The sequence below is a fragment of the Diprion similis genome, chromosome 8, assembly GCF_021155765.1.
Source record: "Diprion similis isolate iyDipSimi1 chromosome 8, iyDipSimi1.1, whole genome shotgun sequence".
In the NCBI taxonomy this organism is placed as follows: Eukaryota; Metazoa; Arthropoda; class Insecta; order Hymenoptera; family Diprionidae; genus Diprion; species Diprion similis.
In genome coordinates this window covers 7,780,481-7,839,761 of record NC_060112.1, presented here as the reverse complement: position 1 = coordinate 7,839,761, position 59,281 = coordinate 7,780,481, and the positions used below count along the sequence as shown (strand labels likewise).

Below are 59,281 nucleotides of genomic sequence, written 5' to 3'. Positions count from 1 at the left end.
TAAATTCGGTCACATTCAAAGAACTTTACGCAGCAATTTGAATGGTACATGTCAATTGCTCAGACTTACGTCACTAAGGTCCTCCAGGATGGGCGTAACGAGTGGTAATAGGTCAGCAAGAGACCCAAGTGATCCCTCATCTTCCTGCAAAGCATTGAACCCTTCATGACCGGAAATTACTGTTACGATAAATTTAAGCGAATAGTGGTAGTTGTATGAAAGTGAAAAGACATCCTGTGCCAACATTTTTAATAATTAATCTGAAACCTGTCAATCCAGACACGTGAAGTAAATGAAAGTTGCGACCGTGCGAGTTTTAGTTATAACGAACTGCCGTATGATCTACAGGAAATGTGACCAGTTGCCCGTTTGATCCATATGACGTAATATTATGAATTACAGATTAAATAAAGCTTGAATATTTCTGTAATTAAACTATTTCATTACCTCTTCCTCCTCGATTTCTTGTCTCTGCGACATCGGACCGGTTTTAGGCGAGACTGTGTTGCCCTGTGGATGTTTTTTTTTTTTTATTTTAAGTGAAAAAATGTATAACAGGAACTTATTTCTGTGTCGTTATAGTATGTGAGAATGTTAGTAGTTTTGCCTTACAAGATTCTGGAAAAATTAGCTACTAAATCCTTTCAAAGACCACTCTCTTCAATTTTTTTTACTGTAAGAATCAAAATGGTCTCACTTTATTGGCGAGATAATATTTTAACCGATGATTTAAATTAAAAATATTCACTCCGTCCTGAAAAACCCATGCATTGAAAATATCAAAACTGTTGAAATGCTAGAAATTTCAACCTCATGTTATTCCTACACATTGCGAAACTGATTTCCATGAAACATCACGTACGTCATCCTCATCTCTTTTTGAAACCAAATACAAAATGTCTGGTTTGTAATCAAAGTGACGTGGAATGACTCGTGAGCTGATGTTGCCTTGCGATAAATTTTGGTCTAACGTCTAACTAACCACGCAACTACATATATCAAGTAACATGCCATGCTTGCCTAACTACTGCGTGAACAAATGACCCTGCTAATAAATATGCCTAAGTTTGATTCGGACAATGGTACTTCCACGATGTCTTCACCATTACCGTGTGTACCACACTACCACGCAGCCAGCCTGGTTATTTCACTGTCAAATTACTGCAACTAACATTTACGTTTCACTTAATACAGTACCGCAGTTAAAGGAAGAGTTATTATTTTGTGGTTCAAAGTCAAGCCGATTCTGGCTTGCTTCACATCTTTACGGACAGGCTAACGCAGGTTACCTTATAATTATAAGTCAGCACGCGATTGCCAAACAACAAAATGTCTTATTTAACGTTCAACGACTCTGCAAAAGGTATACAGATCCAATACCGTAAGCGTCACTTGAACGGTTGATACGTTGACAAGACTTCGTCAGGCGAAAAATTTTTTGTCTCTGTTCAATTCCACTAACAAAACATCAAGAGACGCTTTGGTTGTATGGACATGCAATTATTACGGCGTAATCTTTCATTTTTGATAGTAAGTTTTAACCAGCACTTGGCATTTCTCCAACATTTGTTAGTCACAAATATTGAATATGACCATACTATGAATATGACTGGTTATACTGGCCTTGTCGAAATATTCGAATAAACAAATAAGAAATAATATTAGCTTAGCTGTATTTTGCGAGACGAATGCCCAATAATTTATCGCTTCTACGGCATTTACGACATTTGTCTACCTTGCTTCGAAAGACGCGAGATATATTGATTCTGGTATTTACCCTCATAACGAGAAAGAAGAAGATTATATTGATATTTATAGGGGACATTACATGTCAACTCGACCAATAATTTTCCTTAGCCATTTTTGATTTGCTTCAAGATTTTTTATACGCTTCGTCTATCTCAAAAAAGCACTTCTGAATTTTTTCAGGTTCTTTACTACTACTGATTATAATGTAAGCCTATCTAAAAAATTGGCATTTTTTTCAAATCTCAAATAGGGGAGATTTTTTAGCACACTAAGCATCTTGAAAGAAAAAAAAACATATTTCAACGTTCCGGAAAATCTCAAAACATTTCTAAATTTCTCTGTTCATATTCGAAACGTTGAAATATGGTTTTTTTTTGTTCAAGATGTTTAAAGTGCTACAAAAAATCGGAAAGAAATCACCCCATCATGAGCCGACATCAGAATGATCGGAATAAAAAATAGGATTTTTTGAGATTCAAAAAAATGCCAATTTTTAGATGGGTTTGAACAATCATGAAAAAAAAATTACGATTGTAAGACAAAACCTGAAAAAAACTCAGAGGTGCTTTATTGAGATCGGAGGATCGTATGAAAAATCTTGAAGCAAATCAAAAATGATGGAAAAATCATTCGATAAGTTAACATGGAATGCCCCATATGCAAATACTGAACTCACGTACTCTCTGATCAACTATTCAATCTAGAAATATACTTGAACAGTTACTGAAACCGACAGTATATTTATGCAACTTCTCATTATAATGTAAAAACAGGTTAACATGATCAAGATTGGCGCTATTTAGACTGACAATGAGCTTGCTTGAGCAACATTTAATTCAGCGATGCATACAAACTCTTCCTCCCGCTTGCCTTAACTCATAATTTCCCGTACAAACAATGAAATGTGTCTGGTTGGTTCGTGTAACAATACCTTAGCATCTGTAATGATCATCGCTACAGTGTTGACGTTCATGACAAGATACTTTAATATATAATTTATCTCTGCTTGCAGCTTGCATAACCTCACCATCGCCAAGTTTTTAACTCAAGATCTGTTACTGCTACATTGTTCCGAGATTAAAGAAAAACTGTAATTAGGTATCTTCAAAGTCCTACCTCCTTCAGTTGAGCACTTGGAGACCCAGTGACATTCATGATCGTAGAGGTGTTGATATCAGGTGGTGACGGTGTCGTCATTTCTTCACCGCCATTGCGATGTTCTCCTGAATTTTTTGCAGGGGCACCAAGCATTTCCAATAATACACTCTTCTTTTGTGCCTGTCGTTTCATCATGGGCTTGAAATCTTCGTCTAGCTTGTCAGCGTTCACTTCGTTCATGGTGTATTCTGCCGGATTGAGATAATTTTCTGGCATGGAAATCAGTGAAGCACTCCTAGAATTACTGGTCTTTCTTTCCATCGGCAAAATCATTCCAGAATATGGAGGGAAGTCATCAGGAGGATCCCTAGTTGGAATAACCTCAACGTCCAGCTTGGGTGATGCTGCTGGCTTTTGTCTAGCGAAAGTTATTATTGCCTCGAAAGGAACTGACATCAAGGCACTTCTTCGTTCTGGCGGTGAAATATTTTCTACAGTAAGGTTTGTGACTCGAATGCTTGACGGGCCAAAATTTTTATTTCCATCTGCTAGTACAACATATTTCGATAAGGGAAGCAGTTCATTATTTGGAATGATTTGATGTTCCACGGACGATATGACTCCGGTACTTGTCTCCGTTCGTGGAATATACGCCAGTTGTGGTACGAATTCGATATTGTATTCCTTTGGAAAAGAATCTGTATCACTTTCCAAAAAGTCGGTAAATAGCTCACTTTTCGTTGGCAGATTTTCAGTTGCCAATTGGACACGATGGCCAACAGAGAACTTCAAAGGATTTTGTGAAAACACAGCAAAGTTCTCCGCTCCTTCGACTCTTTGATGAGGATCTTGTAACTTCCGATTCACATATTCATTGAATACTTGATGTGTTTGCTTTACATTCTCACGAACCCCCGGAACACTTGGAGGCCGTACAGTAGTGATCGTGGGCCTGTCGATGCCAGAAGTGACACGGGGATGGTCCGAACGTTCCGGAGGATCACTAGAAATTGTCGCCGGTTGAAGAGTGATGTTAATTCTCGAAGCCATCATTCGCATTGCATATTGAGCCAATGCCACCAATTCGTCCCGGGTGATAATCGCTCTGGCTGTTTTTAATGAGGTCACTTTAGGATTCTTCGACCGTTGGACTCTAGCCAATGGTTTCCCGTTGGACAAATCGGTAAGGCACAACCCAATGACATACAGGTAAACGAAAAAAGTTAGTTTAACCATTTCTTCGGTATATTTAAGCCGTTGAAAATGTCTTTGCAATATTATCCAACCAAGGTATACAAATGCTTTAATGACGATGTGCTCTATAGTGATGCTACTTCCTGGTGGAAGTCATCTTACAATTTACGGAACTACGTGGCGTGATGACTTCAAGTAGTATAAAACAGCTCTTGAACACGGGTTTAACGACTGTGCGGTAATCTGTACAATCGTCTCAACTTGTTTTCCAGTGACAAGCGAAAACCTGCGGATTCATATTTCCATATGAATCTCTTCGTATGATGTCGAATCTCGCGAAAATCACATTAAACAACTGACAACCGCACGAGCTATGCTTCGCATGGATTTAAAAGTACTGGCCAGCGATATTTTCAGATCTCTGGTATATACCCAGGCTAATTATTAGTTTTCTATACCCCCTTCCTGCAAATGCAGAAACTTGCGTGTTCTTTTCATCGCTAGGTTTATGCATTAGGCATCGACAGTCCAGACCAGAGGTGCAGGTTGTCACGAATGCATGCACCTCATCGGTAGCGTGAGCTCTACAATATTATTAACAATCGTAATTTCATCATCCTCATGCTTTGATATTAGAACACTCAGCTGGTGATTCCAATACATCCAGGGGTACCGACAGAAACTGAACTCTCCCTTTCGCAAGCACTTGACCAACTGTAACGCTTGCACGCAGGACCCGATTCCAGTATACGCGTCTAAATAACCATCTACGAACTATTCTGACGTTGAAACTTTTTCATCAGACATTTTGCTTCATGCCTCGATATCTGGACCCAATTGTAAGTCGATATGATTAGAATAGTCACGTAGCTTCTAACTACAAAACATGTATTTTTCACCTGCATGAGGTGACTGGAACTGAATTCACTTTCTATGATGAGATGAGTGTCAGTTTGCACCGTAAGAAAAAGTGCCAAAGAAGCCCTAGTGCGTAAAATCGAGCATTTCTGTCATTTTACCGCACTGTCCAGAAATGGAATATATTAGGCAAGCTCTACAGATTTCTAAAATCGAAATTTACAAACAGGTTATAAAAAATTTGACTTAAATTTCATCCGGCCGTTCAAAATTAGTAGAATTTCTAAACAAGATTATATTCAATATCTCTGGAAGTAGAATTCTGTTGTTAATCAGATAAAATTAATCAAACAATCTGAAGCAACACAAGAAATAAGTTTCAGTGAAATACGTTGGTTCAATAATTTCGGTGTCGATTGCAAAGTTCTTGCGACATCAGGAAACAATAGTTACAATTGAATTTTCTAATCAAGCAATGGAATCAGAGCGCTGACAGCACGGTCGTGGTCGTGGTCTCGATCATGATCCTGACATTTCTCGAGTAACAATGAACTCCCGGAGACGTTAAGAAACATGAAGAATGGAAATTAATCTCCTTTCCCAGAGACCAAGCAAACATGGTGCAAACTGCACTCGACTCTTTCTCCTGTTTAGAGATAATAATGCGTTTTCTTGTTGACTCACCGCATCTCTCATATGCAGTTAAGATAATAATCCCTCATTAACCGCATAACAACGAATTGCTTTGAAAAAGAATATTCTCAAGACTTAGCAGCCTTCATTTGAATTTCGCCTTGAACTTCACAAAGCCACGAATAGTGGCGTCTATTTATAACCGAGGAACTCATCACCGATTCGAATTAACGAATATTGATCAGCCACGAATATAAAACGCTCGGTTAAACAATGCCTGTTCAAACCTGTCAGAGAGCTATACTTTACGTAAGAGATGTACTGACGATATCAGTAAGCAATAGCTACTGACTTACCGATGAATCACTCGTCATTTCCAAGCGTGATCCACGTGTGGGATCGCCACGAATTTACCTGGTGCACCTCTAACTACCCGATTCAACTTACGCGAACACAAATTACACCGTTAGGAATACTGACCTCAGGCAATAGGTGAGATAAATGATTCCCTGTAGCGAGTGGCCCAACGGGCAACAACCTCAAAAACGAAGGCCAGACAGATTCCAAGCCGCTTGAACGGCCTTCCGATCATTTCATAGCTTGGCCACTCGCACGTCTGGATTACTTTGCAAATTACAAGAATGGGATGCGAATCGGTCCAACAACGTTCATCTGCTAATTTTTTGAATGAAAGTTCCTACAAATGTTGTTGGATTCTGAGCTGTTTTTTCTAAAATTAATACTTTAACGGCTATAGCACAGTAAACGTTGAAATTGGTCTGAATATTATTCACTACAAGTTTGAATTTATCCATTTTCACTGTTTCCAACACCAACAGTTTTGAAATGAAATTATTACCCGCTCATTTCTCCAGTTATTGCAATGCAGAATTTTGACAGTAGTTAACGTCAGACCGAACCACTAATGCTTGAGATTGGCCCAGCACGTACAGTGCACGTGCTAGATTGACTTGCTCGAGATCATTCCGCAAAAGGTGATCGCCAGTAACGCGAATAGCCTCTCACTCTGACATGAGATGAAATCATAGGTACTCACGGTGAAACTGTGAGATGAAGTAAAGAGCATGGATACCATGACCACGTGAAACCCGCAGGAAAAAAAGTAATGAAAGAAAAAAAAAGTTCCAAAGCACAAGTTATGCCCAAGGAATGACTTTACTGGGCTGATAAATTCTCCTCCAACATAGGCGGAGACTTCGAATTATTATATGCATCAAGAAGTTGACAGAGCTGCGCGGATACACGCAGTTATGGACTAACGTGCAGACTTTCCATTGCATAAGATGCCGGAGGCAATTATCAGTAAACTGGGCTATCCCTCTCTCGTTCCCGTTAATCTAGAACCTATTCTACATATGTGCGTATAACATACGCGGCGCACGCGTAGGACGTTGTGTTTCTAGTGTCATTTTTTTACTCTTCGGATACTGAATAGCCTTGTTAAAACGCTGCCCATCGAGTAGATATGTAGGTAACCTTTTAAGAAGTTGACCATTTTTTTTTCTTCAGTAATTACGCAATACCGTGTTTCTCCATTCGGTGTTGAATTTTATTGATATCAATCAAGTGGATAGAATAGAGTGAAAGAATGGAAACAGCTGTTTGAAAAAGAATAATTTGTTCAGTTCTTCAATTTCTTACGTGATTAATAAAGAGTCTTACAGGTCTCATGCTACTGAAAACAAAAAACTTGCAGAGTCGCAGTTGGTTTGAGTACAAATATCAGTTTACTGATTTGAAATTTGAAAGACCAGTTTTACGATTTTTGAGAACTACCGGTCAGTCCTCACGTTCCGCCATCTCATAGGCTAGCAAATCCTATTATATTCTGTGTAAGGAGATCCGGTGTTAACGGATTTGTTATTTCACATAGTTCCATATTTTTTAGCAGGTTTACAACAGCAAAGATATCTTGAAACTGGAAATAGAACTTCGTTCAAATCACCGAATAACATCTGACTATTTTAAAAATATTTGTTCGTGTACTCAATGTTTTACATTCTCTAGATAATTATGTCTAAGATAATCATCTTATATCAATTTATATCACCTTTTATCTCATAGAGATAACGTGAGTTGAGTTTGAGTTTTCTTAAGTGTGTTAAAGATCTTCTGTGTTTATCGGTATATTTTTGATTGTCTAAATGAAAATGAGGATAAGTTTATCTGTTATAAAAATAATTGCATGAGAAACTAGGTTTTATCTGATCTCGATGAATTTGTAAACGAATAATCCTATCTTCGTATAAATAATAATATTCGTTATCTAGTCATACGAAGATTTCACGTGCGAATATCAATTCTCATCTAATTTTGACGAAGTCTTAGAAAACTGTGATTTATTTTGCTAGTCAGTAAAAGCGATTACCATTGAATTTATTTTGAGGGAGGGGGGAGTCGCTCTTCAAACTATTTTAGTACGCAGCTACTCGAGTGACAGACATTTTTGCCCCACATTCTGGCCCACTGTAAATTCTTGCATTGTTGATGTGTTGGAACCCGCTTAACAAACACGTAAAGTTGAATTGAAATCAAAGAGCAATAACTGGAAAGTTTGATTCAATCATGTATGGTTATTAATGCCTATTTGAGAAAGTAGATGCACGGCTAATACTTGGATTATGATTACTTCCGACTTTCCGGTTTTATTGATATTAATAATATGCCTGTAATTGTAATTGATGCGCGATATTCAGTGAATTCGGGGCTTTTCGTTTTTTAGTTTTTTTTTTTTTTTTTTAATTTTTTTTACGATTTTGTGGATACACAAACGCCTAATCGTTTCCTTCACATAACGTCGTACGTGTTTATTACTATAATATTATTACCGTGTGCACTGACTAGGAACACGTTACGTATTACGAATCAATGGGCAAAAGCAACGATATTCACAGTTTGAAAAACGAAGTGTCAAGTAAGAATATAATTTTGAATCCATTTTAATTTTATGTATCAACAACTATTTGTGGGATCAGTTCTCCAAATATTCGAATTCAGCAGGCTGAGAAAAATAAAATAAAATCCATCAACAAAATCCGTGAATGTATTTTATTTCTATAAACTTGAATGTCCGGTTAGTTTTTTTTTTCCACCGAATTAAGGAGTATCTTTAATGCTAAATAACGTCGATAGTCGATCGCTGGATTTGACAGCAACGGCAAAATAACTCGGGTGTAACGAAGAACAAGGAGAGAGGGATTATATATTGAGCAAATTGTCTTACGCCTGCAAGTGTCGCCGTCTGGTGATTGTTTATCAAAGTTATCAGATGCCGAAGATTGCATTTGAGTCAAGCGTGGCGAGGCTGTCGGTAAAAAGGCTAGAAACAAGTACGACGATGTCGTCTCGCGAGTCGTGTGCCTTAAATAAGATTAACGAAGCAATTTTTGTCCTTTGCAACATCAGACGAGATCGATCGCACCGCCAGGATCGAACGCCCCTCTATGGATCCTCGACTTGTTTCAGAGCTGGCTCTTAACTTTGGCTCCTCCATGTCGAGAAATCTGCCCTCCGGGCTACGAATGCCAAATGTATTTCAATTCGAACCAATCTAAAACGGGTCAAACAAATCTTAGATCAGATGTTACGATAATCGTTACGGAATCTCACCGCCAACGTTTCACCCGTTTTTTGATTCCTTTTTCCTGTCCCATTTTAATAAAATGACGAGTCTTAAATCAAACTGTATAATTACGTGGTTAGATGTAACAAAATCTAATTCTGATACTAAACTTGCCAAGGATCGACAGGAAGAAGATTTCTGATCTCGATTCTGTTGTCCTATAGAAAAAAGTTTTCGGTGATATGCCTTGGATTCTTAATATGTTGAATCCGCAAGCAAATCATTTTGGTCTCAAATATCATACAAATTACATATCTTGCACCTGGTTAGTCTCCAGGAATATCAAGGTCTTTATCAATAATTCAAGCGTTACTGATTCTCAACCAAGTGTTAATTAGAAATCACCAGAGAGCGAATATACAAAAATCTTTCGACTGTACGAGCTTCGTAACATAGGTATAATACCAACCGACTGTTTAGAAGGTGAACAACATTCACGTAAGTTAAACGTTGATATTATGAATTTAAACACACTCGCGACTATCAAGTTATTGGCTAATATCGACCTGAGAATTTGTTCTAATAAGACCACAGATACCTACTCGATTGATAAACCAACCACGCTGTATCCAGTCTTATAAGGCCTGATTTTCCTCACTGGTAATCAAATCTGTTTTTGAAAAAACACATTTACAAATCAGCCTTCAAAGTTAATATTATAATTATCGAAGATAGTATTCAATTTATTTATAATACAGAGAAAGCATTTGCGATTTCTTCTTCGTTTGAATTTCAGTTCCAATCAGAATTTCATTATATATATATACCAATGTATCATATAGGTATGTATATGTGTTTTTAAGCATCACCTGCGCTTTCTCCGAGACCAATGCGCTTTCTTTCGTCACAGTCGTCGTTCAATATACATATATATATATTTATTCATACATACACGTATCTAAATTTCAGATTTTTTCATTCATCCTAATATCTCCTGGTAAAGTGTTGATAGAAATTTAAGTGTTTTAATGAGTATCCAGGAGTACAGTAATTAAGTAATCAATAATTGCCTGCGGGTGGGAACCAAATGTCTTCGTTACTTTCAACTTAGTTGTTGCTCCAAAATGTGAATCTCTTGCCCAAAAGCACGAGGGCTAAGTAAGTCATGTTTCATCGCAATTCTATGTTAAGGGAGATGCTAAGCAAGCCGTAACCGTGATACTTTTTATCACCTTACAAACAAATTTAATAACAGGAATAAACATCAAGTATAATTGAAATATTTTACCTGTGATGTCTCTTTAATACTCACTTTTTTTTTGTACAGTAGTTCCGACGTTTTCACAAAGTTGCTGAACATCATTTGTCTCCGAATTGGTTGCACCATCCAAAGTATTCGATGATAACATTTCAACAATTCCTGCCATGGACCATTACACGAACGGGGCATAACGCGACATAAATATGGAGAACAGTCAACTACTAGAATGTATGCAAAACTTTCAGACGCGGTTTCAGCACAAAACCACCGAACATTTTTATGCAGAGTTAGGATAAAAATTGGATTAAATAAAGTTTAATTAAATAATCCAACATTTTTAAAAGTGTCAAGTAACTTTTTACTAGCTTTCACTAGCAGTAAGTGTTCTCGGTGCATTTAAATCCTGAAGATTATGAAAACCCAAATCTTTTTCTCATACTGCATTAGAGCGTCGAGTGAAACCGCATACCGTTGTTAAGCGGTATATGTTATACAACAATAGTGAATATTTCTAACTAAATCACGTGAATGATTCACGGTGGTGAATTCTCAACCTCAAACATGCTCATAATGAACTAAATACTTCTGGTCAACGATGCAAAGCATTAACGTGAACGAACGAAGCCTTATTACAACGCAGTTTTGTAACAACGTTACATCCTTTCGATATAGGTGTAGTAGGTAAACGTTTTACCTTTTCTACAAAATTCTCAGTCTGCGTGTACGAGTTAACGATATTTTTATTATCCTTATTCGTCGTGTGCGAAATCTTAGACATAAAATAACGAAAGTACAATCTCAATGCCACTTCAATAACTTTCGATTTTTAGTTCATGCTGATAGAGGAACACAATCTCCGCAAGGACATTGCTTTCAATGGTCAAGAAACTGAGCTAATGTTTATAAATGTTAATTTTAGTGAATTCCGAGGTCCCGAAATTTAGGTAAAATCATTTGCTAGGTAACTCTGGTTATACGTCCTTATACATGCATGCGAAATTTCTGGCACAACAAGGTGAATGTTAACTCCGAAATAACATGCAAATGGGGAAGGTAAGTCATAATACAACCATCCCCTCAAACGTGACTGCTCGACTGTAAATTATTCTACTGACAAGATTTGATTTTATTTTTACGAATGACTTGTCAACATAATATATAAGTTGATGAATATTAGCGGTCTGTTGAAGTTCAAATCTCGTTTATCTCAGCTGAAGCCCCATTTTTGGTAAAAAAAATGAGGGCAAGAAATCATAAAGACACGAAAGTTTTTGAAGATCAAGAGCATTACTATGTGACCTCACATAAAACTATTCACACGTGATGATAACTGTAATCAGCAAATTGCTTGGGTGAAGTCTTGGGCTCGCAGTAAAGCAAAGAAGAAGAGACCAAGTAAAGGCTCAAACTAATTGTGACCAGTTTCGCAACGTATACGGCTATACGCTCATGATATGAGTATTGAGGAAAATATGAAACATTTTACGCTGTCACAACGTTGCACTGACGTTAAACCATTCGTCGCGATCTTTTTCGGTCCCTAACTAACCGCACGTGCCGCGAGATTGATATTGCGTGAAATATTTCTCATGGAAAGGCACTGGTCCATAGGTGGATACAGAAGCAGTTTGCCTACTGCGTTTCAGTTTTAATTTAATCAAAGATTCAGAGAGATCAGAGAAGGCCTAGCGTGTCTAACGAGCCGACTTCAAGCCACCGGACGTAATTCTTCAAAATAATCTTTGAAAATAAATCTTTAAACATTATTTAGATTGGAATTAATTTTTGCCCCTCATTTTTCCAGAAGATACAAGAAATTTCATATTTTAAAGTGAAATTTACAAATTAAATTTGCATCAAGAAGACTTGGAGAAATTACCGAATTTCTCTTATTCTCAATAAATTTAATTGCTCGTGTAATCCGGTGAATAATTGTATAATCAAAGAATAGAGATTTTTCTAATTCCTAATTCTTAATTTGCAATGGATGTACAAAAAGAGATTTATTAACTTTACTAAATATGACGCAACAAATGTAGAGAAAATTTTTGCTCTTTTTCTTTAATTATCCGAAATGTTATTTGAGCCAACAAAAAAGTGAATAAAGCAATAATTTTTGCTATCAAATGAAACGGTATTTATTACTATTGAGAAAATATTTCCTCGGCAAAATTTGGCCACCAGGTATTGTAAGTGCAACAATGTTTCTTCCATTTCGTTTATCGTAATCAATTATCGTATATCACATGCTTTCCAATTGATGAAGCGTCACGAAAATCGTGTCATAAGTATATTATATGCGCTCTCACCATTTCTAATAGAAATGTGACGAATGAAAAATGTAGAATAAGTTATTTCCAAAAAACAGCAGGTGATATTTCATCCCGACACATGGATCCTAAATTTTGGCGGAAGATTATATGTGGACGGAATATTACTTTACGTAAATAGATATTTTCTGTGTCAGATCTTCATCACGACTTTCTCTATTTCAAATAATCATAAATATTTTGTAGCGAATCTATCTGTAAAAGCCAATCACTCACTAAGTTCAGTTACCGACTAATGCTTCGAACGCTAATTATGCGGGAGACGAATTTTTTGTAGTTTAGCAGATTATAACACGAGTGGTTTTGTAACGCGTTTGACTTCAAACTTTGAATCATGATTTAGTACCACGGGAATACCGAAAATTAGGATTTTACGGACTTACTGATGTAGACAATTGATATTATATTTAGGATAAGACAAATATTGAAATTATTCAAGATAAATAGAAATCCAGACGGAAATCATATCGAAGACTTGTACATGCATGCATTATTTATTCAATAACAATCAGAATCGAGTTGGGGCGTTTTTGTCATTAGTCGATAATCATAAAAGAATAAAATCATTCAACCGCTTAAAATTCATAAAATCGTACAAAGCAGTTCAAAATGTGCTAGTGAAAATTAAATCTGTTTCGTTACTTGTCTAGAAATCGATAGTGAATAAATAAAGTCCACAATTTCGTGAGAGATAAGAGAGCGCTTGCTTTGGCACAAAAACCCTCACGATTTAGAGGGAAAAGCCGAAGCAAGTTCTGTATTTATTCAACAAAAATCACTTCGCAAGGCCACAAAGTAATAAATTGCCTGGTACGTTCCTTATTAAACAAATTAATCTAAATTGAATGATCATTCAATAATCTTGATCTCCCCTGCCAAGCATGTACAAGTAGTCAATACGCCGCACTTCCGACTTTTACGTGGAAGTGTTACGTCTTACGACAAGTGTGTCGCCGCGTCGACGCTCCTCCTAAGAACGGGCACCTCAGGTCACCAAAACATGGACCCCGTTCCCGTAACCAACCCTAAAAACGTGATCCTTAAAACCACGTGAAATGGAAAAAACTCGAGACCCACCCAAGCGCAGGAAGAACGCGGTAATCGCACGCACGGGCAGAATAGGGAGATTTAGCAGCACGTCCTACCTACTCGAGCGCTCGATTCCAAGTGAATAGCGCGCGCGCGTGAAACCGCGAGCTGCGCGCGCGCCCGCTAGACCCCGTTTGCGCACAGCGCGCCACCATGCGGCTGGGTGCCCTAAGCGTCGCGAGGTCCCAACGGGTCCGTGAGGATCGAGCGCGAACAAAATTATTTCAGTATTAGAAGATATTAGGGATTAAAAATTAAAACACCAATGACAGATAAAGTTCAAGTACAGTCAAACACGACGATAAATTATTAATTTAATAGTAATCCGGAAAAATAACCCATCCACATGGTATATATTCGCTCAAGAAGCGGAAAATGTGTTGAAAAATGGAAATTAATATAAAAAACGCTCATTTTTTGAAAAGTTATATTGTATTTTAGATACTACAATTCTAAAACTGCATATAATTTTACCTACGCTATATTATTCACCATTATTCACTAGAACAGCTGTTCCTACTTGGTATTAAATTTCAATTTCAACATTCGAATTGATGTTCAACGAGAAATAGAACCCTTTTTATTCTGTAGCGGAGTGAGTTCGGAGAGAAAAAATTATTATCTGTTTCTTCTAATGCATATGATCATATTACAGCCAAAATTGTTGGTGAGTTATGACCTAACTAATAAAAAAAGGGTACTTAAAACCTAAAGGAACATAGGAAACTAACAGACATTGAAACTTTTTTCTGACAGTTAAAATTATTTCTAATGTTAGTTCAGATTACTCATTTATTTATGTATTTATTTCCTTATTGTTTATCTGCTTCGATGGACCATTTACTCGTTAATTTATTAGCTAGGAGTTCTTACAAAATATCAGTCTCAGTTAACTTTTTATTATCAACCTATATTACAATGTCACTAAGATGTTAAGATCGTTTGAAGAGAATTCACTAGATAATTTAACAATTCGGTGCAATGTCGATTTCCAAGAACGGAATGAAGATCGATATTGCGTGGGCTTATCTTTTCTACATCTTCACCGATCTCGACTCGGACAATCATCTGGTAAAACGACGACTAATAATTTTTTGCTCTTTTACGTAACCCTCGATGTTTGGAAAACCCATTACTTATTTCCATTCGTCCTAGAAGGACATTCGTACCTACTGCTCACCACACTCGTATTTACACCCACATTTACATCTTGAAACTTGTAAGTGCACGATAGTCAGAGTGTCACAGAAATCTGCTGCTGAAACAAACATACTGAATGTATCCTAGCTGATCTATGAACCGAGACAAGGACGAAGTCAAGGATCGTATAAAACAGATTAAAAAAATTATCGAATAAAATTATGAATTTAGCATAAAGGCAGCCAGTAAATCTGGTGAGTTGAATAAAAAAAAAAAAGGTATGATAAATGCAAATTCGTATGTAATTAAGAAACGGTTTTCGAGAAACATCATGAATCGGTGAGACATTTTATATAGGAATACAACACGCGGGGCACTGCCGAAGAAATTAGTAATTATGTCCCAAATATTTTGTTTACTTCGAAAAAAAAGGGATTTTACTCGTGTGCAGCGATTTTCGTTAGCGATATATTAGTATTCGTTCGTACTATAATACTCCGTTCCGAAAATCCGTTTTGTAATTTTCCCCTGTCAAGGATTTTCACATGTGTTTCCAATCATTTCCGGGTTGAAAGTTAACGCGTTTGGACGAAAGGTGAAATTACAACAATGCTGTGATGAGTCATCGTAGTTAATATACTAGATTCGAAATTTCAAATGACTGTTCGCGGGAGCCACGCATTCAAAAGATGAATCGATGCAACTTTGGAAACTGTGCAGCACAGCAAAATAATCTAGTTTTTCTGAGTCATAGGTAGCATAGAAAATCAATTTTCATTACATGAGAGAAAAAAAGATTCAAACAACATGAATGCCAACATTGAAGTTGGACGTAACCTCACAAGTCACAATTTCCAGACAATTTTTTATTTGGACGTTAGGCTAAGAGTGCTGAAAAATAATTGTGCAGCAAGTGGCAGCAGAGAAAAAACTCCATAAAGACAGTCAAACAAAATTACCATAATCGTTGAGGCGATGTTCGTCTCTTGAATGAAATCCGACAAGCAGATCTTGTTGACATGATTGCTTGCGCAAGCTCAAACAGAGGTTGAAGCAATGGCTTATCGTCATTTGTGTTCTCAAATTACTATATTATACTCGAACTGTACACCAATAAATATTAAAGAAATTTCATAAAGCTATCACGAATTTAGAAAAAAGAAATACGGTATTTACGTATACAATTTGTTTATGAATAGTACATTTCACTTGAAAGAAAAATGCGTTAGTCCATCGATCTTACGATTTGTTTTTCGTACTCTTTACCCAATTATCAGTTGTCCAATGTTGTTCTTCAATGGGTATATGCTGGACGCTATCGCTACCAACTTTATTTAAACTTTTCTAAAATCACGGGATTCAACATCAACTTTACTTGGTTGTACCGGCATCTACTTATTGAAACTTCGGCACCTGTATTTGCAATCAGTCTCCGAAAATTCGCATTCGATTTCACTCAAACTTAGAAATTGGCTCTCTAACTTCACCTTTGAACCTCTAACACACAATTATTCATACAGATGTTTCTGGGATTGAAAAATCGAACTTGTCAAACAGGCGTTGAAAAAAATGTATCTTCTTTCATTAGATTCATTACATGTGCTTTGATGTCGTGGTTGTTGACTATTTTTCCTACCAATGGGTCGATCAAGGTGTTGCGTCAATGCAACGTTTACTGCATAAAGAGTATTAAAATTATTACAAAATCATGGCACACAGAGCCTGGTGGTGTTTATTGATGCTCATAATTATCTGCATTCTCATCTCAAAGCTACTAGATACTTAGTTGTGATGAAGATGCTGCACCAAAGTGTAAGACTATCTCATTGAGGTACCTGATGACTTTCTTTCACTCGTTTTAAGCAACTCGTTATTTAGTCTAATTCTCACAAATCTGGGACTAATACCGATGAATAAACTCTCACCAAGTCACAGAGGAGCAATAAAACCTGTGAAAATCCATCAGACTTGTAACTACTGAACACATCGGTTTGACCAAGGTGTCACAGTAGTGAAATAACATGGAAAACAATTTTTGGGGAAAAACAATTGTCTGGCATTGAACCTTCGTACGTTAGGTAATCCAAGTCTGGTAATGGAAGGAATATTGTAAAATTCCGTGACTGCATAACGTAGTAATTACGGTGACCTACGAGTTCATGTGAAATCCTCCATTCGTGTTTTACACGGTCGTTTACTGTCCTTCGATTTCAAAGTTGGCTGCACTCTTGAAGAGGACGGCTATAGGGAGACTATTTACAACCTGCAATGAGGAATAATTCTCTATAGATATGACAGTGAGGAATTCTTGGCTTCCCAATTACTTACATCTGATTCGCTTCGTACTTGCATTAGCATGTATAAAGAAGCCCTTCACCTGTCACTCACCTCCACATGGATCTGAACCGAATCTCCATTTCTTTTGTCCCGTCAATCAACTCCTTTCGAGACTAGAACTACATTCCTTGCACTACACCTGCATGCAACAAGGGCGGAAAATTCTGTCTTGAATGACTTTATTGACCCTGCATTTACGTAACAATCATTTCAACACTCAAGGCCGTTGTCTAGCCGTCTCTTGCATCATTCGTCGTCGAACTTGTGGACAAAAACCAGTCGCCATATTTTCATTAAGATTATGTCATCGATAACTATTTTCAATAATAATTTACCGTATGTCATGCTTTCTATCAACTCATGCGACATGTCGGATGTGATGCAAAGCAACTGACCATAGTGCTAATTTTTAGTCGACGGCCATAAAAGTCTCCGAACTATGAAATGACGTTTGCAGTCTCCAAGGCATGAATGTAGATCACTAAAATGACAAATAAATGTTTAAAAATAGTTGTGGATTTGCTCGATTTAATTCTACGATGCCTCATTTTATTCGGAAGACTATTTTCTACAAATTCAAAATATTCAATTTTTCAACGTAACACTGATATTGATTATAATCAACAAATAACAAAATTGGACCAACTGCTGAAATAATGGATAATCTTTTTCAGTGAGCTTAGAAATCTCTGAATAAAATAAGCTATCGTTGAGTGAAATCAAACGAATCTACTAGCCTTTCAACCATTTCGAAACGATTGGAAATAAAACATCGTTATCTAAGCTTTTGCACATAGTTTTAGCATCTTATTTTGTCCGGGATAGCGCATCCAAAAAAAATTTAATCTCAAGTATTGTGATTTGAATAAAAAATATTTATAATTGAATAAAAAATTCAGATCACCATATAAACACTATTAGGTGGAGGATATTGGTGTATAATATTCTAGTCAGTCGACTAGTCTTCGAATAAGTTTCTGTAAAAACTGAATTAACTTACTAATTGTTAGTACACTATGTTCATCTTCAAGGATAATTCTTATCAGCATTTCCTCTATGGGAATTTCAAGATACCCAATTATAAATTATTTTCGACGACATTCCCAACGTGATTGAATGCAACTGATGTGTAATAGATAATAAGTGATTCGACGACCGCCTCGTTAACATTACTGAAATTCTCATATTTAATTTTATTACCCCGCACGAGATTTTTTAAAAACATTGTACCCACTTAAATCTATTTTTCATAGCAACTATACTTGAAGTTTATTAAATGACGGACCAAACAGCAGTATTTAGTTTCTTTGAGTCAAACATAAATCTTTTTCAATATATATTATATATGTATATGTATTTATATTATATATCTACACTGTCTTATTCATTTATCGTTTTATACAACATACTCGATGCACAAAGCTGAGTGTTAATCATTTTCTTCGCCTTCTGAATTATTTTGCAACCTTTATAGCCAAGTGTGTAATAATATAAATATATACTCAGCCTGCGGCGTATACTGTTGGAAAAATATGATAATTTCAACACTTTTTAGTGCCGCAAAAGGTTTGCTCGGATTTCTATGTTAACTCAACACACGTACATGGTTCTATAAAACTCTGACTAATGAAATGTGTTGAAAAATTGTTACAAGTTCATTAATTCTTTCGTTAAAAAAATCATACATAGCTTAAATCTTCTTATGCCAATTCGATAGTGAGTTAAGTAGGATTAATCTTCCTGCTGAAATTGCCGGAGTTCGTTGGTTTTTTATAGCTATAATTATGCGTCGAAGGACGCGTATAATAACAATATTAAATTACGCTAGTTTGAAATATCATTACAACTTAAGAGACAAATTGTGCTGAGATTTCAATTCATATTTATTGATAAAAATTTATTTACTTTCGTACTAAGACCGTAAAAAAAAAGAAACATTCAATGCCAACCAGTGAGGGTGAAATCCAGACTGATTTTTGGTCTGATAATGAGTCGTAAAGACTTGTAAGCGATTCTCGAACTACTTGTATTGTTAACGTATTTAATCAACAGCCTCGAAGAACGCTAAATGCATAAAATAACAGGAAATCAAATTTTTCCAAAGTGTAAGGATATGTTGACATCTCAGGATTTTCGTTCAATTGATCGTTTTATTGAATTGATAGACATATCGAGTTTAACACAAGTATGATATGAACAAAGGGAATTGAGAGCTTTTGCACATTTATCCTAGCTTGGACAAGTACAGTCGTTTTTGTTCTCAATTTTGTAAAATTTGAGACTTTTAATTCGTATTTCAAATTTTTTCCCCACCTCCTTCTTTTTGTAAAAAAAAAACTTTCACCCAAGTCGAAAGAAAATATTATCGTACCGGTGAGAATGGTTATAGTGAATGACAAAAAACTGTGTGAAAAATAGTGAAAACAGCTGCTCTCAGCACGATGGTTAGGTATATATACCTGACAATATTTGAACAATAATGCTGAAATTAAAACTCTGCCATTATTTCGTATGTCAAGATATAACAATTCTCTTGATTCGACGACTCTATTTTGGTAAAAACTTCAGATTTAACTGAGTGAAATGATAAAATCTACGTCATCAATTTGAATTATGTAAGCATCCAACGAAACGTGATCAATATAAGATATTGCCTGCAGACAAGTCGAACGTTCTAACAATTTTTTTCGAAATGAAGTCTTCAATGTCTTCAGCTGACTTGACAAAAGTTTTCCAAGTCATCAGAAATTATAGGAATAAAAGAAATTGATTTTTAAAAAAACTTATAGATCCATAGGCAATCGTTTGATTGAATTTTCAATAATAACTCAAAGCTTACGTCGTATTCCTCAAGTCAATAGCAAGTATCTCACGTGGTCCAAGCAGGGTGAGATGCAATAATCACTCAATAATCAATTAATCTGCAGTCAACGGATGCTTCCGTGTTTTTCCCTCCCCATATTGAAACGAACCTTTCCAAAAGTCATTGTCCATTACAGAGTCACATTCTCGCAGCCTAGATTAAACTTGACAGCCGATAATAGTGTCCATTGGATAGTTTCACGCTTTTCAGAAACAACCTTCGTGTCAATTTTGCGCAACACTTTTTACCCAACCGTTGGAGAACGCATGAGTGCAAAAAAAAAACAAAAAAAACAACGAACATTAATGAGCCGTCAATGATTTTCAGGTGGTAGATAAGTTTCAAGTTAAAGATTCTTCATTGTTACAATAACACCTAACTCTGTTAAAAATTGTCAGCTCTGTTGGTAAAGACACAATACTTTAATTTTTTTTAATCAGAAAAGGACGATCAGCAGTCATTCGTAACATGAAGTTACTGAAAAACTTATCCGTATAAACTGTGCAGTGCAATTATCCAGAGCAACGATAGCGATAAAATAAGCTGAGGGTTTACTTTTGGTTGAATTGTTATTTACAGAATATATACTGCATATATTTGTTATTGTATGATGGATTCCCAAGTTTATATAAATATCTTACTCAACTAGTATTTTCCAGTTTGGATTCCATACTCTGTTTTGATTAGAAAACTTGTAGCTATAATTGTTATTCCTTTGTGGAAAATATATTTTTCAATAAATACTAAAGTCACGTTTGTGTAACCGATTAATTTGTTTTCTATGAAGCAACATTTGCTGCACATGCAGGCCCGTTAAATCAGCTGTACTTCTATATGCAGTCCCGGTTTGGCGATGTTTTTTAAATTTGGAGGTCGACGAAAGCGTGTAAGATAGTCTTTAAATGAACACGTGGACCACCACCCACAATATATTTCTCGTTCCGTTGGCGTAAGTATAATACATTAGAAACCTGCACTATATTTCACAAACCGTTTTTTCACCGTCAATCAATCTATTCTTCCAGCAGCCAGGCCCTGGTGAATAATGCCTGAACAGCAAAAGAGAAAATTGGTAATTTCACCTTCAATGAATATTGTACTAACTGTTGTTTGGAAAGAAATCAGAACGATAAATGCATGTTTCTTTTTTGTTTCTTTATCTTTTTACTTTTTATCAAGCCCCGGAATGTCTGAGAATGTAATTAACAACCAATTGCGAATTGCCTGTATTTAATAACAACGTGTTTACCGAGTCGCGGTTACTACGTACTAAAAATTCATCTTATGGATCAGCAGGTGGCTTTTAAAGTTTATTTTGTAACGCTACTTCCAACTTCATCCATGGAATGGTAAAATTTATACAACGATATTACATCTACACTTAGCACTATTCTGCGTGTAGATAGAAGTAAAAAAAAAATGTATGGGTACTGTAAACGCATACTTATAGAACTTTGATAAATTACGCAACAACGTACGAAAGATTGTTAAGCGCATTGAAATGTTTTTAGATCCGTTAGATCAATGAATTTCATTAGCACAGTTTTGATCAGCTATTTTGACAGGAACTCGCGTCCGCCTTAAATGTTGAAACATAATATGCGGAGGACTCGCTTTTAAAAATGATTGTGAATTTACTATAGATTTACTGTACAAAAAAGTTGTGAAGTTACGAAATCAAATTACAAATTTAGAAATTTGGTGTAGTGTCGTAAATTACTACGTATTTGCCTTAAATTTACCGTAAAAAAGTAATTTGGATTCACTAAATTGTGTAGGAATGAAATTTCGAATACAGTGTAGGAAATTCCATACGAAAATTTTGAACACTGCCGATTTTGATGGTCTCCGCAAACTAAATGACAAAAATTCTGGTAAGCGTCAAGCTTGCAGCATTACAGGTTTCCTATCGTTGCGTCTACAACTTAAATCAACAATCAGCCAAAAACGGTAAGTGATTGCAGTCAGTAAAACATCAAGAGACACGTCAAGAGACTGTTAATCATTCCTGTAATCTTCGTTGAAAATGAAAGTGCCACTACCTATACCAGCGTTAAAGTCTCTCATCGCGACTGACATGTAATATTTATAACAATGATAATACAGGTCTCGATAAAGTGCAATTTAACCTTTGTAATTAACGATTTTATTTATTTTATCATTTCCAAGATCTACAGAAGCAAACAAACATGAAAAAATTGCAAATTTTGTCGAAGTTTATTCTGCAATAGTCTATAAGAATTATAAAAAATAAAATTTTTGTGTATGAATTATAACTAATTAAATAGAACTTTCAGAAAATCATTTTTTTATTCCTTATAACAGCAGCCTTGAATTTTATGCTTAATTTCGTCATAACGCATGTTTGTGAGTTTGTTCAGCGCTCCAGTAGAAACACGTATCCCGATTCAGTCGGCGAAACTAAGTATCAAGTGATATATCGATCGTCATTAATATTTGTAAAGCTACAAGTCAGCTCACTTGACTCATGAATAATTACTTTGCGATCTCACAAAGCTTTTTTAGCGTGCATTGGCCATGTTCTCGTCCATGATCTTTCAAACTTGATCGGTACTCAAAGCGTTTTAGAACCTGGTGAGGCGTAGAGCGAATGTGACTGACTGCCGGCAAGAACGATGAATTTCGACAAAAGTCCCTCTCGCATAGATCGGTAGAACTAGAGATGGAACGAAAACAAGTTTGTAACTTCGGACAACTGCGTAACGGTCTTCTAGCCCTCGGCGGACTTAAGCGTACACAATTGAAAACTAACTGCAGGCAAGAACAATGAATTTCGAAAAAACATCCCACTCACATCGACCGGTAAAATTGAAGATGGAACGAAAACAACTCATGTAACTTCAAGTAACTACGCAACGATCGTCCGGCCCTCGAGGCGCCTCAGCATACACAATTGACAGTGTTAAACACATAATTCTATTTCCGTACAGACACTTTGGAAAACATTTTTCACTTTTCTTTTCGTTTCGTAAAACCCGATGTTGTACGTGCGACTCTTCAGGATCATTATGAATTCCAGGAAGACTGTGTATAAATTCATAAAATACCAGTTTTTACAATAAAATCCGTCAAGAAGCTTACGACATAAGACCGGCAAAAAGGAACCCGGAAAAAAAAAAAAATTGAATTAAGTTGAAAAAAATTTGCCACTTGGAAATATATCCAAGGCACGACGTCGATTGAGTCACAAAGACTCACGTCGGATGTTTTACCGGAATAACTGAGCTACGAAGCACCCATAAAAACCTCGCAAGTCTCCTAATCACCAAGCGTTATGCTCTGCACCCGGAAGTGTAGAAGCAATCCTCCTTCACTCTCCCAGAATTACAGGCTAATAACAGTGACATGGACACCTTCTCCGTCGGCGCGATCTTTGATGACCGATGGCGATGGTTAATTGAGCAACACTGCGATTGAGATTCGCGAAAAGTGTATCCACCTTGTGAAAATGTTACACATATTTATTAGGCGATCAGAGCTCAGGGAGTCCCGGGTGCTCGTCTGATCTGCTGTCGTCTCCCCCTTTTTCCCCGTGGAGTGTATGGTGGTCGGTTGGTTTAACAAGTAGAAGGTAGAGGTGGCGGCAACAGCCCCACCCGCTAATATAAACCGCTCACTGACCGTAGTTACACAGACAGTCACAGAAAGTCTGCCAGACGAGCAAGCAACCGGCAGCTCAAACCAAGTCCGGAGTTTGAGTTGAGTTTTACGAGAGTGACGGAACTGTGTGTGGTGAGTTCCGTATTGTTGCATTGTTGTCCGCGTACCGTTTCCGTTTCGACTTCTTATTGCAATTTATCGATGCGGATAGGATTACGACGTTCGTGAATATGTTACACGCATAGTGAGGGACAAGTTCGACATAAGTTTTTGAGGTGGTTGGTTTAGAGCATGGGAAAAGGGCACCCTTTCGTGTCGGTGAGAAATCAAAGTGTTGTTGGCACTGAGTTTTGAGTAACGAAGGATAGATAAAGGTCTTTCTTATTTCTTTCATTGTAAATAATTTCTTCTTCTTCTTGCTAGAGATAAATTAGATTTCCAAATTTGGTCTGTACTTTGGCATATAGTTTTCGGTCGAATAATCTTACACGGGTGAAATTAGTGAGAAAAGAAAGTAGAAATTTTGCCAATATTGATTATAGTTGCCGCCTGTGGCAAAGAAACGCGCGCAAACTTGCCTCTTGGATGAATTTGAATTAGACCGTTGCACAATTGTTCTATGATACTAGACACGATATCTTGAACGCCTGGATCATCGCGCTTGTAACGAGAATCTAAACGACCTGATAGTGTTGCAACGAGTGGCCTCCATCCGAGGAACATGTGCTTTGAATCGTTATTATTCTGATATCGCAGCCATCGTTGCATTGTTATTAAGACTGTCATTCGAAGCTCAAGAACGCAACGGTCGACATTCGAACGGCCATTTTTTTCTCAATCGTCGGCTCGCTTCACGATTTCCAAAATATATCCCAGCAATGCCTGATTTCGCCTCGGGTCGAGCAAAAATTCGATCGTTTTGAAAAGATTCGATTTCATCTTCACCCCGAGGCATTTTCTCCCGAATATTTTCTTTGCGGTTGGTAAGAGTATAAGCTGTTCGTCGCAAGGCAGGCATCTTGAGGCGAACGAACATGTGCGGCCACTTTCGATTCGTATATTGAAAGTGATAGTCACGAGAGCTGATCTGCGTGGTAGAAAGGGGTTATACTTGTCCGACTGCCCACCTAGCCGAGATCAGACTAGCCTCTCGAATCGTCTATTAAGACGTTCGTTTTTCAATTAGGCGCGATTATTAATTACCGAGAAGATCGGTGATCTTGCCATTTCGTTTCTTTGAATAATTTCTGAAAATTATATCGTCCGTTTATTACTGTGTCAAAAGTTAAATTTTCTCGCAAATGTAAATTAGAAATTTTATGCCAGTGTAAGTTGTGATTTCGGTTACGATTTACTTCATTATTCAATCACGACAGTTGCTTCGAAGGAGTTTCAGCGAAATTTAATCAACGGCCAGTCTTATTTATCTAGAATCAGTGTGAGGTTTGTGGCTTTGAACAGAACTCATTTACACAAAAAAAAAATCAAATCATTGAAGAGAATATTATACTACTTCCGGCGGAACACCTAGGACACAAACATTGTTTATCCTTCACCTATAAAATAACTGCGTAAGATCAGATGAGTCCGTTCGCATTGTAAAAAAGATTTCGGATGTTTCACGACATCTTTGTCGCGTGAGATTATCCTTGGCAAATATGGTATTGAGAAAGTAACCACCGACCAAGGTGCGAAACAACAGTCTTGTATTTATTCTCTTCAGCTCAGTTTTCTCGACGAAAATTAATAAGCAAGTAAATTCAAGTAACCATTAGACCTACATGGTTAATAAATATTAAACACATTGTCAGAATTTCTTTGCGATATGTCACGTTAGTAGAACTTATCGTCAAATTTTTACAAAGATTCTCGATAGATGCGGTACAGATAGTGAATCGATTAAATCAATCGAAGAGGCTGATATTAATCTGTTAAATTAACTTTAACTCACGACGCTGTATTATTTATTTCCAGAATTAGTCCGCAAACAAGATGAGGTGTTCGAGAGTGATGATAACGGCGATGGCGACACTCTGCGTCGCGGTGGTGCATGCACTTCCGGTTCAGCAGCCGGAAAGTCTGGTGCCAGCAGGACAGGTGTGTTTGTGAATAAAATTATTACTAAAATACGACTGAAATTGATTGAGTAAAAATGAAAATGTGTAGTCTCAGCAATTAAGGAATCGGCTCGTGCCCGCTGAGAAGAATTGTAAAATCGGTCAGAACGATTCCGGGTTTGGTCGATTGCCTCGCGCAAAGTATTTCATGCTCACGAAGCAGTTCGCGGAAACTGTAAAATGGCAACGAGTTGAGAAATTCGCATTTTTCAAGTACGACGTAACCGGTGTGATGACTTTCAAAAATAAATTTACGGATTTCATTGTCTTCTATCCTTCGTAGAATTTAACGACCGCATTTTTATGAAAAGCTTTGATATAAAGTTATGAATATTTTGTAAAAATTTTCAACTTTCATACGTCAGTCGATCAATCAGCAAAAACACGCCACTTTCTCTCGACGTACGTGAGTTCGATCGAATGAGAATTCCGAGAGAATGATATAATCGGTCAAAATATTGAATCTGTATCGGATGTCGACTATATATATACGTATATATTATAACAAACGCACTCGCTGCAACGACGGATTTCTGAATTATTCAGAAGCAAAAGATGAAACGTACCCGGCATACGTAATCATCGGTATAAGACTTGGGTGCATGAACTACTTGACCTGGGTTAAATCGCCATCAAACTCATACCGTGTTATTGCGATATCATTCTTCAACATCATTATATACTTTAAATTTCAGAAGTTTTCCTCAATTCAGTTAATTCAAGTTCTTCCCATGCGAGACACGCCATTTAGCTCACTTCAAGCATGTCTGGACTAGTAATTTGTCCGCAGTAATACGTATTTGTTATAATATATAGTGTAGCAACAATGTTACATGCGTATCTTGATATACGATTGTTTCCGCGGAACAGTATAGACCAATAGTGGAAATATAAGTTCGGAAATTACATCACGAAATTTGAACGACAGAATGTCAATGCGCGGTAAATTTAAACGATAAAAATTCTATGATCAAGTCATTTTCTTGATAAATAAAATTCACGCAAGTAAGCTTGATTCTACTGTTTCTCATCACACGGTACCTGCTCAGTTTCTTTCATTTCAAAATTGAATCTATCGAAATATTCGTGCATAGTTTCAGTGTAACAAAAGCTAAAAATTTACCGTATATTGTAACTGAATTTTCAGTTATTGGATCGACGATGTTATTGAATCGACGTATTCAACTACATTTTTCACTTCAATAGCGGGAGGCATAATTCGTGTTAGAAACTTTCTGTCTTACTGTCAATTTTAACAACGATTCAAACGAATCCGGCCCGATTGCGAAACATACTTAGTCTCCACATCTGTCCGCCTCTCAGCTCGCGTAGGTGAAACTTCCGGTGTCATCGTGAGAAGCAACAGTTTCCGGAAACGACTACTACTCGTGCGACAATCATACTTAATTACAATTTCCAAGACGATCGAACTCCGGCACGCAAAACCTGTTTGATCCGCACATCCGGTGGCGCTGCGGATGCCGCTACGCAACTTCCACCACGCACAATTGATGCCACTTTCAAGGCCCAAAATTTCATCGATCCACTCCCCCCAAGACGCTTTCTAAATATCTGCTTTAGGGAAATTCCCAGTCTATGATCATGGCCGGACGACCCTGTAACTAAATACTCGCGGTACGCCTTCATCGAAACTGTATATTACCTGTCTAAAGGTTGTATAATTAACAAATTTTGCTATAGTACATCGAAAATGAGCTGAGACTATATCGACGGTGATTAGGAATTATTTACACAGCTTACACGAGCCTCAAAGACACGTTCTTCTAAGGTGGAAGCGTTCAGGTCCAGAAATTGGTTTAATTCAAAGTCAACGTTAAAGAGGTGAAAGAAAAAGCAGAAAACAATCGCTTGGCTTGAATTTCATGAATTTAACGGAGAGACGGTATGACTATTGCTGATAATCTTAACGCTCCTCAACGCCAGGAGACTCGAGACTTTCACCAGACGCCAACGAGGCAACCGTTGGACACTTTCTTCGGTTGATCGGCGTTCAATGGAAAGTAGAGGTCCGGGCAGAAGCATCGGAAGACACGGGTTACCGATGAACATTCTTGAGGCGTTACGATGAACAGGCGAACGCGAATCCGACAAGACTAATGGCGAATAGCTCGGCCAAAGCATGAATTAAACGTCGGATAGTTTTGAGTCGAAAATCGATCCCTCGGACCGAGTAAGCCAAATCGGTCATCCGGAGAAACTTTTGTGGTCTTGAGTCACGAGATTGACCAGCGCTTTAAGACTCGTAAATCAATTTTACACGTGTAGGTGAAGAAAAAGTGAGAAAGAAAAAACAACTCACTCTCACTTTGAATAATTTTACTCACCAATTCTCTTATGTTAATATTGCCAACGTTTTATCGTCGCCTAATCGCATGGCGAGTGGTTGTAGCACGTGTACGTACCTACGTAAGAGTAGAAAACTGAAATTCCTGGATAGACGAAATATTTTCTGAATATTTTTAGTCGTGTCTTGAGTCATTCGTCAGGTTATCAAAACGAATAATTTTTCACGAATTACATAACGGGGAAAACGCGTTGGTTTCTGATTTCGGCATTGCGTTAATTTGATAACTTGTAAACTTCGTAAAAATATGCTAAATACTTATATACGACTACGTGACTGCTCGAACTACTCCAGAAACAAGTTTTGAGGGAAAGTAGAACAATATCTTGGCGGTTGAGTAACATTGGCTCCTATAGTCAGCGCAGCTGCTACAGCGAATTAACAAAGTCGGTATTTCGTCTTGAAAATTCGTCTCTTGGTTTCCACTATAAGCTTGTAAACCATAAAGCCAATATTTTCATTCTATCGAGTAGACAGGCATCAGTGATAAATAACAGTATTGTCGCCATTATTCAGCCAATCAAGTCCTCGTGGAATTTAGTATAATCCAAATCGAATTACTGCTGGCCACTTATTTTTTATTTTTTAGACGAGAAATCTTACTTGGCTTAATTTGTTAATTGCACGTTACACCGATTGAATTTTACCCACTTACCAGTGCTCGTGTTGTGAGTGGAACAATTTTTTATCCATAAAATATTCTACATTGCTCAACTCAACTGCCTTCTTGCCATTAAATGCGTGAATAACTGTGAACTAAATTTTTTTACTTCTGTATCAATAATTGCACAACCACGTGGAGAGCTCATCGATTTAACTCAAGGACCAAGAATTAGGAACGTTTCCAAATGGTTCAGACACGCGCTTAGAAACATATGTAGGCACATAAGTAATTTCATTAGAATGAGGTTTAGAGGGTTTTAAATAAATAAACTATAAATACTTGATCGTTAAAATATCTTACGAAATTAAAACCGATATTTTCAGGGTAAAAAAAATCATGACTACAACGTACACCTGTCTCTAGTCGGTATTTGTCAGAATGAGCAGGATAACGACGAAATTTTTTTATTTTTGGCTAAATAAACGTCTGCGATAAGGACCCAAACATTGACCATGATTGTTGACAAATTGTCCTTACTTTACCAATTCTAAGTCATCACCACCCCCATAAAATTCGATCAACCTAGGCTGAAATAGAATGAAATTGCTAAATCGATACGTCAGGTAGAGGGCAAAGTTAAAATGCAGGTAATGCAACGCTGCAGGTTAAGTAGTCACGTAATTCAAGCCTACTCGATACGGCGGTGAAGAACAGGTTGAGGCCTTAGCATTCAATCAGTGGAATCCCATAAACGCTTTTCTAGACATCTAGACGAAGATCCCTGACCTCAAACACATACATATAATAGCCGAATAAATTTTGTGATTGCCCAATAATTATACACAACGCAAAATTTAATTAGATGCATTCGAAGGTCACGCGATACGCTGTTTTTTATTTTTAATATAATCGCCTGGCCTATAAGCCTGGAATGAGTAATCATTACTGAGCTCGAAGGTGGAAGAGCGAGTGAACGGCCATGCGGAGTGGCGCGGTTATAGGTCCTTCGAATAATTGAAAAGTGATCAACTCCGTCGGTACTTAGATGAATCAATTTCTATGTGACGTGATAGGCGAGCTGGTTCTCGGATAGTTGTTCGTCTGAATGGAATACTGGACGCCACCTGACCCGCGACGAGAGTGTATTGTGTGCTTTAAGATGTCGTACAGTTGAAAATTGGTACTTTTTTACTAATTTTTTACAAGATAGTCGCACGTTGATTGCTCATCAAATTTTTACATTTGTAAACTACGCTGCTTGCCTTAAGAATCTAGGAAAAGAAACTAAAGTTACGAACAAAAGCTTCGATATCGACTCTTCGAACCGTTTAAAAAGGTGAATAATTTGGTTGGATCGATCGATTGCACTTCACAATGGCTCATTTTGTTTGGAAAACTGTTTTCAACGGATTTATTAAAATATGTATTTTCTTCTCTCAGTATTCTATTCGGTTATTATTGCTGTTTGTTGTTCGAAATCGATATCTGTGCAGTCTTGAAAACTTGCCTAGTCGACGATACTAATGTGTTGACAAAAATCGCCATGGAATCAATGGACAAAAATTGAACAATTCTACCAAAATTTTCACCGTTTAAAGTATTTTGAAATAAATAATGGATCTAGAATCTCGTGATCAAAGTTTAAGTCGACTTTTTTTGCATTATTAAGGGTACGACGGTAATAAAATTATCAAAAAAGTGTTGATTTTCAATTGTACAACCTTCTTAAACGTCGTTTTGACATTTCGAAGACGAGAAAACAATCGTTGAGTATTTTTCAGGATCTCGACAGATTGATGGTTGTCGAGGCCGACAACCAAGCTGCGCTGAGGAGTAAAAGAACAATCGGATTGCTGAGACAGCTGTTTCCCGAATTGTCACAGGTGAGCACGCTGTCGGTCGCCGAGGTTGAAGGGCAACCACCTAAGTGCTGAATATCCAACTAAATCCCGTAACATTCTCAATGGCAATTCTAACAACTAAGAATAATAATCTATGACTACCATTAGAAATAGGAAAGCTACCGTATATTTAAATGATGAATTGTGCGACCTGGTTTTTTTACTCAGCCATTTTGATCTAGATACCACATACAGATTCAGCAGCTGAACCTATACGAAAACGTATAAACTTTCTGTCGAATCGAAACGTGTGTAGTAGTTTTTATTATAAACAATCGGGATCTAAAAATCACGCTCAAGTATCGTAACCAATTTAATATCTGTAAACGAAAATTCAATCAGACTTATACTTACTTGCAGACCTAATAATGCATCGTTAACTTCGAAGCTGTCGCGTTGATCCATGCTGATAAAGTTTAAACGTTGATCAATTCACGGATGAAACTTGTCCGGGAAGATCTCCTTGACACAGTTCGGAACTACCCGATTCTCGGGACCTTCGCCTTCACTTGGTATTCAGCACTCTAGTCTTGCTTGTGCACACCCGGCTCGACTGAGGCGGGTCAAATCTGTCCCCCAAAACCCCCAAATAGCGCATCAAGAACTTCCGGCCAAAGCTTAGGGTGCCCTTATGCTCTACCAATATATCGCCACGTCCACATATTTAACATGTGTGGGTCGGGCCCAGCCTTGATCGACATTCCTCCCAAGAAAGTCACTCACTAATTTTATTCGAGACCAAAGAACGCAACATTATTGTACATCACACGTCATTATCACAGTGTAGTTTGACAAGGGCTTGGTACGTACTGAGCTGCGTCAGCCATTTGTAAATTCCACAGTAAATTCGTCTTTTCAGTCCCAATTCGTCAAACTTGGGAATTTATTTTTTCCCAGATCTGGTTCGAAAATTTGATTTTCTGGAGCGTGTGTAAGGTGAACTATTCCCGAACAGTGCGGTAAAACAACGTTACCGCATGCGCACAACTGGAATGCTTGATTTTACACGCTAAGGTTTTCTTTGGCGCATGCGCAATCTCCGATAACTCAATTTTGCGCACTGTTTCAAGAAGCGTAAGTTGCCTAACCTCAACCTCACTCGCTTCGGTTGCTTCTCGAATCAAACTTTCCTTCACAGATGTTGGAAAAAATAGCGTCTCTCACACGTGCGAATGAGTGACTTTTTATTTATTTTCTTTTTTCATCATAATCAGACATGAAAGTTCTTATGGTCTCGAAAAAATTGACCGATAGCCACTGTCAAGGTGATAAAGTCCCGCCTAATACTCATCGTTTGTCACTCGGCTTGACTTCATGAAATGCAAGCATATTTCGACTCATAGTAATCGCAGAGAAGGAGAGGATCTAAGCCCGCTTGTTTTCTAGATAGTCGAACAAAAGGTGAACATGATTACCGGCGAACTGATTCGTGTTGTTGGTCCCATTTTGCTCCGTAATGCATTACGAACCGGGGGTGGCAACGGAGCGGAACAAGGGCGGTCAAGTGCCGGAACCACCGTAGAAGTGGAATCTCCTTTTGGTGACGATGATGAGGAAAGCACCGTATCTGACAGTGCCAATGAAGTAGTTTCGGAGAGTCGTGATGGCTCCCGAGTCTCCTTAACTCTGCCTACATTTCCTCCTGATCAGGAGGGCGACGATAATACGGATTCCTCCAACTCACCATTAACTGATACTGAAACGGCGCAAACGCAGTCGCCATGACCGACTGCAAATATTCTCCGACAACCTCTTCATTTTGGGACTACTGCGCGTGTTTCTCCTGAGTATCTCGAAGTCTCTGATACTTTTCGCTTCTCCTCTTAATATCTTTCTTCTATCCATGTTTGTTCTCATGTTTTCATCGCTCGTTATGCACACGCGTGAAGCATTTGTGCAGCCTTCTCACTTATCTTCGATATCCATTATTATTCTTTCATTGCTCCGTAGAATTGACACTACGTGCAGCATAACTACTTTACTCAGGTACCTACATTGCAAGGATTACCTCAATTCTTCTACACTCGTAAATCTCCTCCACATCGTAGTCTCTCTCGTCATATTTGGTTCATATTAATAACTCATCACCATCCAAATACCGTGCAAACGTTATTGACCACCAGCACGGTACATCCCATCCAGACTGAATGGGACCAGTAGTTGTTGCGTAGTGTAATTACCATCACCAGCGTGTTGATACGACCTGACACACCAACATTCGTATTCATATGCCTAGATGTGACGACTAGGTGTATCTTCAATCTTGTAACACCCATATCGTGTATCCAGAAAAATTGTATCAAGCAATGGAGAAGCGTTGCAACATTACCATAAAACAGGGACTTTTACATCGAATTGGCTGATTGTATGGTTAAAAGATTGTAAAAGTCCTTTATTACATGTATATGATTGGGCTCCATAAATCTAAGACAGTATGAGAGCTAATCTGTAGATCTTTTCTAATACTAACCGTACACGGAAAAAAATTTGCTAATCAAGTAACCAATTTTTTTTTTTTCTTTTGTCTTCTTTTAATTGAGTCAAGTACAGTCATTGGTAATTTGTTGAGTAGATCATCCGTACCATTAGTCGTACGGTTTTGTTGTGGTAAATTTATTGGAGTAAGAATGATCGGTGTAGTGTCTGTGAGAAGTGCATTAGTATGACCTTAGAAATCACTAGTTTTTCCTGTATTATAAATAGTAACCTTGCACCGTAGAAATTACCATGACGGACACAATTAACGTTGCGAAAAATAGCAAGAAACAATTTGCAGCAACCGTACTGATGGCATTCAACCTGAAAATACTTCATTTCAAAATCGCATTGTTATCAGACTGGAACATACGAGACTTGTTTGGAACTGACCATAGATTATCGTTTACGAGTTTATTGTGTTGAAGATAATACAAAAAGAGAATCGAGTTCTTACTAAATCACATGGTATTACTCGAAATGACTTCACGTTTCTTCTGATCCGGAAGAACCAAGCGCCCCGTTTATGCCTGACACCCACCAACGGCACATTCTTTAAGTCCCTGGTATCCTCGAGAGCTGAGAAAATCGAGCTTACCTTGCGAATGAATTTGATCTTTGCCGTTCGACGTGTGGAATGATTTACTGCAATTTATTTACCACAATATCAGCATTTGTCTTACACGACGACGACGATTGGTATAAGAGAAGATATGTTATACAAAAAGCATTGCGTGTCTTAAATGTTTGTACGTACCAATGTCGTCGATACGTCAGTATCTACCGAGAACTCGATCTTGAGATTTTTTTCCGTGTGCACATGTACATTTATAATTATTCTCGCAGGTATAATAACTCTTTGACATATCATTTCCAGTACATTTTTCCTTAATCTTTTATTTATTCATTTTCACTTCTCTCGTAAAAAACGTATGGGCTAAAAGCTGAAACCAGTCGTTTGTTGCACAGGATGTGAACCCGGAAGCTGAAAATCAAATTGTCGCTGAATCACAGAACAACGAAGTGCGAGTACAGTTTGCCGACGATCAAGCTGGGGCTGCTGCCAACGAGGCTGTGGCACCAGAACTTGCGCCATTGGATGACGTGGAGGTGGCAGACGAGAACCGAAACAAAAGGTTCCTGAACTTTAACACAGGGGACGGTGGTAGCGGAGGCGGCTCTGGCAACTTCCTCTTCGACATCATCCGGGTAGGTTTTTAGTTTTTTTTAAATTATCACCGCCTGTTTTGCCGACGAACTATTCGTAGTTGCGTGGCAAAAAAAAAAAAGGAAATAAATTATATATTATAATCAAGGTCGTTTTGATCAGTGGTAATTAGCACACTTGCGATGCATCGTGCAAAAAAGGATCATTTGCCGGAGGCTGAAGGTTGAACCACGCAACCTTCGGTCATTGGATGTATGTTATTTCCACAGTGATATGATTCCAAGGAGGATTTTTCCGTTGGGAAAATCGCACTGCGTTCAGCGGCAACAAGTGCAGCAGAAGTAAGCTGCAAGGGCATCTGGTGTAGACGGTGAAAGTCAGTTGAATGGTATCTGAATCAGCAGGAATTTAATATGATTCAGAGTTATACGCTAGCTTAAATTCTTCAAGCAATTAGTATATTCACGATGGTCACAACCCTGGTAGAGTCTCGAATCAAGAACTTAGTAGTAAGGGTTGGACTTTTGAAAGTCCTGTTCAAATCAATGCCGATCCAATATCGTATGTATTATCGCGATTATTATTACGAAATTAATCTGCGCTAGAGGGTTTATAAAAATATTTCATCCTGATTACATGTCGTTTTAAAATGATTCAATCTAACTGACATACATGGGAATACTAGTTTTTGCACTGACCCATACTTACTCCTGCGAAAACCGGTAATGAATATCACTGTTACCCATAAGATATGCTGCTCGTTGAATACATTCTAGAAAAGGTGTCTCGAGGCGGGCCTTTCACTTGGATAATACAAGCTGCGAGTCAATTCAAGTATATTAAGATGGGTGAATGACCCTCTTCAGACCAATACTGAGACATATTCGAGTCAAGAAGGAGCATCTTAAAAAAATATATTTTTAATAGCTTGAGGAAATCAACTGCCAATCATTGTTTCCATAGTTGACCGGTCTCTTTAGCACCAGCAATGTGAAATTCAGGATTTTGAGAATATCACCTTCAGTGATGAAACTACATGATAAAAACAAATAACAGGATAACGTAAGGGGCTAGATATGTCAGTTGAAAGTAAGAATTACGTGTAACAGCTGGAAGCCAACTCGAAGTCGAGGACGTGTGTGGCGGGAATAAACGATACAATGTGCTAAACGCAACCTGATAGTAGGAGAAACGAATTTTTAGCCGAGGACTTAGTAGCTTGCATTCAAAAAATTGTCTTGTGATACTTGAGAGTTGAAATACCATTCATTCAAAACTTGTGATGACTAATTGCAATAAAAATGCAAAAACTTTAACGTAACTTCTGACAGGCGAGTCAACGGAATAACGAAATAAAAAAAAATACAACGACGAGGCTTGAAAATTTCCGAGTCATGCTTTCCTTTTATAAAATCAGTCTCAACTGCCTTATTCACCAACCAACACAGTCCGCAACAGACAAGAAAATTCGCACTGAGTCGTTGTTGCAAAAAGTGGAATGCATTTGAGTGACAGTCAAGCAGCACATTTTCACCTTGAGATAAACAAAAAAAAAATACAAAGATCATACTGTCCCTGTCCAAAGATAATAAAATAGTCGAAATTTTACGAAAGAAAAACAGAACCAATAGTTGTAATAGAATCCTGAACGAAATTGATTTCCTACCATACTGCAGCCTTTCCATTGACTTTCAAACGATCCTTTCAAAGAACTGTCGCTGTAAAACACCTCCTTGCCACGAACTCCATATTTTCAGAGATCGGTGACTATTCACGATCCATTATCTAACCACATAAAATGAATCAGCATGAAAATATAAAACGTCCGAATGGATGATGTGAATCTTTTTCAGGATAGCCATGTCGGAGCAGCATAACTCGCGTCTCATAGCGAATGCTCAAACGGCCGAGGAGAAACACTTGCGCCGTGGAAAACGCGCTGCGGACCGCAAGCGGAGTCTCCTTGTGATCAATTTAACGATAAGACTATTCTATCTGCCTTTAGCAAACTGCGGATTCGGCGGCTCGCGCGGCTGGTACCGTGTACCGTGTCGTTGCAGGTACCCAAAGCCTTGGGCTTGGTCTTAGCGCGTCACGAGACATCGCCCCGATACCCGCTGCCCCGGCACCCATGGGTATGGGTATGGGCATGGGTATGGGTATGGGGATGCCTGCCCCGCCAAGTCCTTCAGCCCCAGGACCCGCTTCTTCGGCAGCGCCAGCCGGCAATCCAACCGCCGGTCCCGGGGTACGCCAATCCTGTCGACCACATTACTGACACTCACTGACACGTACTTTATCTTTCTGTCTTACTTTCTCTGTGTTTTCCCCTCACCGCTTCTTTTCTTTCTTTTTTTTTCTTTTTTTTTTGTTGTTGTTTTTTTTTCCATTCATTCTTTCTTTCTTTCTCATTTTGTTTCTTCTTCTTCTTCTTCTTCTTCTTCTTATTCCACTTTTTCTTCAGTTGCTAAACTCTCTGGTACTCTTGACTATACCAAACTTATTTCACGCTTTGCCTGATCAAATTGTGTTCCAAGTTGAAATCCGGGGAAGTATATTTGAGGATTGTTGTTGAATTTGTGAGTTTTAATACAGCATGAAACTTTCTAGTCAACGTGCATACTTGGGTTATAATAATATTTCGTAAAATTTTTCGTCTGATGTGCAACCGAGGAACTGAAAATTATCTTGTTCGGTATACCGTATAGAATTTTTTTCATTCGAGAAAATACAATTTACGCATTACGTCTTGGAATGAGATTTTATCTTGTCAGTAATAATTTTAGTGCGAAGTCTTAGTTCAAAATTAACATTCTTCAAACTTGTATAATTTCTTTCTACGTGATTAACCTGATGACGAAGAGTACGTGCGCGTACATAATTCAGTGTCGAAGCAAAGAAATAAAGTTGAAGAACCACGTAAATCGTTACGTAACGAGAACGAACAAAATCCAAGACGTAATTTGCGAACAATTTCCATACGCCAATCCACCGCTCAGATCATTACATCTTCGCAAAGAATCGTAAAGCTTATTGATCACCATGTAACTGCAATGCGATTCAATTATTTCCAATAACAATTAACGTCAAACAACTTGTAACCTGGTTCGCGGTAATAATAAACCTATGGAGCATATCCACTATTCGGTGAATTTCACGCCAAGACATGCCAGCGTCGAGTTTCTCTAACCGATTTTCATGCACTGCTGAATCTGTGGAATAAAACACAGAATGCACTCGATTAGTACGAAACGTCTTTGTGATAACGATCTCAATTTCACATTCAGTAAACAATTGTTATTGAACGTTGCCGAGGAAAATGATTTCGAAACTCGTACGTGTTTTCAAATCTCACGTGCTGCGATTATCACACGTGCACGGACACAATGTCTTTTCATAAACCATAATTAACCGAGTCTGGCATCTCAACTCAACTCAACTCAACTCTTTGTAATCACACGCATGTAACGCGCAATTGTATTCATCGCACGCATTGCACTGTAATTTTCGGCAAGGCACATCACGCACCAGCTGCTTCTTTAGTACCTTCAAAACTTCATTAATTTTCTTATAACTTACTATCGACTTTACTCATGACCGTTCCTAATCCTCTCAACCAAGGATTAACTTGTAATCTGGTTCGAGTATCAGTCTCTTTCCACTGCGAAAGAGATCGTCTCTTACAATAACCTCTTTCCTCTTTCTCTTCTGCCTGTCTGCCTGTTCTGTGTGTCTGTATGTGTATATGCATCTCTGTCTGTTCTTTCTGACATGCATGTTGAATAATTACATATCAAGATTTATTTTCGGCTGCGCAAGCACATCGAATCATTATTCTCTTCTTCCTTTCGTTTTCGTTATATCGAAGATAATCGGTTTCTATTTTTTTTTCTCTTCTTTCTTTATTTCAATATTATTTTCATATACAGTCAACTTATATATATATATAAATCAGCTTATTGAACCAGCCAAAAATCAAAACACTTAGCAAGTCATCTTGATGTGTGATATCGAATGTTTCCGCATGCCACATGCTGACCTCACCTACTTCTCGTTCCACCAAATGATTAACAGCCCCCGCGTCCTCCTCCACCCTTTCCTATTTCCCTTGTCACATTTACCTCGAACCCAGAGCCTCTGGCTACCTCCAACGGTCCCGACGCGACGCAGACATCCTGACTAAAGACTTTCGGCGAGTCAGCACGGGCAACTGACGATCATCGAATTGTTTACGATGTTTTTAAATCTCCAATGTATAATATTGTTGTGATGAAATTTCGTCAATTTTTTGTCTACTGTAATATCATCTGCACTGTATTGTTTGTATAATAATTATATGTAATGTACCGCACGATCTATCGGGAAGACTGGAGAAGCCATTTTTTTGTATTTGTTTTTGTAAAAATTCTTACTTTTATTATTCGTGTCAATAGAGCGCTCTGAAATAACTTGAAAAAATATAAAAAAAACTCGAACCTCGTAAAGTGACAAACAACCAGTGAAAGGGATAAGGTTTTGTTTTTCAAATCGCATCGATCACCCTGCCGATCTAAAAATGAAAAAAAAAAAAAAAAAATGGCCTGATAGTCTGCCCTTTAAGTCGTGTCCATAGTTTAGTGTGATCTGGTGTATTGTGTAACTCGTGGCGGTCGTACAGAAAGTATGCCAGAGTAGTCCCGCAGTGACAATATTCTTGTCTCACGTTTGATTAGGCGAGGGGCCTGACTTTGAGCGTGGTTTGTAAAAATGGCTGCATACTTCCCTATCTCCGCCACTACTTCCCGTAATCAATAGATGATTAGTTCACCCTAGGAGTTTACCTTGTGCAGGGTCACGTTTATAGCAGGGGAAAAGCACGTAGTGTCGGGAGCGCTGGACCAGTACACGGAGCCTGCGTCTCCTCGTATCCCGAATCCTGGCCTCTGAGAACCCTTGACCTTGACCCTGACTAACTCGACGTTGTTACATTTCCAGCTGGTGGCTGGTAGCGGAAGCACGGAACAGGGTGACGCCGCAGCCAATGCCCCGGTCGATCCGGCCAGAGCCGCTGCCGGGGCCCAAGAAGCAGTGCCGGGCCCCATCACCAGACTCTTCGTCATCGCCAACCGAGGCATCTCCAACCTCGTCCAAGACCTCATTCTCGTAAGTTGCCGTTTCCAATTTTCCTCTCGTCCTTCGCGTGTCCGACGACGCGTTTGGAGAACAACTCTCACGGAAAATACTTTTCTTTTTTCTCATAGGAATTTATCATTGTCTATGAATTGGGGGTACGAATATATACCGAAGTTGAGAGGTTTTTCCGTTAGGGGTGAAAGGGTTCTGGATTTATTGCATTTTTGTCTATTTATTTGATTTTTTTTTTTTTTATCTGAACGAAACGCATGGAATGTGTGACGTTAGAAAAATATGTGGTTGAGAAATTGACCAATTAGATGAAGAAAAAGCGTAATTACTGGCTATACGATTCCCTTAACGAGGGAAAATTATTAGTGTCGTTACTTATGCACAGTCCTCAGCTGTACGAATTTCTTGCTATAACCGAACAATCAGAAATACAGTTCAGAGCGGAAAATGAAAATGAGTTTTGTAACTGAAATTATTGATGTAAATGCTCTGTTTAACTGCAAATATGTATCAAACTATACGAGCATATTTAATGTTGGTATAACCAGAAAATGTGGCTTTGACAACAATAATCACACTAAATACAGTTACTGGTAGCACATTTTCTAATGATTCCGATAATGTTCGAATAATTATTGTAACGATACTCGTTTTACCGCAATTTTCTAGAACACAGCTATATCAACCGAAATTTTTCTCACAATGCTTTTACTTGCAGTTGTGTACGTAAAATAAATCATTTCCAATAATGGTATAAACTCGTGTGCGTCTAACATACGACCTTTCAGCAGGTATAAAAACGTGAAAGATATGATAAGTTTTTTAATCCTTTTTCTGTATTTACCACATTAGACTTGGCTTTTTAATTTGTTACATGACATTTTTTTTTTCTTTCTTTCTGTTTTCGTTCGCAATTGACATGCGATGCACTTTTCAAACTTTCCTACAGAAAGCGTACCACTTTCTCCGGCCTTCTGACATACAATATAGACCGTTAGATCCATGACATCAAAGGTGTTAAAATTATTAAAAAATAAAAAAGACTCAAATCATTAGTACATAATTTAGATGAAAAAATTTTTCAACTCGTCAGTTGAATCTGTACACGTATTTGGACAACGCGTAAATGTTTGTTTAATGAATATTTGATTAATTTGTTCTGGTGTAATAATATATATATTATTATATATAGATTTCGTGTAAATTACTGAACGTATTGCATAATTTGAAAAAATTCCCTCAAGATACGTAAATTCTCAGAATATATTGCTTCATTGCATGAAGTACAGTCCTCTTCAGAATAAATATCAATGTTCCACTTAGTCAAAATGTGGCAATTTATATGAAAGGTTTCGAGTTTAGTCATGATTCAAGTTATTGTTGGCATGAATCAATGTCACTTTCGTTATACGAATGCAGGATGAATTTTTTTCACCGTATCGCGTTTCCAGTGATTACAATGAATGATGGACTATTACAAGCATCGGTTGTTACGTGACACAATAAGAGATTATATTTTTCTTTATTCAACTACACATCAAATTGTCAAGCGTAAGTCTACTTAATCTTGTCTCCACGTATTGCACGAAACTCTCGTATGACTTAACAGCTAATTCGTTTTTTACTTCGCGTCGTTGTAACTATTACGTAACTTGTTGCTTTTTATCGGACATTACCAGCCAGCTACCGCAGCGTTACCGATGACAAGTTTCTTACGAATTTCCATACATCGAGTTTCGTAATTTTTAATTACCCTCAGAATTACACATACGCGAACGATTTCAGACCAGATTAGAAACACAAATAAGAACTGATGGAGTAAATAGATATTAGGAGTGAAAAAAAAGGATACAGAATTGATACACGCTTCTGACCGAGCACATACGCTTGTGTGTAGAAATTTAAACGCTGTAAAAAAAAAAAAAAAGCTGAAAAATTGAGACATTAACGCTGACCCAACGATCACATAAAGACCGACCAACGTTCCAGATATGACGAATCGGTTATGCAACAACTCACAAATCAATGGAAAGCAAAAATGTGCGCGCGAACTTTCTCTACGAAATAGCTCTAGATAGACGGAGGTAACACGTTCGCCGACTGCAAAGTTACGCAAGCGTTCCTTGCTTGCAAGTCGTGGTTTGACGTCGATCTCCCGACGACCAACGCCGACGATAACCGTTGCCTGGTACAGCTGGGGAATCGGTATGCCATGGATATTGGTGTGTAAGATCAGGGGACGGGTTCTTGTTGTTTAAGTGCCAAATTATTGCGTTAGGCTAGCCTTGAATGGGCGAGGAGACGAAAGCTAGGAACGGTAACTAGTTAAAAGAGTTCGTCGGAGTGATTAAAGAGAGAAAAAGAAGCACTAAAAACGAACAAAAAACGTTGTGTCGAAACTGTGCAAGGTGCAGGATAGAAATCGAAAACGGAGCTCTGACCACTCGAATCGATACGCTAGTTTCTTTTCTTCTTTTTTTTCAACTGCATTCATTCAAAGCTCGAGGGCACCGATCGGTTATGTGTAATAATCGTGGACGTCGGTGAATAAAAATTCAGGAAAGAATGTGAAATACGGTGTTAACCGCGTTATTTAAATAATCACGGACGTTAATTTGACGAGTGTAACACACTGGGTGTATTTCTATATCATATGCATATTTTATTCGAAAGTTTCTAATGTCTGGAAATCGCGGGGCACTCGCGAGTTTCACATTACATTTTTATGGTTTTGATCCTGCTTTTTATTTCATTTCGCAAGATATTTATAATTAGGCACTGTAACTCGAAACACAATTAGTGCAGGCAATAGGACACGCATGAGAATGGTTTTTTAACTATATTCTAAAGGATACGTTCCGAAAACGCGGATGAGCATGGGGAATCCCACGAGTTATCGATATTTTAGATTTGCCCTAAAATTTTTTACACGGAAGTAATAGTCGAAAAATACGGCCCCATTTATTTCTATTTTTCTATTTTATTTTATTATCATTCCTTACCCGGTGTAATTATAAATACTCCGTTTTCGATAATTTCTCGAGAATTTTATTGTATCAGTAAATTATTTTTCTAAATTTTCCCGAAATTGTAGGAAATGAGCATTCTGGAAATAGCAAATTAAATTACATATCAGATAGGGGTGGTTAAAAAAATTTTTTGAGAAAAGTTTGGATCTATTTTTTCACTAGCAGTGTTATAAAACTTTTTGGAGCTTCAAAAATTGAATTTTCGATCTTGATCCATACCTCTCAGAATGCCCGTTTATAATTCTAAATTTCGCAACACTTTCGGTGAAACAAAATCCCTCGTGTAGCACCAACCACCAGATACATAACGCGTAATTGATTTCTGACGATTATGTTTGTTACGTAAATAGCGCAACAAGTGATCGGTTTCTTCACATCAATTACATGCTTACAAATACTTGCGATATTTTTCGTTTTATTTTCTTCTTCTCTTCGGTCTATGACGGACCTATTTTTTCGTCGCACGCGTTTATTTATGGCCAATTTTATCATAACGCTCGGCGTATGCGAGCAAAGTTTGCAGGAAAATGCTCAGCAATTCTAACTTTCACAAATCTTTTTTTCTTCCTTTCAGCGTTTGGCAGCGACCAGCGAACGAATTGTTAACTTCAAAGCGCGACTCATCACTTCCATCATCTAGGACGTATCGAAGAGCAGCGCGTCATCAGCTGGACCAAAAATGGTGATCATCTGATTTCGGCTGCCGAGTTCACTACTACGAGCCGTGGGACCGACCTGGCAACAAAGCTGTTTTAATAATTAAGAATGTTAAGAGAGATTTATACTGAAACACTATACAGCGAATAGTTGCCTCTTGTCCCCGCGGATCACTTCGACGATAAAAAAAAATACTCTTCGACCCTCAATTGGCACTTCCAAGACTTCTAAATTATATGAAACGAAAATTATTATTATTATTATACTTTTTTTTAAATGTTTTTCTTTTTTATCCATTATATCTTGATCAATTTTTTAATTTTATTTTATTTTGTGTAAAACGACCGGACAATCACGAAATATACGTGAGAAGATAGGAGAAACTATTGTTACGTCCGTAAGAAAGAAAAGAAAATGAAGACAGAAACGACTTGTACATAGTCCCATCGACGCATTGCCACACAGAGTGCTCATTTATGTAACTGTGTTACTGCAGAATCTATTTACTATCGGGAGTTCGAATTTTTATCGAGCTACCTGAAGCCTAGACAGGTAATGCTGGAACAGTGCTGATTTATTTCTACCGTATTAATTAGACTGCAGAAACGTGGGATACCTACGTAGGCGAGAAAAGTCAGTTTTGATGTGACGGTATACATACAGAAAATCGGCAAGACATTCGTCGGCACTGCTTTCCATCGACGTTATTACTATATTTTTGTTAATTTGTTTTTTTTTTGCTCCCCCTTTTTGTTTGGTAAATATCCACTTTATGCCACGATGCAATCTCTTTTTTAACTTTCTAGTTTAAAAACGAAAGTAAAAGAAAGAGAATTTGCATTGAATCGTCAAACCTAAAGAGACGTTTGAAATTTGAAATAATCTATCGTAATATTATTCATAACTAGGCTAATTACCAACATATATAAATCCTCCCCTGTTATTGTGTAGTGTAAATAAATATTATTGTAATAATAAAATATGGTATTGTTTTCTTAGGAAATGAGTGGGGTTTTATTTTTTTGAATATTGAACCGATAACACTTGCAATTAACTCTATCTTCAATGGACATAATTTTGAGATTCTCTTTCTCCCTGTATCACTTCCACGATTTCTACATACTTCAAAAATCGCGCATGTCATACCATGTTTTAGAAGACCGAATAATCAAACTCTATCACCTTATTATTAAGTTTCTCTTTTTAAAGCAGATGATAAAATAAAAAATTGTAACGAAGGTCTCATATCGTATATCAATTAATACAAAAATGCATAAAATTAAAAACTATTTTAGAAGAAATAATATTCGTACTCTGACAGTACAGAATAGAATTAAAGAAAAAAATTAAAAATGTAATCACGTCTGCATTGACAACGCAAGAAGACGTCAGAAGGTTCAATTAGTAAATAACATACGTTTTATGATTAATATTAGTCGAATGAACGGAAATTTTTTAATTAACCATAACTGAAAAAATATTTATATCACCTGTCAACATGGTTAATCTATATATTGAAAATCTTCAATTGATTTACTCATTTATTTATTCATTGTATGATTTTTCCGTAGAACGCTATTTTTCAGGGAGACTTTCCGTTGGTATTTGAAACAAAAAACAACTAGTCTCCTGAACCACTACACAATGCACAATTCTATCGACCAGGTACTTAAATTCATTTATATTTTTGAAAATACATGAAAAAATACCATCCAACTGTAAACAAGTTTTCGGTAGCCATACAATAAATCTCCACCGGTATAAAAGTCACTATTGAAATTCTCTCTTTCAAAAGATCTACAAAATTCTCTTACAATAAAAATTCCTTATAATAAATAACATTACACGCGTACCATTTGTACGAAAAATGAACTTCACTTAGTCTTCGTTGTAAACACGGATCATCAAAAATAATGACGCTGTATGCACTGTGATTTTTCGATTTCTAGCGTACGCTATTGCAGCCGAATCACATATTTTTTGTAATCTATCATCATCAATTTTCGGAACTTTGTTCAGTCGGTTGACAAGCTCATTCGTCAGCCCTACCATTTGCCAAAGTTTGAAGAGATTTCATTTCTCAGAAAAAGTGATAATTGTCAAATACGATTCACCGTATTTGATGGAAGTCCGACATCATCTTGACGAGATAATCAAATTTAAATAGAAACAAACTCATTATCAAACGATATTGGCATCATCTGAAGTTCACAAAATCGTAATAACGCAAAACATATTCATAGTTATCAAAATTGATTCTGTAAAAGCCAATATAAAATTGCGAAACAATGATTTTTTGGTCAATGTTTCATCACGTTAACGTTGCTAACTCCAACCTTGTCAAATATCGATAGGAAACCTGTTTTTTACTCAACATTTTACATTTTTTTTCACTCCAGGTTAGCCAAGCTGGCAATTATGTTTGCTGCACTCCCAAAGAATCTTGAGGATGAATCCGGATAATCTATATCAGCCATAGTCATTTTCTCTTCAATCGGAAAAACATCGTGTTCACAAGAGCTCCAGCGATGCAATAACGGAGGGGAGTAGAACGGCTCTTCTTCTTCTGGAACACCGACGAAAACACCGTCTCCAAGCCGGACATTTCCGTTGTTAGACCGCAAACCCAAGTGTATTCCCATCACAGGACTATCGCCGGTAAATGGTCTCAGCTCAGGGTCCTTGATTTGTCGGTAACTGTAAGACGAACCACCATTACAATTCATCGAATAGTTGACAACTAATGAGTTACAAGGTATGGAAAACAAAACTGTAAGATCTTTTCTGGGTTCTACCCTCTGATGTAGTATATTGTCAGTTAAGTAGATACCCAATCCATACCAGGAGGTACCTTCATGTGAACTGCTAACAAGTCGTAATAAGATTGGTGAAAAAAAAACACTGATTCTTAACCAAGCAAGCTCCTGTATTCCCTAAACTGATTAGTAGTAGTCTACATCGATACGAACCCTTTAAGAGTCTTCAGTGGTTCTACTTTGGGACTTTTCGTTCCTGTTTCTGGGTCGACTGTAGTGAATATGCATCGCGTGCATGGTTTAACATTTCTGAAGACGACGTTCCCGATTTTCACCCAGTCCCAAGAATCTTCTTCTAAGACTTGTGCCCCTTTCACCACAAAGTTTGGCCTAAAGTGCTGCGGTGTTACTGGATCCTCAAGACGTGTGTTCAGGTCCGCAATCGAGGCTTCGTTCATCAATGTGTAACTCGTTGCATCTGGATACGCCCCCTGTAATACAGAGGCTATGTATGGACCAATGATACAAGCTAATGTAAGTGTTGGCATCAACAAAAGGAAATGTGGACAAATCTGAGAATGAAGTCGTTTAACTTTAACGTGCAGCTTGATGCTTTAAACTAAATATATTAATTTTATTAGATCATCTCAAACTCAAAACCGTCTAAAATCACTTGCTTGAATTGAAATTTTAATGATTGAATCAATTAAGCCAAATAAGTCAACGAAACTCTTTGATCGATTCTATTTTCATAATCAATACTTACATATAAGTAAATTAATTGAGCTACGTCGATTCAGATGTTCAGTACTTGAAGAATATATTTATTTTAAGAAACAAGCTCAATCATTCTCTAAGGTTTCGCATAGTATTGATAATGTGTACAAAAAAAAAGTGCAGGGACTGGCTATTCGCCAAGAAATAAATATTAGCAAAGCTGCTGGACATTCAAGTGCGCCGTTATTAGTGTCCCAGCATCCCAGAGAGAGGTCGATTATCACGGTTTGTGTCCATAAAATCAACTTACCGTATCCTCGCTGACGAGCAGTGGAAACGGCTTGTTTTTCGTTCGCACGTCTCTAGTCGGTCGATCTAACGGATAATAGACAAGTCTAAGGCCGGTATCTTCCTGGAGAAGGAATCTGGACAACCAACGAGCCGCTTCCTCGCCACAGTCTCTGGCAGGAACTGGCTGACCCCATACAGCCGCTCGGAATCCTTTACCTCGAAGGCCAGCCAGGTCAACGGAAACCGCCATCATCCCAGGCGCCCGAAGAGTCAGCGTGGATCCTGAAATGCTCGGCGAGACCTGCGAAATGGTTTCAATAATCATTACTCTGATTATGGTCGATGCTACAAATATAATTATAGGTATATTGTTCTCTGAAAACTGAAGATCTAATTTGAAAAAGATCTAGGTCCAGACTGGCAGAGCATGCACGGGAGCATGAACATCACTTTCAATGGAATAAACAGGAGAGTTCTGTTGAAACCACCAAAGGCAGTCCTGCGTAAGATTAAAGAAACAGCCTGTATGGCCTTATCGATCATCGCAGTGAGGCAGGCGAGTATAGAACTCATGAAACTGTGGCTTTCCTTGATTAGAGAAGAGGTGACGAAGGTGGTCAACACAGTTAATAACAACACTAACCACCAGATGGCGCCTCGTACGGCTATAAATGCAAGTCGAGTTGCCGGAGCAGCTCATTTGGTACGTAGCGGTCGGCTGATTAACATCTCCCGAAAATGGGAGCAGTTTTGGTACGTGGCGGTCAGCCTATAACTACGTAGTTAAAAAATAAATATAAATGAGTAAATAAAATAAAAAACAAAAAGTATAGAGCTATAAGCAATAGAACTAGGCCTACTAACCCTGACTTATAGTAAATACAAACTTGACCTTTTCGGGCTGAGCAATGCAAGTCGAAGACGAATATTGAAAATACACAACGCGAAGAGACCGCTATTTCCTTGTTGCACACGGTTTTTTATACAAAGAGAGTGCAGTCTTAAGCGTTTTTTCACGAAGCATGAAATTGAGGTTAGGATCGCGTAATGTCGGATTTGTTTGCCACTGCGCATGAGCAGAGTACAGAAAGTACGACTTTTCACTCCTGTGACTGAAATGTGATTTTTATTGTACTCTGCGCATGCGCAGTCATGACTCTCTCTCGTCATCGCTGAAACAGTTACTTTGCGTGCCGAACACAAGCATGAAAAAACGCTTTCGTTATGTAAAACTGATTTTCCCGAAGTGATAATTTTGTCTGTCATAAATTAGTTCTTCTCTAACAATCGGTATCTTATGGTGGAATTCCTATAGAAGAATATATTGTGTGAAGTATTTTTAAGTAATGTAATAATTTGTTTGTTCCTTAAACACGTAATTCAATAGATGCGTAAATATTCTTACAATGTCGACGGATCGTGAAGATTTTCACAACTCATAATTGAACAACTGGAACGCAACTACTACAGGATTAGATAATTATGCACAGTATAGCACAAAAGATGTTGGTAATTAAGTTGTGCATCTGTTAATCTTATCTCGGCCGGTGTAGAACAATAGAAAGAAAAGTGGGTTTATACATATACTTTCTAAGTGACGACAGAGAAGCGTTTAATGTAGCTAGGTACTGATAAGAACTAGCGAAACAGTTAAAATTGCTATCCTGTTTCCGTCAGGAGGAAATCTGCTCATTTCAAGATAAATATAGCGTGTTTTTAAAAACTTTTCAATGTGGGACACCTTATTTTTGGCTTTTTTATTATGCTCGACGAAAGTTCGTTATACGTGCGTGAGTAATTACTTTTCGCATTGTCGCATATAATGCATATTCATAGTTTCACAAACTTTCACTTGGAATCAAACGTAGAATAATATACTTCCGTGTTGTATCGTAAACAATTGTTTAATCAATCGATCAATCAGGAATTCTAATTAATCGTTTTCCCGATAAATCCACTAGTCTTCATTCTCAGATAATCTTTGTTCCGATTAATTGATTACTCGATCAATCGACTTTTCTAATTAGCCGTTTTTTCTATTAGATAATCAATCGGCCTTCTTCCTCGATACTTTTTCCACTTCCTTTTTTTCAACGGTACTATGAATTGCGAAATTGATAATGAAGTACAAAAAATATGTGATTCAAGTACACTGGTGTACCGTAACCAAATAGTTTGGTGTTCTGTCAATTTTCCAAATTCTTCTTAATCAACCCACATATCATTTCCCAAGGTTTGAAGGGATTTCATTACTCATTAAAAGAAAGAATTGAAAAATACGATGAGCTGTATTTTAAATTTGATAAAAAACTAATTTTTTTACCTTTTTTCAGCAAAGAAAAAAATGCTGCCCTAATCCGAAACGGTCTTCTATTTATCCTAACATGTTTGGTGAAAAACCTTGTCTTTAAGACCTTAGTGGTTCATATTGCAGGAGTATTTTCCATTACTGTAAAGTACCTGGACCATTCGCGGTAGTTGTCTTCCCGTGACAAAATGACCGTCCATGTCGATGACCATGAGAGTCCGATCCCTGAGCCAGCCGTCTCTGAGACCCAGGGGCGTACATTCCATGGTGTTCAAGCGTACAGCACCTAAGGACTTTACAGGGAAGACGATGAGGTCGCTCAGTTCACCGACCTTCCGCCATTTCTTTGGAGGCTGTTCCTTTCGGCGACGAGTCCAAAACCACCAGGCCAAAGCGACGGCTGTCCCAGCGCCGACTACAACCGCCGTTGCGTAGGCCAACCTCGATCTCTCTTTAATGAGAAAATAATTAACGCTAAAGTATTAAATGAGGTGCCATTTAACGCTCTTGCAAATCAGAGATATGCCCCATTTTTCCATTTCAAGAGCTCATCGTTTCGCTTTTATACCGACAATTAAACACGATTATCATACGGGCCTAATTTTTATCGAGAAAATACGTTTGTTCAGAAATTGAAGGTTGTTTTGTAAACCGATCACAATAATCAGTGAATACAAAATCAATTTTAAATTCAAATAAGAAGGCAGTAATTTGTATATTCATTATCTAATTTGAATTTAAAAATTCAAGCACAAAACATATGAGTGCATCATACTATCGCGTTAAAAATCGATTTTTTAGTTTCCGAAAAATGGATACCAGTTTTTTAATCTCTACTTCACCAATGATGACTACAAGTGGTTGAATTGTGTCAGATCTGATCAACAACAACCAACTGGAACTTATCCTTGATTGATAACATCGATTATTGATTTCGTTGTAATAATATGAATTCATTTTTCTTCGGTTTATTACTTCCCTACGTCACGCTGGCCGAGTTTATTCGATTTATAATTAATTTAAATTTAAATCGCTTGGTTGTTGAAGAAATGTTTCTCAGGTTTATGTGAAGCGGGTCTGGGATAGCATTATAAACGAATAACTCTTTCCAGGAATGTGATGGAAATAAAACTGCACTGATTGTTGAGAAATGAGATGTATGTCATTCTCATTATCGGACGTGTCCTACTGCACGTTATCCATGTTGCCATATTATTTGTATCCTAAATTCTCAACAAGTAGAGCGTACGTCTACACTTTCATCGTCCACGCACGGTTAAACGGGATAACTGTAGAATTTCATTTCGCAGTTACTTATTAAGTGAAATATTCATTACTCGTTAACTATCAGCAGACATTAATTATTTGGGATAAGAGAAAATGACAGTAAATTATAGATATTCCTTTGCTCGTGAAAATATGCATACGAGAAATTCTCGCTCAAGTCGGAAGGGTTTAGCAATTTGAACCGCGAATTCGACTCGAAAGTTTTTTTTGTCGAACTATTGATTTTAATTTTGACTAAGTAATTAATTATCAAATCTTTCGAAAAACTACAAATTGAGTAACTTTTTTTCATACGTGACTGGCTCTAAAAAAACATATCTTTTTTAACATTTTTTAGTTTTATACTCTTATGAACATTTCTCGACTACAACCACCTGAAGTGAAACTGGCTCTTCCATATAGAAATCCTAGATATATGAGAGATAATTTTATTTTGGGCAGCAATAATTTTATTAACTTGGTCTAAATTCGAATGAAATCTATACACAAGTAAAAAATGGCATTATAATTTTTCGTAGTACAATATGCCAGTCGCTGTAATGGTGTGAGAAATAATCATTTCTAGGTTATCGTAAGACGTGATATAAATGTCATTCAAACGAACTAATGAAAGTTTTTTTCAAGTTTGTTTTTAATACGAACAATGACCAGATAACATCGGTTTAACTAAATTACTTGATCTGCATAATTCTCTGCGGTGAAAATAGTAGTACCTATGTTGAATAATACTTTTTACAGTACATGAACTATATACATAAGAAATTACCTTCTTTATTTAAAACTGCCTGGGTATAAAAACTAGGTATATCGAGGAAAAAAAATGACCAATCTTAACTGTTCATTCGCATGCAGTTCAATTTAAAATAGTGTGAGTGTTCAACTGTACGTAGAATTCAATATTATCTTCAAGAACCATGATACGCTTGAGTGATCTTCTATCCGTGATCATAAAGTTCTTTGCATTCTTTAGTTCGTTTTCTTTTTATCCTGCTTTTATCGACGCCTCGCTGGTTCTTCCGGATTTCGAACATCTGTTGTACATTGCACAGAATAGTAGCCGTGATAACTGATGAATACGTGAAGAAGGATGGGTCCCTACATCGCATGGTCGAGTAAATATGTACAATGTTACACTCGGCTGCATCTCCATTTCCGTCGCCATGGGCAAGGATACCTAGGACCTGGAGAGAATCAATACTTCGCGAATCGAGCAGTTTGTGACCCTACTTGCTGTCAAAAAAATCGTATGTAGCCTAAGAAAATATTAATGAGACAGTACACACATCACAATCACAATTTCTGTACCATTTACGAACGTGATTTAATTGCTAGAGACATGATGATAAGCCCCAGAGAAGCTGATGAACACGTGCATTGCCTACAATTTCTACAAATTCTCAACAGGCGCTTATGTCTTTGGCTTCGATTATTGAGGCTTAATAATAATTCAAGTCTACAGGTTTAATAAATGTTAAGCGTCGAGGCTGTAATTTTTGTTAAACATTTTCTACCCCGTGCATAATACGATTCATGAATTATATACTTAATTATCTCTGCACGAGTCATTCGTGTTTGTTTTTCAAACTATCACCCATAATATGACGCCAAATTATCTTATTGATACTGTCAACATGTGAGCTACTATACAAACTAGCATATTTAACAGAAAAAATAATGTAAGCCATTTTTATCTTCACTTTGCAGCGTACAAACGTATAAACAAGACCTGTCGACGATATTAGACCCTGTTACAAGTGTTGTGATCTGGGATTCAAAATTTTTTGTCATTGATCTGTCAGGTCCAGAAGGAATGAAAATTCAAACGGACTAATCCTGACTTACCCATTCAAATGAGGATGTCGAACTTCACCGGAGACGTCAAAGTACAAACATCCACACCCCGAGGTGTGAAGCCGGGTTAAGGAGGAGCGCAGCACTGCACTATCGACGGTCGACGGAACAACGTGCTTGCATGAATGTGACTAACGAGATTCAAGCAGCGCATGTGACTTTGAAACTGGCTAGCGTAATTTCACCAGCGCAGGGGGACTCGTGAGGTTTCGGTCGGCTTAATAGCACGCGCCTACAGCTACTGGCATGGCGCATGGCGCATGGCGGTGGGAAAAATGTAGATCCACTGGAGTTTACGGGCCGGCCTGAAAGACGCGCAGCACCGTTATCTCGATATCTGCGCTATCTGACGCACTGCGCTTATTTACGGCGCTCCCTGTTCTTACCAGAAGCGAAACATCGCTGCGTGCTACATAACTTAACTCCACACATAGCGACGCATTGCAAAGTACATATCTTCGAGAGGCGAAAATTTCATGAAATCCAGATGCATGAGGGTGATACTGTTACCAAGAGAAATAGATCGGTGTGACGGTGTTGATTTGAGAAAAAAAGAATATCGTGATTCTTTCATCTTTCCATTGAGGCAAAAACTAATTGATGAAAAGTTTATTAATGCGCGTTATGAATAGCTGCGCACATCGAGTTATGTTATGGATTCTAGACATAATATATCGCATGAATGATTTTTCATGGTATACCATCTACCGTATTTTTTATGGAAGCATGGATTCTGCAAATCACCGATAGAAGGACGTGATTCGTGATATTTTTTCAAGGCGCAACGATGTAAATATTTGCGTTTCGAGAGAAGTTCAAATATGAATCTCTACTGCGTAATAAAAGAGTAAAGCGAAAAAACCGCGATATATGTTTCAAAGGATGATGCTATTAATTTCTTAGCAGCTCGCAGACTTATCGAAATATTTAAACCCGAAATAAGCCCATCGTGTCTGCGTCTTAAGTGTCTCATTTCAATTAAGTACTATTCGTACTCATGATTCTCATCACTTTGAAGTATTGCTGATGTGAATAAATTGTCGATCCAAGGTCTGAAAGTATTACAAGAACTCACATTTCGAGACGAAAAAAGGCAACGTCTTAAATTTCTAATTTTCCATCCTCTCATGATACTTTCAACCGAAGTAACTCATCTATCTAACGGCTGAAGATGATGTTAAAATCTAAGGATATAGTCAACCCAAATTGGTAAGGTTGTATATCTACGTCACTGCAAACATTGTACTGGAAATCGAGTCCACCCCTAAACTTGGCAGCATTACACAAAAAATACTCTGTTAGAGCCATATTAAAAATATTTTACGCAATACCTAAAATATTTCGGTCATACTTAAAATTAAATCTCTCTAGTAAAAAATTTTTTAAATATTCCAGAAACATTTGATGTAGTCTGGGGCAAAACTCAGTTGAGAAACTCCGAGTTTCGATTACATCGACATTTCACTCTCTGATCTGCATTGCCTAAAAAGTAAGTGCAGATTTTATTTTATCGTTGCATCTAACGTCACAACTGACGTTCTGAGATCAAGGTCATATGACCGATTTAACAATAAGAGTATTTACGAGGATCTGATGAGTCCAAATTTTTGTTCAAACTTTGAATCGTTTCAGGAGTTTGAAAATAGGAAAATGATTGTGCTATACAAGTGTCAGAAAATGGTCCCTGGTTCCTTACAGAGCTGAATAAATATTGTAATCCATTAATTTTTCTGCGAGGCGATCGTTGAGGTAGTGTTTAACAAAATGATTCGCTTATTAAATAATTCAAATGAAAAAATATCGGTTATGCGCAGCACGCAATACGAGGTGATTCCGCCCTTATGGTAAGGATTCTACTCCGTCGGTAAAGACAATAAATCGAAAGGTAAAAAGTACATCTAATTGCCTGGATGCAGGCGGAATCACCCTAAATGTCGAATAAATTTCCGATGATGCGTATACTCGGAACACGCGTACATACATGAAACCTTGTATTCTTTGGAACGGACCAACAGTGTTTTTGAATATTTTAGTTCGAATGTTTGGACGAAGAGGCAATAATCGACAAAAACAGACACCGACTTCGCGTCGATGCGCACTCTTGTGGCAAGAAAACGAAACAAGTGACGTGCGTTTTCGTCCTTCAACGCCTGCTTAACTCTGATCAGTGCTTTGTTCGTTTTGTAGGTGGATGAGTGTTTGGTCGCATTCGTCGCATTTGACGTTTGACGTAAATTTTCGTCGTTATCGAGTGATTCACCGTAACCCGATGCAATTTGTAACCCGCAGTCAACAACAAGTGTACCCATTGTCTTTGGTGTGAGCATTAACGGAGTACAGAACTCCTAGGCGAACAAATATCGTCCAGAATTTCCGCATTCACAAATTAAGGTAGGTCATTGCCACTGGCTTAGGCTAGACGTGCTAGTAAGTTGTCACCAAATCACGCAGCACGCAACGTTGACAGTAAACGTATCTGATAATTTCTGACTAACAATATCAGTGAGTCAGAACTACGATGCAATTTTTGCTGCGAGCCATGATGCATGGAGATGAAAAATACATTGGATTAGTGCAGATTAAGAATACCGATGTCTGATTCCAGTTGACGACAAGTTTTCTTATCAATTTACAGACAAAGAATGCCTATTCTCTACAGCGTCGTGGCCCGTGGGCCAACCGTGCTCGCCAAGCATGCGGCGCGCACTGGAAACTTTGCCGAAGTGACGGAACGGATTTTGGCAAAAATACCTCCGCACAATGACAAGCTGACTTACACACAAGGGCCGTACCTCTTCCACTACATGTGCGATAACAGGATCATATACATGTGCATCACGGATGATGTACGTATCGAGTATTTCCAAGATTTCTTTTAGAGCAACCTGTACCTGCTGCTTGCAAACAAAATAGCTCTTACTGATATGAGATGCAAAACAATCGAAAAACAGGTTTTTATCCAAAGGGCCGCAATTGTTTAAAAATTTGGAAACAATGAAACAAACCTAGTATCACCTCTCGATGTAATTCCTCTGGATTTGGGCAAGTTAATTCTAGCCTTCTCTGAGTTTCTTACGATTCTATTTTCAGTAACCGATTGTTAATACTATAAATAAGTAGAAATACTAGAATATACAAAACATACTTAAAAGATCAGATATTTCTTTTGCACTTTTGTTTATATCAACAGAAGACACGCATATATATCAGTGTCCACATTATACGTTCTCGGACTATAGGTACTCACGAAATTATGTACTTGATGTGCATAACAGTTTTCTCTAAAATTAGTTTGAATTCATGGATACATAACTTAATTTATGGGCAAAGATGGGCAACAAAACTTGTATGGTGTGAGTTGCATGAATTTTTGTTCAAATGAGAATGTTTAATACTTTGATACGAACAAAGTCAAATATGCGAGGTTGAAGTTTCTAATACGAGGAAATCAAAGATGTACATAAAAATTAGTTGCTTCATCTTTTGTGAAATCTTAACCGATGACACAGAGAAAGAAGAGTAAATTACCAAGTGGGTGAAGATAAAAAGGTAGAACGATCAGCAAATGGAAAGGCTCCGATATCAAATTATCAGAGCCAAAAATCTGTTTCATTAAATTACTTGTGTTGATAATATTCAATATATTTCTCAATGTGTTTTTTAATACTCTTGAAGAAAACTGTTACATAAACATTTTTCTCGAGCAAACTTCTACAAATTTCACAATTATCGACATAATAAAAGCAGCGAAACTTGATATTGCTTGTGATTTCATACGTAATTATATTATAAACATCAGTCATCTGCAATCAAGAGATGGTATTGTCTGGATAATACAACATTTACCAATTTTAGTATGATTGTAAATGATTTTCTTCATTAACTGATTGTTGACTTTAAATTTCAGGAATTTCAACGGTCGCGTGCATTCTTATACTTGAATGAAATTCAGAGACGATTTGAAGCAGCTTATGGACATGGAGCTCAAACTGCTCTAGCCTATGCAATGAACTCTGAGTTTTCGAGGGTGCTGGCCAATGAAATGGTAAATCATGAGTTTTGAGTCCTACAGAGAAAATTTCTGGGTGCGCAGCAATATATTAGGTGGAACAATTCCAGAACTCTTAAGAGTTTCTGAAAATATCTTGGGAATTTTAGCTTCTTCCAACAAAGATTGTTGTTTTTCTGCATATACCAATAACTACGACAAAATTTCGGTGCAAAAACTCAGAGACCTTTGGGTCTTATTGTCAGTTCAAAGTAGTGTAGGAAAAAATCAAGAAACACTGAGTTTAACAATAAACTCGAATTTTCAACTTATTATTTATTTTTTAGTGAATATACCGCTCTTGTACAATCTGTTTTAACCACCGATGAACAGCACCTGTTAAAAAAATGCATTTTTCTAATTTTAAACAGAAACACTACAGCGAGTCCAAAGATATCGATGCACTATCCAAAGTGCATGGGGAACTCGATGAACTCAAAGACATTATGGTGAAGAATATTGATAACGTTGCGGCACGAGGAGAAAGACTAGAATTACTCATAAACAAAACTGAGAACTTGACTGCTAGCGTAAGTTTCAACCGCCACTGTTGTCAGTCATCTATAGGGGAATTCTACTAGAAAGTATGATTAAAAGAGACGAGTTTCAAGCGAATTTCATAACATGCAAAATCTTGTTACAGAAATGTCATTCATGAGTAGTAATTGTCATTGAAAACTGAACTATCAAATTTGTTTAGTTTGGTAGATTTATACATGCATATCATCATCATTCCGACGAAAATTTTCAGAAAGTCATACAAGAATTAGCAGTGCCACCAAGTAAACCATTAAAGAAAATCTTAATTTTTTCAGTATTCTACAAATCTTTCGTCTATATTGATAGTTTTTATTCAAAAACTATCTACACCATCATAAAATTTACACTAATGACTAATTGTCTAATTTTGCAGTCTGTGACGTTTAGGAAAACAAGCAGAAATCTGGCTCGTTCCCTCTTTTGGAAAAACATAAAGCTTTATGTGATAGTGGCTGTTGTTTTGATCGTACGTATGAATCTGAAAAATCAGATATCTAATGAGTTTACGCGAGGAGAATTTTACCAATCATACACATATAAAATGAATTCTACTCTTATTCGGACAGTTCGTCATGCTTTACCCAAAATTGTACCCATGAGAAGCCTTTGAGATGAGGATTGTTAGAGCCTTTGATTCATTGTTTGTTTCCTTTGTAAAATCAAACGTAAAATGTCTATCGAAAAGTAGAGCAAAACTATGACTAGATATGAACTAAAATTCAACGCCGTAACTATTCCCAAATTGGAGGTACCTATATTACTCTGCGTATATAATTATGAAAAATTTTCATAGATACAGTAAAATCAATTTTTTGAAGCTGGATCGTTATTCTGATGATTGATGAAATTCTTTGCATTTTATTTAAATTGAATGATATTGCAGTATATATTTATTACTTTTTTATTCCAGGTTGTAATATACTTTGTTGTGGCTATGGCTTGCGGAGGTCTCGCATGGCAGAAGTGCGTCGGTAATTGAAGATATTACAGACAATTTTAAATTTGGATTGTATGAAATCAGTGCAGGTATCCTTGACCAATGAATGAACATGTTAAGCGTTGTCGCAGACATTGGCCAAATTATTTAAGGTACTCAAACAATGAATCTGTTGCACTGTTTTTTGATGAAAATTTCTTCACATCATGGCAGGGGGTAAGGAGTAGGAAAGGGGGAAAAGAGGAGGAGGGCTATATTTGTTATTGATCTAACTGATAAATTCATTTAATAAAAATTACCTCTGTATATTTTATATAATTTTTTTTCTATATTGTTATTACTGGCTGCATCACCTGTTAAGATGTATGCTGAAAAAAAATCATCATAAACGTCTAAAAGTATTACGTTTCGAATATTGGCCACAAGATTCAATGCTTATTGTGATATAACAACCATCTATTTTGTTTCTGATAGCAGGAAATTTGAGAAACCGTGAATTTATGTCTTTCAACAATTGTTAATAGATAGTAAAGGGGAATGAAAACTTGAACGGAAGAAATGAACTGGATACCTGTTCCCTTTTACAAGGTGGCAATAAAGGTATATTATGATGTAATGTACATATATATGTAGGTAATAATTAATTTTGTTAATTTCGCATTATTTTACTGCTGTAATTATCATATCATAAGCATATATGCTCAAAGACAAGTAATTGCTCCCTATATAAACATTTTAAGCGATATTTCATGCAGTACAGGGTGGTCGGTTTTAACTATCCCGGGCAAATATCTCATAGACAAAAAGAGACCAAAGAAAAAATTTCATTTTGAAAATAACCCCTGATTTTGACTAAGAAATATCTAGTTCGGATATGAGCTGCTGATGACAATATCAAAGACAAAAACTGCTTTCTACTTTTTTTCACCTCATCTTCCACTCGTACTTGTTGACCCTCATCATCACTGAAAAAACTGACCACCATGTATATTCACCTAAATTATATTTTACTATTCCGCTGCATTATACCCTAAAATTAATTGTAATAAAAATATTATTTGTGATTATATAGAACTTGTCGTTTCTCTTTCGAATGTATCACTGCTGCCATGTTTCAGAAAACTGACGTAAACGTTGAAGAAGGTAGCAGCCGTAAGAGGCGACAAATATTTATTAATAACTCACGAAAATTCAGTTAAGGAACGAAAAAAATTCATTAGTAATAGTCCGGATTTAGATCATATTTTTATTTCAATTTTGCATCAGCTTGTTGGCTTCGAGCGATTGGATTTTTCTGCCGGACATTGTTCAACATATATCGGTAAAGTTATGAACTTAGATCGAGTTATA

General features: G+C 37.3%; 4 protein-coding genes across 6 annotated transcripts in view; 2 read left to right on the top strand and 2 right to left on the bottom strand.

Moving 5' to 3' along the window:
- LOC124408721 overlaps nt 1-4,401 on the bottom strand; it is a 6,808-nt gene extending 2,407 nt beyond the window's left edge. For both annotated transcript variants that reach the window (XM_046885858.1, XM_046885859.1), the window contains exons 1-3: nt 2,866-4,401; nt 448-510; nt 70-144 (exon numbers count right to left, since the gene is read on the bottom strand). In XM_046885858.1, the coding sequence (XP_046741814.1) occupies nt 70-144; nt 448-510; nt 2,866-4,083 (1,356 nt within the window). In that variant the 5' untranslated portion in view covers nt 4,084-4,401. The remainder of the gene's footprint in view (nt 1-69; nt 145-447; nt 511-2,865) is intronic.
- A 19,336-nt stretch (nt 4,402-23,737) lies between these two features.
- Nucleotides 23,738-43,601, top strand: LOC124409053. Its single transcript, XM_046886446.1, has 11 exons — nt 23,738-23,888; nt 25,731-25,853; nt 30,624-30,725; nt 32,130-32,465; nt 32,730-32,870; nt 33,617-33,848; nt 33,890-33,990; nt 34,188-34,427; nt 36,392-36,634; nt 39,361-39,528; nt 43,114-43,601. Exons 2-11 carry the CDS (start codon nt 25,749-25,751, stop codon nt 43,177-43,179), a joined length of 1,734 nt encoding a protein of 577 aa, XP_046742402.1. The 5' UTR covers nt 23,738-23,888; nt 25,731-25,748; the 3' UTR covers nt 43,180-43,601.
- Nucleotides 43,602-45,395: 1,794 nt separating this feature from the next.
- Nucleotides 45,396-52,645, bottom strand: LOC124409289 (mitochondrial amidoxime reducing component 2). The gene is made up of 5 exons (XM_046886822.1): nt 52,398-52,645; nt 49,421-49,719; nt 46,980-47,261; nt 46,166-46,443; nt 45,396-45,893 (listed from the first exon to the last, which is right to left on the bottom strand). Exons 1-5 carry the CDS (start codon nt 52,399-52,401, stop codon nt 45,587-45,589), a joined length of 1,170 nt encoding a protein of 389 aa, XP_046742778.1. The 5' UTR covers nt 52,402-52,645; the 3' UTR covers nt 45,396-45,586.
- A 1,915-nt stretch (nt 52,646-54,560) lies between these two features.
- On the top strand, nt 54,561-58,741 carry LOC124409238 (vesicle-associated membrane protein 7). Of its 2 annotated transcripts, XM_046886739.1 has the most exons (6): nt 54,562-54,797; nt 55,042-55,252; nt 56,314-56,451; nt 56,826-56,984; nt 57,368-57,460; nt 57,905-58,486. In XM_046886739.1, the coding sequence occupies exons 2-6, from the start codon at nt 55,049-55,051 to the stop codon at nt 57,971-57,973; spliced, it is 663 nt and encodes a 220-aa protein (XP_046742695.1). In that variant the 5' UTR covers nt 54,562-54,797; nt 55,042-55,048; the 3' UTR covers nt 57,974-58,486. The 2 variants fall into 2 exon arrangements, with proteins under 2 accessions (XP_046742696.1, XP_046742695.1); XM_046886740.1 differs by lacking the exon at nt 57,368-57,460 and having other exon boundaries at nt 54,561-54,797; nt 57,905-58,741.
- The last annotated feature ends 540 nt before the right edge of the window (nt 58,742-59,281 follow it).

Excerpts from the sequence above, each read along its gene's own strand:
- LOC124409053 (XM_046886446.1), top strand. The coding sequence starts at position 25,749 with ATGAGGTGTTCGAGAGTGATGATAACGGCGATGGCGACACTCTGCGTC. Across the intron at positions 33,991-34,187 it reads CGTACCAATGTCGTCGATAC|GATGTGAACCCGGAAGCTGA; the intron begins GTCAGTATCTAC and ends TTTGTTGCACAG. Across the intron at positions 34,428-36,391 it reads TCCTCTTCGACATCATCCGG|CAAACTGCGGATTCGGCGGC; the intron begins GTAGGTTTTTAG and ends ATCTGCCTTTAG.
- LOC124409289 (XM_046886822.1), bottom strand. Across the intron at positions 47,262-49,420 it reads AACTACCGCGAATGGTCCAG|GTCTCGCCGAGCATTTCAGG; the intron begins GTACTTTACAGT and ends ACCATTTCGCAG. Across the intron at positions 45,894-46,165 it reads CCACTGAAGACTCTTAAAGG|TTACCGACAAATCAAGGACC; the intron begins GTTCGTATCGAT and ends TTCGTCTTACAG.
- LOC124409238 (XM_046886739.1), top strand. The coding sequence starts at position 55,049 with ATGCCTATTCTCTACAGCGTCGTGGCCCGTGGGCCAACCGTGCTCGCC. Across the intron at positions 55,253-56,313 it reads ACATGTGCATCACGGATGAT|GAATTTCAACGGTCGCGTGC; the intron begins GTACGTATCGAG and ends TTTAAATTTCAG. Across the intron at positions 57,461-57,904 it reads TAGTGGCTGTTGTTTTGATC|GTTGTAATATACTTTGTTGT; the intron begins GTACGTATGAAT and ends TTTTTATTCCAG.